The 72,089-nt window shown below is 49.1% G+C and overlaps 1 protein-coding gene across 1 annotated transcript; it reads left to right on the forward strand.

Annotated features, from left to right (window-relative positions):
• Nucleotides 1-41,609: 41,609 nt before the first annotated feature.
• Nucleotides 41,610-43,222, forward strand: LOC124708257 (receptor-like protein EIX2). Its single transcript, XM_047239940.1, has one exon. The coding sequence runs from the start codon at nucleotides 41,714-41,716 to the stop codon at nucleotides 43,082-43,084; it is 1,371 nt and encodes a 456-aa protein (XP_047095896.1). The 5' UTR covers nucleotides 41,610-41,713; the 3' UTR covers nucleotides 43,085-43,222.
• The last annotated feature ends 28,867 nt before the right edge of the window (nucleotides 43,223-72,089 follow it).

Genomic DNA, 72,089 nt, shown 5'->3' on the forward strand with positions numbered 1-72,089 from the left:
AGAAATTATCTAGACTTTAGATAGACCAAATATGCAAACCAAATTTTAGCAAGCTCTATGTATTTCTTCATTAATAGGTGCAAAGTATATGATGCAAGAGCTTAAACATGAGCACAAAAATTGCCAAGTATCAAATTATTCAAGACATTTTAGAATTACTACATGTAGCATTTCCCGATTCCAACCATATAACAATTTAACGAAGAAGATTCAACCTTCGCCATGAATACTATGAGTAAAGCCTAAGGACATATTTGTCCATATGCAACAGCGGAGCGTGTCTCTCTCCCACACAATGAATGCTAGGATCCATTTTATTCAAACAAAAACAAAAACAAACCGGCGCTCCAAGCAAAGCACATAAGATGTGATGGAATAAAAATATAGTTTCAGGGGAGGAACCTGATAATGTTGTCGATAAAGAAGGGGATGCCTTGGGCATCCCCAAGCTTAGACGCTTGAGTCTTCTGAAAATATGCAGGGGTGAACCACCGGGGCATCCCCAAGCTTAGAGCTTTCACTCTCCTTGATCATATTGTATCATCCTCCTCTCTTGATCCTTGAAAACTTTCTCCACACCAAACTCGAAACAACTCATTAGAGGGTTAGTGCATAATAAAAATTCACATGTTCAGAGGTGACACAATCATTCTTAACACTTCTGGACATTGCACAAAGCTACTGGACATTAATGGAACAAAGAAATTCATCCATCATAGCAAAAGAGGCAATGCGAAATAAAAGGCAGAATCTGTCAAAACAGAACAGTCCGTAAAGATGGATTTTATTGAGGTACCAGACTTGCTCAAATGAAAATGCCAAAATTGAATGAAAGTTGCGTACATATCTGAGGATCACGCACGTAAATTGACATAATTTTCTGAGCTACCTACAGAGAGGCAGGTCGAAATTCGTGACAGCAAAGAAATCTGTTTCTGCGCAGTAATCCAAATCTAGTATGAACCTTACTATCAACGACTTTACTTGGCACAAAAATGCACAAAACTAAGATAAGGAGAGGTTGCTACAGTAGTAAAAAACTTCCAAGACTCAAATATAAAATAAAATACTGTAGTAAAAACATGGGTTGTCTCCCATAAGCGCTTTTCTTTAACGCCTTTCAGCTAGGCGCAGAAAGTGTGTATCAAGTATTATCAAGACATGGAGTATCGATATCATATGCTCCCCCATCTGTAGAGGTACTAAGGGCTTTGTCAATTTTAGGCCTATAATAATATTTTTTTGGTTTAGGCACTTTAGAGACATACATAAACTTTTGCTCCTTACCCACATAAGCTTTCTTCTTATACTTAAGAGAAGAAAAAGTTGAACCCAAGGTTCCCATAGCTTCTTCAAGTTCACTAATCCTACAAGATTCTAAGATGGCGATTCTCTCATTAATTCCACCTAGAGATTTATCAAGTTTATCAGTGCTATCAAGTAATGCTCCCAAAGTAGTATCAATACTTGGAAGGTTTTGCTCTATGGTTTCCAACTTTTTCATGACATCTTCAAGAGAGGTTTCAATTTTAACTTCATTAACAGGTGGTATTCCAAATAAACTCTCAATAATGCAACTAGCTTCTAAAGCAGGGGCGCCTAGGAAGTTACCTCCCGCGAGACAATCAAGAACATACCTATTCCAGCTATAGATACCAACATAAAAATTCCTGAGTAGGATAGTGGTGGAGTGTTTCTTAGTGCACCTATTATGGGCGTCACTAATTCTATACCAAGCATCTTTTAAACATTCTCCCCTTGTTGCTTAAACGAACGAACTTCAACTTCAGGATTACTCATTTTAGCAGTAGTAAATAAAGCAAACTAGATAAAATAAATGCAAGTAACTAATTTTTTTGTGTTTTTGATATAGAGTGCAAGACAATAAATAAAGTAAAGCTAGCAACTAATTTTTTTGTGTTTTGATATAAGTGCAGCAAACAAGAAAGTAAATAAAATAAAGCAAGACAAAAACAAAGTAAAGAGATTGGATTGTGGAGACTCCCCTTGCGGCGTGTCTTGATCTCCCCGGCAGCGGCGCCTGGAAAAAATGCTTGATGGCGTGTAAAGCACACGTCCGTTGGGAACCCCAAGAGGAAGGTGTGATGCGTATAGCAGCAAGTTTTCCCTCAGAAAGAAACCAAGGTTTATCGAACCAGGAGGAGCCAAGAAGCACGTTGAAGGTTGATGGCGGCGGGATGTAGTGCGGCGCAACACCAGGGATTCCGGCGCCAACGTGGAACCTGCACAACACAACCAAAGTACTTTGCCCCAACGAAACAGATGAGGTTGTCAATCTCACCGGCTTGCTGTAACAAAGGATTAGATGTATAGTGTGGATGATGATTGTTTGCGGAAAACGAGTAGAACAAGTATTGCGATAGATTGTATTCAATGTAAAAGAATGGACCGGGGTCCACAGTTCACTAGAGGTGTCTCTCCCATAAGATAAATAACATGTTGGGTGAACAAATTACAGTCGGGCAATTGACAAATATAGAGAGCATGACAATGCACATACATGATATAATGAGTATTGTGAGATTTAATTGGGCATTACGACAAAGTACATAGACCGCTATCCAGCATGCATCTATGCCTAAAAAGTCCACCTTCAGAGTTATCATCCGAACCCCTTCCAAGTATTAAGTTGCAAACAACGGACAATTGCATTAAGTATGGTGCGTAATGTAATCAATAACTACATCCTCGGACATAGCATCAATGTTTTATCCCTAGTGGCAACAAGCACATCCACAACCTTAGAACTTTCTGTCACTGTCCCAGATTTAATGGAGGCATGAACCCACCATCGAGCATAAATACTCCCTCTTGGAGTTAAGAGTAAAAACTTGGCCAGAGCCTCTACTAATAACGGAGAGCATGCAAGATCATAAACAACACATAGGTAATAGATTGATAATCAACATAACATAGTATTCTCTATCCATCGGATCCCGACAAACACAACATATAGCATTACAGATAGATGATCTTGATCATGTTTGGCAGCTCACAAGATCCGACAATGAAGCACATGAGGAGAAGACGACCATCTAGCTACTGCTATGGACCCATAGTCCAGGGGTGAACTACTCACTCATCACTCCGGAGGCGACCATGGCGGTGAAGAGTCCTCCGGAGATGATTCCCCTCTCCGGCAGGGTGCCGGAGGCGATCTCCTGAATCCCCCGAGATGGGATTGGCGGCGGCGTCTCTGGAAGGTTTTCCGTATTGTGGCTCTCGGTACTGGGGGTTTCGCGACGGAGGCTTTAAGTAGGCGGAAGGGCAGCCTCGGAGGGGTCACGGGGGCCCCACACAACAGGGCCGCGCGGGCCCTATGCTGGCCGCGCCGCCCTAGTGTGGCGGCGCCCGTGGCCCCACTTCGTCTTCTCTTCGGTCTTCCGGAAGCTTCGTGGCAAAATAGGACCCCGGGCGTTGATTTCGTCCAATTCCGAGAATATTTCCTTACTAGGATTTCTGAAACCAAAAACAGCAGAAAACAAGAATCGGCTCTTCGGCATCTCGTTAATAGGTTAGTGCCAGAAAATGCATAAATACGACATATAATGTGTATAAAACATGTAGATATCATCAATAATGTGGCATGGAACATAAGAAATTATCGATACGTCGGAGACGTATCAGACCCTAGGATCACCACCTTAAACCGCCGAAGCAGACGAGCAGAGGGCCCCATGTCGCCATCCGTTGGCCAACGACGACGAAGGAGGACTCGATGGATGGCAGTCGCCACTACCAAACCATCCTCGCCCCGCAAGATCGTCGCCCCCTCCTCGCGCCACCAGCTGAAGCCGACGATGGATCTAGGCGGGCACTAGATCCAACAGCCATCGCCACCATCCATTGTCGGCGAGGCCGTGGAGGGAGAAGCCGCCACCGCTCATCCAGGGTCTCCGCCCTAAACGCCGTGCGCGTCGAATCCAGCAGCCGCCGCCCTAGCCGCCACCGCGGGTCGCCGCCACCACCAACTTCCCGAGCACGTTTGGCGTCGGGGCCCGCCGCCGCCGTGGCTGGAGCCGATGGCAGCGGCGGACGGGGAGAGACCATGGGAGGGGGCTGGCGGCGCTAGGGTTGGGGCCCCTGGTGTCTCCCTAGGGAGCGATGCGAGAGGCGTCGATAAAAAAAAAACATGAGCGCTAAAAACTGTTTTTTCTAGCAAATAGCGAGATTTGAGCCAAAACTAAACAAAGAAGTCAATCTAAGGGAGTAAAACAGTTTGATCTATTGGCTGAGGACACCTGCGTGGGAAGTTTTGATCCCGTAGATTCTCAGCACTGCCAAAAACTAGACTGGGGAAGGCATTTACATAGAAGGTTTTAGAAGCGGCTCTAAACATGACAGAGTATTGGCTCCGGTTCGCTAGCGACAGTACACAAATATTTTTTTGCCAGGCAGTACACAAAATCTTACTGAGGACAGTGTTCCAGAACGAGCTATAAAGGTATAAAATTTGCGTTAGTGATACGTACACTTCCATATCTTAGGTGGCCAAATGAAATTAAACGAAAGAACGTGTCTGGTGGCCATATAGCCAGCCGATCACACCAGAATCGGGCAATTCGATCGCTCTCGATGATGACATACCAGGTCAATCATGTCGCGGGCCGGCCGTCGAATCTTTCTTGTTCTTGTCTAAACCCTAATTAGCAGGACTTGTTCGGAGTGAAAGAATAAAACAGCATCGTTAATTCATTTCTTGACCTGCCCAAACGGCATCATCTTGGAGCGACAACACGAATCAGGTGCAACAAGCTGCAGCGCATAGGACGATGAAGGGGTGTGTGCTTTGGGCTTCACGTGGAAATATCTGGCGAGGCGACCACCATAGACGTACGGCTGGGCTGATATTCCAAGACCCCGTCTGGTGCGCTCATCGATCGGCTACTCGTGGTCCTTCTCTAAAACATGTGTAGCTGTAGCTTTGATGCTTCTTTATCTTTTCAAAACTTGCGCTGCTACTGTCTGCAGATTACAGCCATTTGGTGGCTTTACAGGTTTTTATTTTTATTTTGCCTTCCCCCCCCCCCCCCTCCTTGATGATACAAATTAACGCTCGCTGAGCTTCCCTCTTCAACTTAAACGGGTAATCTGGTCTTTTCCGAAAGAAGTCCACATAACCCCACAAGTTTGAGAGCTGGGACACTACGCTGCGTTTGTTTGGACTTCCACTTCTGCTTTTGAAGCTTTTAGAGCTCAAAAGCTGCAGTCCAAACAAACAGCAAGAAATTGAGAAGCGATTGTTGGAAGCGCTGTGAGAAAATACACGTGAAACGCAAAAGCACGGCCTGGCCTGCTTCCCGAGAGAGGACCAAACTGCCTCCCGTCTTTCCCCCAGCCCGACAGGCCCCCTCTCCATTTCCCTTCTCCCCGTCCCGTGAATGGTAGGCTAGGGTTTCCCCGCCCCGCCCGACCCGCCCGCCGTCGCCGTTCCGCGCCGCCCGCCGTCGTCGTGCCGACCCGCCCGCCGTCCCTGTCCCGTCCGTCGAGGCGCCGCCTCCTCCAGCTCGGGCCGTCACCGTCCATCGAGGCACCGCCGTCCTCCTCCAGCTCGGGCCGGCGTCCCATGAGATCTTCGCGGAGGGCGCGCCCGTCCTCGTCCCGGGAGCTCATCCCCGTCCCTGTCCCCGTCCATCCCGCTCGGGCCGACCCTGTTCCTGTCCCCCTCCATCCTGCTCGAGCCGACCCCGTCCTCCTCCAGACCGTGCAGCCCCCGTCCTCCTCGCCATTCCGGTCGTCCTCAAGCTCCCCACGAACAACATCTTCTCCAGGGGCAAGGTGAGACAGCCCTCTGTTTTTCTGTTTAATTGCTATGACATTTGACATTGTTGTGAGTTGATGCAATTGCTGTGACATTGATGTGTAAAATCTTATTTAGTGTTGTAAGTTGATGCAATGTTTATGTATTTAGATGGATCAAGATAAGGCACCTAAGGCAATTTGGGATGCAATGTCCACCACAATATTTTGTGAAATCTGCATGAAACAAAAAAAGGCAGGCAATAGGCCTACCTGCTTTCCTTAGTCCAGAGGGGTACAAGAATCTAGCTAGAGAATTTGGTACTAGGACAGGGAGAAACTACACAAAACCACAATTCAAAAATAAATGGGATTTAACCAAATCATTATATCAAGCATGGGTGTATTACACTACCAAAGCAACGGGACTTTGTTGGGATCCGGTGAAGAGGACAATTACAGCAAGTGATGAACAATGGGCTGAATTGATCAAGGTATTACATATACCATGTTTATGTCATAGTTACATTGCAAAATAGATGGCTCACTTTATGGCTAGTAACTTGTTCAATCTTATGTAGGCAAACAAGCTTATTGCGGGTTTCAAGAAAGGTCCACCGGACAACTTGGAGTTGATGGAGGTCATGTATGAGGATGCCCATGTTGATGGAACTTCGGCGGTAATGCCGGGAGTGCCAAGAGAAATACCCGCTTATTTGGTTGACCTTGTAGCCGATGATGAAGGCTCGGCACCAACACCTCCGAGTGTGAATAGAAAGCGTGGGGCTGCTAGGATTGCATGTAGCCCGGGGAAGAAAAAGAAGAATCCCATGCAATTAGAATTCAAGCGTTTTGTTGATCATTGCATTAATGAAGATCGTGGGACATCATCTTCCACCCAAGTAGTTCAAGACATTGAAGCCATAATGAAAGAAGTTCAAGACACTTCTATAGATGCGATATTGATGAGAACTACATGCCTCCGGGGCATGTTAGTTCCACATCCGGAGGCAATGTAGGCGACAATTTAGGAGGGGATCATGTTCACAAAACCGGGCAATTGACCCCCTAATTTTGATAAGTTGTTTTGTTTTGGTGACGTGGCACTCTATTATTAGCCCAACGTGGCATGGGTTGGTAAAAGAATAGTCAACATGCATGTGTGCCGCTCGCGTTCCGTCGCTGCCGCGGCAGGCTTGGCCTTCCCTCGCCTCCTGCACGAGCAACCTCCACCGTATTTTTTTAGAACAGGAAGAGGGGTCTCTTGAAGGACCCTGATAGCTGCAATTAAAACTGTAACATCCCAATTTTAAAATATCGAAACATCATGCATTGCATTCATAAGCATCATGTCATCATTGCATTTATAGGGAAAATCCACTTGAGGAAGTACAGTTGGAGAGTGATCTTACATATGAAGAAAAGCCAATCAAGGTACTGAAGACAGCAGAAAGAGCTACTCGTACAAAGACAATCAAGTTCTGCAAAGTCCAGTGGAATCACCACACCGAGGAATAAGCTACCTGGGAGCGAGAAGATGATCTTCGAGAAGACCATCCGCACCTATTTGCTAGCCTTTCCGAATCTCGAGGACGAGATTCATCTTAAGGGGGGTAGGTTTGTAACATCCCAATTTTAAAATTTCGAAACATCATGCATTGCATTCATAGGGAAAATCCAATTTTAAATTCATTTCAAACCCCCAAAACCAATATGGTGCTATTAGCCACTTAGGCTTCTACGCCAACTTTGGTTTTAAAAGTACTTTATTTTGTTTCAAAAATGGTTCCAAAACGAAGTACTTTTCACAAGGTTTCCATAGATACCTCATTTGCATTTTTCTGATTTTTTTTGGTGCTTCAAATGTAATTTCAAATAAGAGAAAGAGATGGGAGAAAAAAAAAACAAAAAAAGGGTGGCCGGCCCAAACTGGGCCGACCAAGTCGGCCACAGCCCAACTCGGCCAGGCCGCGCCCCACTCCCAGTCGGCCAACGCACGCACGCGCCCAGGGCCCTCCTCGCTCGTCCCCAACCTCCACCCACGACGCGCCCCACGCTCCCACGCACGCGCTCACGCACAGGGAACCTGCCCGGCCACCTCGCCCACCCCCACGATCGCCACCTCCCCGCGCCCCCTCTCCCCCCAGCCGAGCCGCTCCCTTTAAAGCCCGCGCGCTCCTCTCCCTTTTCCCCTCTTTTTCCCGCACCCACGCCGCCAGCCCCCCGCACAATTTCTCGCCGGAGTTCACCGCCGCACCGCCACCTCCAGCCGTAGATCGCCGCCGACTGGGTCCTCCCAAGGCCGCGCGGCCGACGCCAACGGGAGCTCCTCGCTGCGCCGCATCCCGTCCACATCGTGGCCGACCCGGAGAGCGTCGGGAACGCCGTCGCCGTGCACGCTGGAGCCGCGCCGGCGAGCTCACCTCGCCGCCGGCCACGTCAGCCGCCACATCGACGACCACGTCTGCGCCACGCGTGCGCCACGTGAGTACCCTTTTCTTTTGTTTTTCTTTCTTCCCTATTCTGTCAACAGATCTCAGCCGTAGATGTTAGTTAGATCCAACGGTGCAACCAGCTGATCCGCGCGAAGAGGTATCGACCAATAGGACTGCACCCCTAGTTTTCGTTTAAACAGGATTTCCATAGTGCGCTTCGTAAAAATCATAACTAGAGTTCTGTATGTCCAAAAATCACAAACTTTATACCATTGGAATCCTAAAAATATAAGGAACATTATGGAACAATAAAATATGGACTTATGGAGGTTTGAAAATCAATCAAATTTAAATGCCAAATCGGAATACCTTACCCGTGAAATGATATCTACATATCCTTTTCAAGTGATTCTTTTTGCACATGTTAGAAAATGGAACCCTCTGACCAGTAGCACCAAAACCAACATTTTTCTACTGTACCAAAACACATTTTACAAGTAATGATAGTTTCCCTTCGCTAGTGCGATATAGACGGCCCGCAATAATTCAACCAATCGTAAAACTTGATCATGGCATCATGCATATAGTGACAATCATAGAACAATAAATGGAGTGCACTTGTGTAAATCTCATATGCATCTCATGTCTATGTATGTGCATTTGTGTCTTGCATTGTGCTTATGGTGCAATGTTATCGGTTTGTAGATTGTGATTGTAGATTGTGATTGTGTCGACTGCAACGGTTGTGCTTGTGAAGATTGTGCCAACCCTCCACCTTATCCAGCCAAGTGACACACACAAATGTCCTAGTTTTTATCTATGCACAGTAGAGGTTTTGTAGTATACATGTGTAGGGTTTATGCTTTGCTATGCAATCCCAGTAGTCTAGCTACCCCTACTTGACTTACTTTGTCGCCATTAAATTTAGTTGTTGCTTAGCTATGCTATGAAATCATTTTGTTAGTGAGTTATGTAAAAACAACTAAGTTTAATGAACTACTTGGGTGGAATTGGTATTTCTCGGTTTATGTTGAGTGGTTGCACCGGAGTCATGTCTATGATGGTCGTGTGCATCGCACTTGTGGACGGCCACCCAGGAACAAAGAGATTGTAGACAACCTTGCTCATTAGCTACCGTACAACCACATGCTAATATGGGCTATGGCTTGATGGAGTATGTTGTGAGAACCTGGATCCTACGTGACAGATGATGTAGAAGATTGTAGGTTGGTACAGGTCCGTAGAGAATGGTCTGGGGGATCACTTCGGAAAAGTCTTGTCCTATTCAACATCTGTCCATTTGAGCAAAATGTGCATCATGGAAGAAGAGCAGACTAGGTCATGTGGGTAAATTTGTACAACATCCGCAGAGTGTTAAAACTAAGTACTTAGCCGTGTCCCCGGTTTTGGACAATTTGAGCGAACTGATAAGGATCCTGTTCGAAGATCTCCTCATTCCAATTTCTTAAATAAAACTTGATGGGTGAACAGGGATATGACAATTGGTGCAAGTGACTATCGGCTAGCAGGTCCCGTGCCATGTCTATGGTCCGTGTCTGCAGGGGTAGGTCGCGCAAACCAAGTTGCTCATATGTATAAGGAAGGCTCACTGATGTCTATCGGTGGTGTCAGGGCTCACTGATGTCTATCGGTGGTGTCTAGATTCATTGATGTCTATCAATGGTACCGCTTAATTAGTATGAAAGAAAATGATTTGTCAAATGATAGGATAAAATTGGCTTTATGCAAATATGCCTAAGCTCTACCAGCTAAATGATCACATAAGTGTTAGATCGCCATTTGAGTCCACCATAGTGTCATCTTGCCAATACAATTCCAAATGTATTGACCTTCGGGCTATAACATTTTATGTTGCAGGTTACTTCTCTAGCTGAAGATAATTGTTTAGGTTCACGAGTCTTTGCCCAACATGTCTGCCTGTGGCTTCATGAAGAAAGATGGCTCCATGCTTTATGATTTTTCTTGCTGCTTTAAACTCTGAATTTGCGCTAGCCTGAGAGCTATGCAACATGTGTCGAACTATTTTATTTTCGTTGGATCTTAGGTTGTAATGAAGACCTTTGCTACTTGGTATTTCATCTTAAACTGTGTGTGCTAGCAGTTCGATCCAGGGACTAACACGGTTGCACAGAGACTCTCACTTTTCAGGTGAGGTCGCCACAAAAAAATCGTCGGACCTCCACCGTTTGATGCCCACGAGTCCTTGAGGATGACTGACTCCCAAGTCCATGGCTACGTCACCTCGCCGTACCAACCATGTGTCGTGCCCAAGCCGAAACAAAGCTCATGGTGGGAGGCCTGAGCACAGCGCGCGCTGTAGCCAGCCAAGCATTCACGGGGCCGTGCTCCAGCAGACGCATGACACATCACCTCTGGCCCTCGTACACGCCAGCGAGCTGTGGAGGACGACGACAAGGCGAAGCTCCGTGGCAGGGTCTTGGTGCTCCATGCGGCATCACTGCACGCTCCGACGCGCCCAGGATTCTATCCCCATCGCCACCATCAACGTCATGGCCACATTCAACAAAAGCTTAGAGGTGAGTTCCGTTGATGCGTTCATAGGTTCAGCTAGCTAGCTTGGATCCATTAACATGTGTGCTTGCTTGCTTAGATTACGTACATATCGAGCGAGATAGAAAGTTCCCAGAATTTTGTACATGGGTGGCTGATAGTCTGAAGAGAGAGAGGAAGACCACTCGTTGGCACAAAACCACCATCCAACTAGCAAAACCGGTCCAGAAAACAACTAACAAAGTGTTGAGGGGGTCAATTACCCGGTTTTGTAAACATGTGGGGGTCAAGTGTGCTAGTTTAAAGTTAAGGGGGTGCAGTGTTCCAACTCTGAAACTTGTGGGGGCTATATGGACTTCTTTCGGTCTTTTCCCAATTAATTAGTTCGTTAATTATTCATTTTTATTAGTCCGACCCTTTAAGATTTAGATACAAACTTGTATATCTACATCACTACGTATCCTATACGACAATTATGACCCCACACAATGGACTTGCGCGATATGTGGAGCCGATGTTTGCCAAAGTATCGGTTTCCTCATTGTTGGCCCCGCCGATGTGCTTTAGCTTGCAGCCTTCGAACTTGCCTTCCATCACGCGGTAGATCTCTCTGTAGGCGATCATATTGTCGCTGACCGCATCGCACAGATTCATCGACTGCTGCATGACGAGGTTCGAATCCCCGTATATCTGTAGGCGTGTAGTGCCGCATGCTTTCGCCATGCGCATGCCGTGCAATAGTGCTTCGTATTCCGCTTCGTTGTTTGTTGGTAGCGGTAAATTCATTTGCAATACGTACTTAATCTTGTCGCCTTGAGGTGATATGAGGGCGACGCCAGCACCGCCCATGTTTCGCTTCGAGCCGTCGAAGTACATGGTCCAAGAGCCCGATGTATCAGGAGCGGCCAGTGTTTGTGACTGGACCCAGTCGACGAAGAAGTCCGGGAGAACCTGTGACTTGATGGATGTTCGGTTAAAGTAGGAGATATCGTGTGGTGCCAACTCGATGGCCCACTGAGATACTCGACCCATAGCATCTGGGTTGGTGAGTATGTTCTTCAGTGGAGCTTCAGTGACGACGATGTTCGGGTGCTCCGCGAAGTAGTGTCGCATCTTTCGTGCTGCCTTCCATACGGCGTATGCCAGCTTCTGGTGATGCGGGTACCACTGCTTAGCTGGGGTGAGTGCTTTGCTGAGGTAGTAGATAGGACGCTAAGTGTCGTGAATCTTTCATGCTTCTTCACGTTTGACGACTAGCACGGTACTGACAACCTAACTTGTCACGGCGATGTAGAGTAGCATCGGCTCCCTATCATGAGGGGTTAGGGTTGACGGAATCATGCAGCTTAACACGAGACATCAGATACCAAACGAATAGGGAGCAAGATTTACCCATGTTCGGGGCCCTCGATGACATAAAACCCTTACTTCATGCTTGTCTGATTTTGATTTATCGAGTAAAATTGGTTACAATGGGGCAGCCGATAGACTGCTATGGTGAACTTGCCGAGAGGCAAGGTTTCTAGGGTTTGTGTATGCTAAGTTGCGAGGGTTTCGTGTGTTCTAGTTCGGCAGGCCCTCTCCTAGCCTATATATAGCAGGCCAGGTCTCGAGAGTCCTGTCCAAACTCAACTAGATTACATTGAGACCTAATCTATTCTTTCCTTTACCGACATCTTCTTGCCTTGTTCGTCAAGAATTCATCTCTTCGTAAGTCTTCTCTATAGTAATCGACGTATGGGCCCTCCTTAGATTAGGGCAATCTTCATGGGCCCCTTATTGTGCTAAAGGAGGTAGACTAATGTCGGTTACCCGAAGGATAATGCCCAAATCAGGGTTGGCTTCGATTCCTCGGGCAGATATGAAGGACTCGAGTACTTGGCCTCCAGGGACCCCGAAGAAGCACTTCTTCAGGTTCATCTTGATCTTGTAGCGGTCGAGGTTGTTGAACGTCTCCCGAAGATCGTCGATGAGCGTGGTGGAGTCCTTGGTTTTGACGACGATTTCTTCGATGTTTCTGCCGATCTGCTCCCCGAGGCAGGCCTGCATGGACCGCCGGTAGGCCGCGCCTGCGTTCATTAAACCGAAGGTCATGACGTTGTAGCAGAAGACACCGTGAGGTGTGATGAACATTGTTAGCTCTTGATCCTTCTCCTTGAGCTTGATTTGGTTGTAGCAGGAGTAAGCGTCGAGGAAAGATGGGCAATCGCAGCCCGCCGTGGAGTCGATGATCTGGTCGACGCGCTGCAGCGGAAAGTGGTCCTTTGGCAAGTGCTTGTTGAGGCTGGTGAAGTCGATGCACATGCGGAGGGCCATCATATCTTTCTTTGGCACCATAATTGGGTTGGCTACCCACTTGGGTTCCTTGAGTTCTCGGATAAATCCGGCCTTGCGAAACCGATTGACTTCTTCGCCGATGGCCTTGCACTTCGGCTCCGACAAGCGGCGCAGTGTCTGCTGGACAGATTTGGCTTTCGGGTCAACCTTGAGGGCGTGCTCAGCGAGTTCCCTGAGAATACCTGGCATGTCAGACGGTTCCCATGCAAATATTTCCCAGTGCTCACGGAGGAACTCGATGAGCGCGACTTCCTATGCGATAGTAAGGTCAACCGACGTGTTGACTGTTTTCTTCGGGTAGGAGTGATGCACTTGATGTTTCTTTGCTTCCTTGTCAGTGTCAAACTCATCGGTTTTTGTGCTCCGATTATCGGTAGGTGGCTGATTGTGGTCGGTGAGTACGTCTAGTGCATTGTGCTCCTCCTTGACCCTGAACTTGGAGGCGATCTTCTGAAAGTCTTTGTCACAATTATCGGATCGTGAGAAGCTTCCGTGGATGGTGATTGTGGTCCCGTTGTTGCATGTCATATTGAGTATTAGGTACGCACAGTGGGGTACTGCCATGAATTTGGCGTATGCTGACCTCTCAAGGATAGCGTGGTACTGCGATTCCCAATTTACTACCTCGAAGTCGAGTCGTTCCTTCCTGAAATTATCAGGTTTGCCGAAGACAACACCCAAGGAGATCTTGTCGAGAGGGTATGCGGGCAGGGTCGGGACGATGCCATGGAAACCTGTGTTGGATTCTAGTAGCATGTCGGTTGTGATGCCCATTGCCTTCATCGTGCTTGCGAACTGAAGGTTTAAGTCGCTGCCACCATCCATGAATACTTTGATCATGTTAAACACGCCAATCTGTGCTTGAAGTACTAGCGTGGAATGGCCTGGCCTAGGAACGACCATCGAATTATCGGCCCTGCTGAACAAGATTCTCTGCTCGGACTAGTCAATGTATTCTGGGACGTTTGCCCTGGTGACTTCCGCAAGGTTTATCTCCCGCGTGAATTTTTCCAGCTTCATTTTGGAGACGTAGGTCTTGTGGATCATGTTCACCTGCCCCCGCGGTGGAGGAAAAACTTCTGTTGGAGCGCGAGGTTAAACCTGCTGGTCCTAGAACTCCGATGCGGGCGGCTGGTTAGGGGCGGGTGCACCCTTTATCGCCAGGTGCGTCTACGTATTAGAATCAGAGTCCAGTATTTTGTAGAACTTCTGAAACTCGAGGAACTACTGACAGTCCATGAGCAGGTGAGATGCTTTCCTGACGTTGTCTTTTGATTCGATGTAGGCGTGAAAGTAGCAGGGAGCGTTTAGCTGCTCTTCGGCCGGTAGGTCGAGCACCCGTGGTGGGCGGTCTCGTCGGCTGCTTTGGCTACCTCCGGCTCCACCGCCATTGTTATCCCGACAGTCATCGCGTTGTTCATTGCGCTGGTTGTCGTGGATATGACCACGGCAGGTGCTACGGGGGGCAGCACTTCGTTGATGCGGGGGCAAGGAGACACAGCCATCTACGGAACGAGGTGCACAAGACGCAATGTTTTACCCAGGTTCAGCCCTTCCGGAGAGTAAAAGGCCTACGTCCTTCTAGATCTATTACTCAGTGGAGAATTACAGTGGGGGGGGGGGCTCAGTCGGCGGCTACGCCAAGAGCTATGAGGGAGATCGGATCTCAGATGATGTGTCTTTCAAAGGTCTAGTTCGGGGGTTTATATAGGCACCCCCGATCTAGGGTTTACATAGAGATAAGTCCGAATCACATCAGTTGCTACTATTCTGGGATTCGTCGCTCCTCTTGCAAGTAATCTCCTCCTCCAGTCGCACGGGATTGATGTCCAGTCGGCCCGCCCGAGGATTAGGACCCAGTCGCTCCTAGGCCCAGCTACCCAGTCGTCCAGGCGATTGGCGCCTGAAATGGGCCCGTTACTCCATGGCGAGTGGGACTGGTGACACACCCCCTTAGGGTATATACCCATCAGTAGTCCCGAGCGCGGTGATGGTGAAGCTCAGGCCGGTGACAGGTCTTGAAGAGGCATGACGATGGGTTGATGCAAATCGTCTCCGGGCTCCCGAAACCCCAGTCTTCAGACGCCAGGGAATAGTCGATGTTGGCCAATCGGCGCAAGACAGTCGGCATTGGCCAGTCATCGTTGCCACTCGGCGCTTGCCCCTCACGGAGACACGTGGAACCTCCAACGGCTAGATTCACGTTGACCGAGGCGAGTGCCGTTACGATGCAGCCAACCGTTGGGCTTGACCTGACCGGTAACGGCTAGTTAACGGCCATGCAGCCCAGTCCGGCTCAAATCTTGGCCGTAGATATTTGGGCGGTGATTCCGGAGTGGTTTTGAAGGGCGGATCTCGTTCCATAAACCGGGCGAGTGCGGCCATATAAAGGGTGGCCTCTACAGTTAGGGCTCATCACTCCGCCGCATTTCTCCCCTGTTCTTTTCTCCACTCCTTCCTTCTCTTCTCTGCATTCAAGCTCAAGCGCACCAATGGCGGCCAAGGGATGGGGTAAATCCAAGGTCACCAAGGAATCCCTCCTCCCGTACATCTCCACGGGGATCATACCCGAGTTCCGGCACGAGAGGTGGAGGGTGCCGGCGGTGAACGAGGTGGAGCCACGCCCGAGGCCAGGGGAGTTCGTGATCTTCATGAGCTTCCTTGACCGCAGCTTCGCGCTCCCCGCCTCCGACTTCCTGCGCCAACTCCTATCCTTTTACAACATCAAGATCTCCGACTTGGGGCCGCACATCGTCCAACAAATCGCCCTCTTCGTGGCGCTGTGCGAGTGCTACCTGGGCTGCCCGCCCTACTTCCCGCTGTGGGTGTCAATCTTCCATGGGCGGGCGACCCGGGTGAGAAAGAGCGATCAGTCGCTCATTCCGAACGGCGGGATCATGTTCCAGGTGAAGTCCGGGGAGAGCTTCATCGACATGGCGCTCCCGAAGAAAGCGCAGGCGCAATCGCGCCGATTCTGGTTTTATGCCCTGGAGCACACTAGGCCTAGGGAAGTCCACATCCCTCAGTACTCGCCAGAGCCGAGCATCCCTCGTCGCCTCAACGTGCGGTCGCTGCCATGCGAGCAGGAGGAGGTGGTGAAGGCGATGCGGCCGGCGATCCAGGCGCTGAAGGACAACGGGCTGACGGCCGCCAACATGTACAACTGTTGGCTCGCCCGCCGCCTGATTCCTCTACGCAGTCGCGGCCATCACATGTTGGAGTAACGGGGGCAGAACGACTGCACCCGCTCGACCGCGGTCGACTGGAGCGAGGACGAGTACCGGAAGGTACTCGTCAAGATTACCACAGCCACCTTCACCTCCCTCGACGACGGGCTGCAACCCTTCTCCGAGGACCGGCCGGCACCTCAGGTACCGATCTTCCTTCTCTTGTTCTCGAATTGGTTGAACGGGGTCGGTGGAATTCCTGACGTGTTTCCTTGGTTGTGGCGTAGAAGTGGCAGAAGGTCGCCGACCATCTTCCTCCGCTGGCGGGGAAGGAGCCGCCAGAGATGACCGAGGGCGAGGAGGCTGAGGAAGTCAATGTGGAGGACGAAGGGGACCGCACGGAGTCGGACTCCGAGGTGTGGGATTACGTCCGACTCCCTCGTGGTTCGAAGAGGGGGGGGCGACCTCCTCATCGCAGAATCCTCCTGACGAGGGCGCACCAAAGGAGAAGGAGGACGAGACGACCTCACCTCCAGAACGAAAGGGGCCCGCCCGGGAAACCGAGGCGCCTTGCGCTCGACCGTCCTGGAAGGGGCAACAGAGCTTCGGCGGCCTCTTCAGGCCGCGCTGGATGCAGGGGCGCGGGTCGGCACCAGCGTGAAGACGCTTTCGACGGTGAAGTAAGTGCCCCTGCTCTGTCCTTCTTGCTGTTTGTCAAGTCACCGGAGCGCTCATAGTGGGACTTTGTAGGGCCAAGAAGAAGGTCTTAAAGAAGCCCGCTCCCGCGAGTGGGGCGGCGGCCACGAGGGCGGCCGAGGCGAGGAAGGCCGCCGAGATGAGGAAGGCGCCGCCCGACCCCGCGGTCATGGCATCATCACACAGGCAAACCGCCTCCGCGAGTAAGGCCGCGGGCGTGGCCCCAGCTCGGCGGGCCCAGTCGCCGGGGACGTAGCCTAGGCGAGTGCGAGTGGCGCCGGGGCTGTGATGTGGATGCCGAGTCGGCGGCGGCCCAGTGCGCGGGGGACGAACACCAAGTTGTCCCTCCTAAAGCAGAAGAGGAGCGAGTCGCTGCCGGAGGAAATATTTCTCCGGCGAAGATGAAGGAACGGCGGACGAAGGCGGCGCGGGATCCTGCTCGACCCAACGAGCCTGACGCGCCGGTGGAGGAGGCGCCATCGACGGCGGCGGTGGTACGCGGGGAGGGTCCGCCCTGGCCCCGCCAGTTGCCGCTCACGGCTTTGTCATTCGCTGAGCTGCACACGGTGCTCGGCAACGTCCATACGGTGAGTACGGTTCCCCCAGTCCCCGAGGGTCGACTTGGTCGGAAGGGGTGAGTCGAGCCTTCCATTATTTGTAACCGGACGACTCCTGTTGACTCGTGATTCTGTGCAGGCGGAGGTGAAGCAGCTGACGGCGTAGGTGGAAGAGGCCGCGAAGAAGAACCGCTAGCTGATCGCCATCGGCAGTAAGTTTCTTCTTCCCGAACCCCTGATGCATTGTGTTGTCGACTCTCATGGTCGTCCTTCTTCTATAGCAGAGGCGCGTGAAAAGGCGCTTGCCGAGGCGCGCTTAGGATACGTCAAGGAGTCCTTCTACTGGGAAGCTGATTTCCGGGCGAAGGAGGCTGAGGCGGCAGCGAAGAAGGCGAGGGCGGAGGCCTCCGACTTGACGAAGGTTCTTGAACACAAGAGCCAAGAGTTGGAGGACGTGATCGCCGAAGGCCAGGCGAAGCTCACGGCCGCGCAACAAGACAGGGACAGCGCGCGCGGCGGCTGTGACTCTGCGTGAAGAACTCGTGGCGCTGAAGGTACAGCATGCCAAGGAGCTTGTCGCGGAGAAGGAGGCGTCGACGGCCACCATTCTGGGGGTGCAGCAGGAGAAGACCAGCTTCGAAGCCTTCGTTCGGGAGATGTCGCGGCAACTCCTTGGTAAGCTTTATTTCCCTGTTGTTGGAGATCTGCAGGCTTTAAGGGTGGTAGGTCTGCTGTGGTACCCAGTCCCCGAGCATGGCGAGCCCGCTGGAGGGCCCAGTCCCCGAGCATGGCGATTCCACCTTAGGGGCTAGTCCCTGAGCATGGCAAGTCTGCTTGAGGGGCCAGTCCCCGAGCATGGCGAGTCTGCTTGAGGGGCCAGTCCCCGAGCATGGCGAGTCCACCTTAGGGGCCAGTCCCCGAGCATGGCGAGTCCACCTTAGGGGCCAGTCCCCGAGCGTGACGCGTTGGTGAGCGTTTGACGAATGCTGACTTGATCTTTTATTTTTTGCAGGCACGTGCGACTTCGTGGAAACGGCGACCCCTCGCGAATGCTTGGAGACCGCAACAGCGCGCATCATCAAGTGCGCGGGGGACATACTGGCAGCGCTGCAATACATTAGTCCGTGTGAGCGGATCCCACGTGATGCGCCGTCGGTCTTCTGTGCCGTCTCCGACGTCCCTGCGGTGGTCGACTGGCTGCGCCGCTCGTCGTGCCGTGTGGGCATCACCATGGCCCTAAGCTTGGTGCTTGCTCACTACTTCGAGGGCTTCAATGTGGAGGAGGTGACGGCGGGCTTCCCGTCCGAAACCGGCGAGTTCGATGTCGCAGAGGTGCTCCATCTTATGGACGTGGTCCGCCCTTACGCCGACCGCATGCTGGCGACTGCACCGGAGGACGCTGAGAAGGAGGGGAGGCCGAAGGACTTTCCCACCAAGCGCCTGTTTCACGCGGCTGCCAACAACACCATGTCGACATATCCGGTCGTCAAGTACACGCCAAAGTTCGTGTACGGGGACGATGGCGCCGAGCCGGCGGTTGAGGATGAGGCTGGCGCTTCGAAGTAGAGTGGTTGTCGACATGTGGAGGGCTGCCCTCTTGATCCTGTAATAAGACTTTTGTTCCCACGAGACTGATTGTGCGACTCGTGGGTATTTTGGTTAGCCATATGTATGAAACTCTTTTACCTTATCAGTTAAATTTTAGTTTGGCGACCCTTTGTTTGAGAGGTTGTTTGTTGGTGGGCTTACTCGCCATGGCCCAAGGGCCAGTCACTTTGGCGACCCCGATGAAGGCTATAGACATGACTGTTTTCCTGGTCGAGCTGGGCGTCCCCAGTCGTAGTACGTAGTCTTTTAGGTCGAATAGCAGCATCATGGGTGGGAGATTTTAGCAGTTGCTGACGCTGTATGTTGTAGCGTGCCACTCGTCGTGGCCCGGTGGGCCAGTCGCATGGCGACTCCAAAAGGGTTCTTGTTTTCGGCGTGCTTTCCTTGGCGAACCTGCGGGTCCGTTTTGCGGGGTCCCTGGTCGAAGTACTTAGCCTTTTCAAGTCACCTACCTAAGGTAGAGGAGGGCTATGGTGAGGTATTATTCGGTTGCTAGGGCCCGGGAGGCTGGTCGGGCGAGCGGCCCTGCTGTGAGACCCAGTTGCCGTTTTCACTAGAAGGCGTAAGGAGCGGGGGTAGGCCAGCCCTGGTGTTGCGACTGGTTTTCCCGCCGTGTCCTTGTTAGCTGAGCTAGTTGGTCTTTCGTGGAGTTCTCGACCAGAAGCAGCAAGTGAAGGTCTTCTGGACAGGGCGAGTGGATGCGGGTTGCAGAAGTGCGAGTCGGTCAGCGAACGCGAATGGAGTGAATTATATATTTATTGATATGCTGATGTTGCTTACATGGAGACTAGGTGTAAAACCGGCGAAGGAGATTGACGTTCCAGGGGCGCTCGACCTCTCTGGTGAGGGGCTCGCCGTTGTCGTCTTTGCGGACGTCGGTGAGGTAATAGGCGTCGTTGCCGAGTACGCGGCTGATGGCAAATGTCCCTTCCTAGGGGGGATAGCTTGTGCATTCCTTTCTTGTCCTGTATTAGCCGGAGGACGAGGTCGCCTTCTTGAAAGGAGCGGCTGCAGGCACGGCGACTGTGGTAGCGCCTGAGACCCTGCTGGTATATGGCCGTTCTGGAGAGTGCGAGATCTCGTTCTTCGTCGAGGAGGTCGACTCCGTCTTGGCGAGCGCGTTCATTTTCTTCCTCGACGTAGTTGGCGACTCGTGGTGAATCGTGGTCGATGTCGGTGGGCATGACGGCTTCGGCGCCGTACACGAGGAAGAAGGGCGTGTAGCCAGTCGACCTGTTGGGGGTTGTGCGAATGCCCCATAGTACGGATGGGAGTTCTTTCGCCCAGCAACCGGCCGCGCGTTCCAGAGGTACCTCCAGCCGTGGCTTGATTCCGCGGAGGATGCTTTGGTTCGCTCTTTCTGCTTGGCCATTCGACTCGGGGTGTGCAACTGAGGCGAGGTCGAGTCGGATTCCTTTTTCTTCGCAGAAATCGGCCATCTCCCCTTTGGCGAAATTCGTGCCGTTGTCGGTGATGATGTTGTGCGGATATCCATAGCGATAGATAAGTTCCCGCAAGAACTTGGTGGCCGTCTTCCCATCGCACTTCTTGATGGGTTTTGCTGCCACCCACTTTGTGAATTTGTCGACGGCGAAGAGGAGGTGGGTGTACCCGCCGGGGGCTGTTTTGAACTTTCCCACCATATCCATGCCCCATACGGCGAATGGCCAGGTAGGGGGAATGGTCTTCAGTGCCGAGCCCGGCATGTGCGACTGACTCGCGTATTTTTGGCATCCGACGCACGCGCGGACGAGCTCAACTGCATCAGCGTGTGCCGTTGGTCAGTAGAAGCCGTGCCGAAAGGCTTTTGCTACTATTGAGCGTGCGCCTGCGTGGTGTCCGCAGTCCCCTGCGTGTATGTCGCGTAGGATCTTGCGGCCTTCATCAGCGGTGACGCACCGCTGGAACACCCCAGAGACGCTGCGCTTGTACATCTCGCTATTGATGACGGTGAAGGACTTGCAGCGGCGTGCGATCATACTTGCCTCGGTCTCGTCCATTGGCAATACTTGGCGCTCGAGGTAGTTCATGTATGGTTCCGTCCAGTCCCCTGCGTCGGAGCCGACTGCGACTAGCACGGAGTCGGGTGCGGGTGACACGGCGATGTCGATCTCCCGGGGGCTTGCACCGACGAGTGGGTGAGGATGTCGAGGAAGACGCCTGGCGGAGGTGGCAGTCGCCTGGAGCCGAGCCTGGCTAGTCCGTCTGCTTCTTCATTCTTGCGCCTGTCGACCCACTCGACGACATAGCCGGAGAAGCTGGTGCCGGCCTGGTCCACCGCCTGCTTGTAGGCTATCATGTTGGCGTCGGTGGCGTCGCAAGTGCCGGAAGTTTGGCTGGCGACGAGGTCGGAATCGCCGAAGCAGCGCAGTCTTTCCGCGCCAATCTCTTTTGCGATGCGCATGTCGTGGAAGAGTGCCTCGTATTTGGCCATGTTATTGGTGCAGGGTTCAAAGTGTAGCTGCAGGACGTACCTCACGAAGTCGCCCTTTGGAGAGATGAGGACAATCCCTGCTCCAGCCCCTTCGAGGTTCATGGAGCCGTCGAAGTACAGGGTCCAGTACTTGAGGTCCACCGGGGAAGTTGGTTGCTGAGCTTCCTCCCAGTCGACGAAGAAGTCTGCCAACGCTTGAGACTTGACAGCGCGGCGTGGTTCGTAGGTGATGTTATGGACGTCGAGTTCGACTGCCCACTTGGCGACTCGGCCGGTGGCATCGCGATTGCGGATAATGTCGGCGAGTGGCGTTGAGGCGACGACCTTGATTGGGTGCTCGTGGAAGTAGGAAGCGAGTCGCCGCTGGGCCCTGAGTACGGCATACACTAGTTTTTGGTAGTGCGGGTACCGCTGCTTTGACTCGGTTAGGGCTTCGCTGATGTAATATACAGGGCGTTAAATGAGCTGCTTTTCCCCTTCTTCTTTGCGCTCGACGACCATGACTGCGCCTATGGCGCGATTGGATACGACGACGCAGAGCAGCATGGTTTCTCCTGGTAGCGGGGTGGTGAGGATGGGGGCATTCCGCAGGGCATGCTGGAGATCTTCTAGGGCCTTTTGTGCATCTGCTGTCCACTCGAATGAATCTGACTTTTTCAGGAGGCGGTAGAGTGGCATGGCTTTGTCGCCGAGTCAGGGGATGAAGCGACTGAGCGCGGCAACCCGCCCAGCGAGTTTCTGAGCGTCGAGCAAGCAGGTTGGTCGCTTGGTTCTCATAACCGCGGATGTTTTGTCCGGGTTGGGCTCGATACCACGCTTAGAGACGACGTAGCCGAGTAGCTGTCCGGAGGGGACCCCGAAGGTACACTTCAGGGGGTTTAGCTTGATCTGGTAGCGTCGGAGGTTGGCGAAGGTTTTGGTGAGGTCGGCGAAAAGGTCATCCTGCCGAGTCGACTTGACCACCACGTCGTCGATGTAGACGTGGACATTTCGACCGATCTGGCTCTCAAGGCAGCTGTTCATGTACCGCTGGTAGGTGGCTCCAGCGTTCCTGAAGCCGAAGGTCATGGTGGTGTAGCAGTAGGCGCCGAGCGACGTGATGAACGTCGTTTTCACCTGGTCCTCGACTGCCATCTTGATTTGATTGTACCCGGAGTACGCGTCGAGGAAGCATAGCGACTCCGAGCAAGCGACTGCATCGATTATCTGATCGATTCGCGGGAGGACGAATGGGTCCTTGGGGCAGGCGCAATTGAGGCTTGTGTAGTCTATACACATTCGCCATGTCTTGTTTTTCTTCAGCACCAGGACTGGGTTCGCCAGCCACTTGGGGTGTTTGATTTCCATGATGAAGCCGGCGGCGAGTAGCCGGTTCACTTCTTCGGCGATTGTGCGCCGGCGTTCTTCGCCTACGGGTCGCATTGTTTGCCAGACGGAGCGCGCGGTTGGATCAACGTGGAGTTTCTGCTCAGCAAGTTCTCTCGAGACTCCTGGCATATCAGAAGGTTTCCATGCAAAGACATCTCAATTCTCACGGAGGAACTTGATGAGCGCGCTTTCCTATTGGGTGGACAGGCCCGTCCCAATGGTAACCTATCTACTCGAGTCATTTTCTACAAGATCTACTTGGCGAGTGTCCGTCGTCGGCTTGAAGGTCGCCTCGGACGAGTCGAGCTCGGTTGACTTCTCGAGGATGGCGGCGTTGTTGTGGTTGACTGGGTATTTCGCGAGCTCATCAGCGTTGTCACGCTCCGCAGCGATGACGGCGTCGGCGAGTTTGGCGCCGTTGTCCTCGCACTCCAGGGCCATGTCTGGGTCGCCGTGGATGGTTATGATGCTGCGTGGCCCGGACATCTTCATCATATTGTAGGCGTAGTGAGGCGTAGCCATGAACTTGGCGAACGCCTGGCGACCGAGGACGCAGTGGTAGGGGCTGCGGAAGTTGACCACCTCGAAGGATATCCGCTCGGTGCGGTAGTTAGCTGGCGTGCCGAAGGTTACCGGAAGCGTGACCTTGCCAATTGGGAAGGCCTTCCGTCCGGGGACGATGCCGTGGAAGGTGACGCTTGTGTGCTCGAGACGCGAGTCGGGGAGTCCGAGGCGCCGGAAGGTGTCGTAGTACATGATGTTGATGGAACTTCCGCCATCCATCAGGGTCTTCGGGAGCCAGTACTCGGAGACCTTCGGTTTGACGGTTAGCGCCACCCGTCCCGGGTACTCGATGCGTGGGGCATGATCCTCACGGCTCCACATGATGCTTTGCTCAGACCAGTTGAGCCAGCGGGGGATGTCGGTGACGACCGCGTTGACGGCGCCTGCGCGTGCGAGCACCTTCTTGTCGCGGCGATCACCGACTCGGTGAAGGTGTGAAGCGAGCCGACGCTGCGGCCAAACCCATCCTCTTTGGGCTGGTCCTGGTCCTTGTTGCGGTCCTTGGTGGGGTCGCCGCTGCCGTTCTCCTTGGTGCAGCGGGCCTTCTCGATCTGCTTGAGGGAGAAGCAGTTGGCGGTCGTGTACGTGGAGGGCTTGTCCTCCTTGCTGTCGTAGATGCACGGGGCATCCAACAGGCTGCGGGCGTCGAAGCATTTGCCTGGGGGGCGATCCTCTCTTGGGCCGCGGTTGTCGCAGCGGGAGTACTTCTGGTCGCGCTGCTCGTAGTCGGCGTTGGCAACGAACTCGGAGCTATAACCATCGGCGCGGCACTTGCCGGCGCTGGGGCGAGTGAAGCAGTAGTCGTCGCGGAGAGTGTCGGCTCGGATGGGGTAGCGATTGCGCCGTTGACCGTACTCGTCGTCCGAGTCGATTGTGGGGTCTTCATCAGCGTAACGCTGAGCCATGTTGAACAGCTCAGCCATGGAGATGCGATCACCGCTGTGGCGCCTGAGCTTGGCACTGAGCGGCTCGTAGAGGCAGCACCGTCGAAAGCAGTAGATTGCCGTATCAGTGCTGATGCCGCTTGATGTCGTCCACATGTCCTGCCATCGCTGGACCCACCGGTGAGTCGATTCGCAGGGCCCTTTGATGCAGCGATCGAGGTCTTCGATTGTGGTGGCACGGGTGTATGCGCTGGCGAAGTGGTGGATGAAAGCGGCGCGGGCCTCCTCCCATGAGTCGATGTTGTTTGGGGCGAGGGTGTTGAACCATTGGCGATTGAGCCTGTCCATCATGAGGGGCAGGAATCGGGCGGCGAGCAGCTCGGAGTAGCCTTGAATGCCCGTCGCCATGGTGTACGAGTCGATCCAGACCGTAGGGTCGATGTGAGTATCGTACTTCTTGATGTCGCGGGGGCCCTTGAACCCCAAAGGATAGGGCTCGCCCCTGATCATGGGGCCGAAGGAGGCTGGGCCGACCTGGTTGAATGCGCTTTGGCGGGGGACCTCGTCCACGTAATGCTCGTTCAGGCGATTGCGCGCTCGCCAGGCTTGGTCGTTGACGATATGGGTGCACGCGTCGATTGGCTGCCCATTGGCGGCGACCATCGCCCGCGGGGGGCGCAGCTCGACTCGCTTGTTTGACGAGTGAGCGGCGCGTGGTGCGGGAGGTGGGCAGTTGTTGACGTTGGCGACTGCGCGATTTGCCGCTGCAGAGGACGCAACGCGGCTGGCCGAGGAGCACGAGTAGAGCCGTCCTTGGGAGTCCGCCGCGGCGTGCTGCTGCTCCAGGGCCTTGGCGACCAAGGCTTTGGCGTGCTGGACGAAGATGGCGCCCTCTCCGGTGTCGGGGAGGTTGGCGAGGGCGGCTTGCGCGGCGGCCACGTTGTCCGCTGGTGACGAGTGTAGAGGTAGACCGTTGGCGTCAACTTCCGGGGGGGATTACCCGGCCCCCGGGTGGTGGTGGTGGTGGTGGAGGTGGTGGTGGTGCTCCATGCACCACTCGGCCGGCGGCAGCTCGGCTCGACTCCGGGACATCATGGTTCTGGATGTGGACGGCCCGGACCTCACCCGGGTCATCGAAGTTGAGGCGCGCGGAGGGGAACCCTTGATCACGGGCTCGCTCCATGCGTGCATGGTTGCGCTGCTGGCGATACTAGGAAACGGCCCTCACCGAATCCTGCTCGCGTCGGAACTTCTGCCTTTCGGCCAGCTCCTTCTTCCTTTGTTCCTCGAGGGTTGCACGGTGCTCCTCAATCTCAGCCGCATCCGCGGTTGCAGGGAGGCGTGGAGAAGGGGTCGGGCGGAGGGGGCGCTTCGTCGCCAGTCGCCATAAGGACGGCAGTGGTGTATTGGAAGTGCGGGGCGTCGACGGAGTCAGACTCGGAGTCGCTGTCGAAGAGGTGGAGGATGGTGTTGTCCTCGAAGTCGCTCGGGTGGGAGACAGCGGCGATGGAGTCCCCGAGCGACGCCGCAACGATGGATCCGGCGACCGACGCCGCGGCCACCGAGTCGGCGTCGTCCTCTGTGGCCGACTCGTCTCCGACGTGTGCTTCGCCGGTGAGAGGGGGAGTGGCGGTGAGGAGCTGCCCCGGTGCGTAGGGGTCATATTGCTGACTCGGACGAGCTTCGGTGGGGTCGCTAACACCGGCGAGCCCGACGAAGAGGTTGATCGTGCCGACCGGCACCATCCAAGCGTGGGAGAGGGGTGATGAGGCCGGGCGGTAGGTGCTCGGCTGGATGTGGAAGAAGCTGCCCGTGGCGATCATCCTGCCGGAGGCGACCGGCCGGCGTACAGGCGAGTAGGGCCTTGCCGCAGCTCAGAGGCCTGATGTCTCATGCCCCACGGTGGGCGCCACTGTCGTGGATATGACCACGACAGGTGCTACGGGGGGCAGCACTTCGTTGATGCGGGGGCAAGGAGACACAACCATCTGCGGAACGAGGTGCACAAGACGCAAGGTTTTACCCAGGTTCAGCCCCTCCGGAGAGTAAAAGGCCTACGTCCTGCTAGATCTATTACTCAGTGGAGAATTACAATGGGGGGGCTCAGTCGGCTGCTACGCCAAGAGCTATGAGGGAGATCGGATCTCAGATGATGTGTCTTTCTAAGGCCTAGTTCGGGGGTTTATATAGGCACCCCCGATCTAGGGTTTACATAGAGATAAGTCCGAATCAAATCAGTTGCTACTAATCCGGGATTCGTCGCTCCTCTTGCAAGTAATCTCCTCCTCCACTCGCACGTAGGGCTGGAATTCGAGCCGAGCCGAGCTAGCTTGGCTCGACTCGCTAAAGCTCGATCAACAATCGAGTTAGCTCGACTCGACTCATTTAACAATTGAGTCCAGATTTGAAACTCGGCTCGACTCGCAAAGCTCGCGAGTAACTCACGAGTAGCTCGTTTAAAACTATCAAATAGAACATGTAAAATGTACAATGCATTTTCCCAAATATTTGGGAAGCATTAGGATTATAGTACCAGAACAATATAAACCATAACGATCCATATATCACTAGAATAAGATTGGCAAGTTGAGAAACCACAAATATAGTTGCCCATTTTGGGTGGGCTTGGGCCAACTTCATTTTTACCAAGCTACTCGCAAGTTCAATGAACTCGTCTCGTTTAGCTTGAACTTGTTTAACAACAAAATATGTAACTTGGCTTGGCTCGTTATACACTGAGTTCGAGTCGAGCCGAGTTGAGTCACGACTTACTCATTTAGCTCGCGAGTTTCGAGTTTTAATTCCAGGCCTACTCGCACGGGCTTGATGTCCAGTCGACCCGCCCGAGGATTAGGACCCAGTCGCTCCTAGGCCCAGCTACCCAGTCGTCCAGGCGACTGGCACCTCAAATGGGCCCGTTACTCCATGGCGAGTGGGACTGGTGACACACCCCCTTAGGGTATATCCCCATCACTGGTCATCGCGCCAGTCAGTGTAACCAGCTGTAACCGTGTTGGTGCCGCCGGCCGCTTCGTAGCCGCAACCTCTCCTCCAATTGCGGTGATCGTTGTCGCGGTCTTGTCGACTCCCCGAGCAATTCAGGCACCTTTGATCGTTTTCGTTGTCGTTTCTGCGTGGGCGGGATTTTCGCACACTGTCTTCGCCGTCAGCCCAACTGTTGGCGGTCTCCATCAATTTGGTGATGGACTTCGATATATCAGCCGCGAGCCGACGTTGATTGAGTTCCGATTGCTCCTTGACTAGTTAAACACAGCTTTGCACTGCATCCCATTCCTTCTTAGAGACTAAGATGGTGGTTTTGGCGTTGCTGCCACTAGCTTCACCATCCTGCCGCCGATCGTTCCTGACATGTGTAGTATTGCCGCCCGCAGGGGTTTCGGTTCCAGACTCTCGATCGAAGGTGTCGCAGACCTGATATTGCGCCAGCCGTGCCATGGACAAAGGGATGATGTCACCATCGTTGCCGATGCTTTCCTCGTCAGAGGAGTACTCGATGCCACACACGAAGGGAGGGGCGTCCGAGCTGAGCTCGTGCCTGGTGTCACAGTCGATGCAGTAGTATGACGTCAGATCCGACGACTCGGAGTCATCAGACCCGACAGACATTGTAGACGTGGTCCGGCACGATGGTGACGCTGATGGTGATGATGGAGCCGACATGATCGGTATTGCCGATGCAATGGTCGATGAAGTCGCGGCCGACAGATCAGCCGTGGTTGGTGATGAAGCAACAGACGTGGCAGTCAATGAAGTCGCGACTGCCGCGGGGCCCGAAGTGATCGGGTCAGGGAGTCAGAGAACGCCACCGGCGGTAATGTTGAGGTGGACGCTCCCAAACACCATATCCATCCTGCCGCGCAGACCCGAAAAGGTCGAACATGACGCGAAGGCGTGGGGGGTAAACTCGAAGGACCCGAAGCAGATCGAGTCCTCCAAGATCGGCGATGATTGAGTCGATGACGATGATGCCAACGCAGATGTAGCCGGCGCGATATGAACAACCGATGATGTGCCTTGGACGAGCAGGGTTACCACATACAGCGCTAATTGACGAGGGGGATCCTCGATAATGCCCACCATGAGGGGCTTAGGGTTGACGGAATCCTGCAAGTTAGCGCAAGACATCGGATACCAAACGAATAGAAGGCGAGATTTACCCAGGTTCGGGGCACTCGATGAGGTAAAACCCTTACTCATGCTTGTCTAATCTTGGTTATCGGTGAAAAATGTTACAATGGGCAGCCTATAGACTGCCTGATGATGATCTCGCCGAGAGGCAAGGTTTATAGGGTTTGGTGTATGCGGGGTTGTGTAGGTAGTATCCGGCATGCCCTCTCCTGGATTTTATATAGGAGGCCAGGTCCCGAGAGTTTTGCATGGATTCGACTAGGTTACAGGTAATATCTAATATATCCTTCCTTTAATCGACGTCTCCTTGCCTTGTCAGTCAAGTAATCATCTGCTTCCATTTTTCCACCTTTGCAACCGACGTGTTGATCCACCTTGGGCTGCGGTGATTGTCATGGGCCCTCTGTTGGGCCAAGGGACGTAGGCCAATGTCGGGTACCCGAAGGGTAATACCCACATCATCTCTCTCTAGTTTTCTTCTTCATGTGGTTCCCCGAAGAAGTGCACAGGGAGGGAGACAACTACAGCTAGTAAGCGGGAGCACCGCTGGGATCCGAATCCAGAAGATCTACTTCCGCAACTTCGTTGGATAGGAGCTGGGAGCGTCGTTGAGCACTGTACATGAGAGAAACTACGAGGTGATGCACCTGCGGCACTCGTCGTCATGGGAGAGGACTTCTACACGATCCTGAGGTTGGCGACGAGAGTACATCTAAATCAACCACGTTCTAGCGGAACGTTAACCGCTATGGGTCTACGAGGGTACGTCACCGATATCATCTCCATGTTATCACCAGAATTTGACCGGATCAGAGGTGGGCCGCGATTAAGATGGGCTTGAAGGATATACATGGAAGAAATATATGAATCGGCCTTGTATACAAAGTTTGGGCTAGTTTGCCCGTGTATCTGTAAATATAGTAGGATACGTGTCGGTTAGTTAGAATTTGGCTCGTGCACGGTTGGGATTATTCCCACGTTAGAAAGTCTACGGACTATAAATATGTATCTAGGGTTATTGAGAAAAACAACAATCACGTTCATCACAAACCAATCTAGGCGCATCACCAACCCCTTGTTTCGAGGGTTTCTTCCGGGTAAGCATCATGCTGCCTAGATCGCATCTTGCGATCTAGGCAGTACACGTTTATTCGATGTTCATGCGTTGCTCGTGCTCGAAGCCTTGTTGATGGCGAGCAACGTAGTTATCATAGATGTGTTAGGGTTAGCATTGTTTCATCGTATCACATGCTTTCGTCCATGCAACCCTTAGACGTCTAGCCGCCCTTACACCTATCTTAGGTGTAAGGGCGGCACCTCGCTTGATCATTATTTGGTAGATCCGATCCGTTATGATTGCTCCTTGTTCTTCAAGGATTAGTTTAATATCTGCATAGTTAGGCCTTGCAAACGGGTTGAAGGATCCAGTAGCACGTAGGGTGTAGTTTGCTAGCCCTAGATGAGATGTTCCGGGGATCAACTTCATGTTGGTTTTTAGGCCTTGTCTAGGGTCGGTTTATTATCACCGTGCGTGGCTGCCAGGCTCAATCACGCGTAGGATGTTCCGATTATGTGGTGAAAACCCTAAATCGTTCTAGGTCGTTTTAGCTTTATATTGATCAAGCAGGACCACCATGTGATCGTATACCTCATACGAATCATGGGTGGATCGGCTCCTTGAGCCGATTCACGGGACAACTCGAGAGCCGATCGAGGCTCGTATTTAATGTTTACGTGTATGCCATGCAGGAAACTAAGCGAAGCAAATCCATCACCTTCCTGACCAGGTATAGGTCAGGTGGCACGCCCTTGCACCAGCATCGGACGTGCGTGCCGAGGCTTTGCGGGCCATCGCTCGAGGGACCAGGGCCAGCCGCAGTCCTGGGAGCCTCCCGGCTCTACTATGTTGCCCGTCGTTGCTCGCAGGTGGGTTTCTGACCGCAACACATTCTGGCACGCCCGGTGGGACAGTCTTCGACATCAACCGCATCGCCATCTACATCTGAGATGGCGGAAGGTACTCCAGTCACGTACGAAGATCTGACTGAGGAGCTCAAGAAGAAGTATGACGAGGTCAAAGCAATCCTCGAAGCCGACCTCATCGGCTCTTTCCAGAGAACCCGCTCACATGGCATCAGGTGGAAAGGGTTCTCACCTGAAGGCGCGCTCGATGGAGTGGACCTCTCCGCCCCTTCAGAAGAACGCACCAGGTCTCTGCGTCAGGAGATTAATTTCATGGTGGCTCATTCGCTGCACCGCCATTCCGAGAGCCTCGGTGAACACTTTGGAGCATGTCGCCCTTCGGGTGATCCAGAAATCATGAGGCATCGGCACTCTCCGTCGGGACCTGCTCTAGGGACTCACCAAAGTGAGATACCACTCCGGTCCCGACCACCGCTGCCGTTCGCGTTGGCAGCACCAGAAGTGCCGAGTTCACCGGCATTCGTCGTCTACAAGATCGGTGGTGACCCTAGTGATTACCAGTTCTTGTATGAGGCGCCTAAGGAGATCCCTCACGGGTACACGTGCACATACATACCAGACTGCAGCAACTGGGCACTCACGAACCAGACTGCAACAGCAGGAGGAACTGGAACAGCAGGAGGAACTTCGGGAACAGATCTTGAGAAGCAGACGTGGCTAGCTAAGTATGCCACTCCAGCGAATCTTCAGAGTTCGACTCCTGCAGCCAGCACCGCGGATCAGATCAGTACAATCTTGAGAGACCGGTTCGGCATGGTGCCGAAAAGGAGGGCAATCGGCTATTCCAAGCCGTACCCCAACGAGTACGATTTGATCCCACTACCACCCAAATATCGGCTCCCCGAATTCTCCAAGTTTAGTGGATCAGATGGCTCCAGCTCAATCGAGCATGTGAGCCGATATTTGGCACAGCTGGGCACGATCTCGAGCATCGGATGAACTACGTATGAGGTTCTTCGCACGAGTCCCTCACAAGATCGGCTTTCGGGTGGTACACATCGCTGCCACCGGACTCAATCCGGACTTGGAAGCGAGTTGGAAGAACAGTTCCACATGCAATATCACTCGAGGCTTCCGAGGCCGGCATTGCCGATCCGGCGCAAGTACGACGAAGCGCGGAGAAACAGTGTCGAATACATCCGGCGCTTCGGGACCGTTAGGAACCGATGCTATTCGGCTCATGTGACTGAAAAGAAGCGATCGAGTTGGCAGTGGTGGGTCTCGCATCGCCGATCAAGGATGTGCCCTCCCAAGCAGACTACCCTTCACTGGCGCATATGGTGCAGAAGCTGTCATTATATGAACAGCGCCACCCAGAGGTGTACTAGGATAAATTCAAGCGTGCGGTGGTCCTGGTTGAGGCAGATGAAGATGAAGGCTCTGCGGGAGATCAAGAGGTAGCAGTGGCTGAATGGACTCGGGGGGAAAGCCCCGTGTCCTGCAAATGGGTTAAGCCACAAGGTCCTCCAAGAGGGTTTGACTTTGACGAGGGCCAGCCAGGTTTCTCGTTCAACATCAACATGGTAGGACCTGGGCACCACCCTGGTAAGGACAGAGACGAGGGCAGCTGCTCTCATAACAAGGACAAAGAGGAAGCCGTTCCACGCGATCGGCTCCGGCACGATGGCAAGCGCTACATCACAGAGGGAGAAGTGAAGAATGTGAGATATCAGCGGACCTCTCTCCGATCACCTCCTCAATAAATATGTGAGTCAATACGACCAACGCCGACGATACGACAACGATGACGAAAGAGATCGTCCGGCTAGCGGGGACGCCGAGAGACATCGTCGGCATGATCGCGACGAGGAGAGATATGAGCGCCACGCCAAGGAAAAGTCAAGAGAGCAAGACGACGTGGATAGGCACTGGGACCGTCCCTTCTTCGGTACACTCGCTGGGATTCGGGAATGAGCCGATTGCCTACAATCGGCAACCGCCCGTAATGTAGACAGAAGAAGAAGGAGGCAGGTGACGTGTCCGTGTTCAAACGTCTAGGGCCTCTCCCGCCTCGGAACAGGCACGCTGAGTCTTCTCGGGTGGAAGATCTCGAGGAGTTAGAAGACGATGAAGAAGAAGATAAGTACCACCGGCCAAGGTGGTGCCCTGATGGACTCAGCCGTTCCCAAAAGCGTAGGGTTCAGCGACTACGTGGTTTGGAGGAAGCCGAAAGGTTATACCTGCACACGTTAAGGAAGGCGCGGCCTGATCCGGCCGCGAAAATTCAGCGAACTCGGACGAAGAAGGTCGGCCACAAAAGAAAGAGTGGCGCCCGGACAAAGGAAAGCCGATGATGAGACATCGGCTGGCACAAACATGGTGTTCATCCTTCCGAGCGGAGTTTAGTGCTCCGAGATTAGACGAAGCACCCGTGGCACAACTTGACTGCGGCCCACGGCCGATTATCTTTGAGAAGCCACGAGAAAGAAGCTACGTGACACTCGAAGGCCCCTGTACTTGCGAGGTTATATCAATGGGCAGCCTGTCAACAAGATGCTTGGTGGACACCGGAGCGGCAGTCAACATTATGCCATACTCCATGCTACGTCGGTTGGGACGCTCTGGCTCAGATCTGATCAAGACCAACGTTACACTGAGCGATTTCAACGGCCAAGCATCTGAAGCACAAGGTGTTCTGAACGTGGATCTGACCGTAGGAAGGAAAACCATCCCTACGACGTTCTTTATTGTTGATAGCAAGAGCACCTATGCCGTCCTGCTAGGGAGAGATTGGATCCACGCCAACTGTTGCATTCCATCCACGATGCACCAATGTTTAATACAGTGGGATGGAGATGAAGTAGAGGTCGTCCAAGCGAGATGACTCAGCCGAGATTTCAACGGGCGGCATGAACGTTTGGGAGACGACAGGCCAAGAGCCACTCTCAGGCATCACTTTGGACGACTGCGAGCGCATCGACGTGACGAAGGATGGGGTTAGGTTGGTCTTATCCACCGGCCTGGCCGTGTAACAAGAGCAAAATCTATGGACGTACGTGGCAAGGCCGATCCTTGTGATCGGCCCCAAAAAATAAAAAAAAGGGATAATCTTGTCTCAAGCATGTCACGTGGTTATAGTAAAGCAAGACTAAGATGTAAACCTTCACTGAGCGATTCAATCAACATGGAGGCCGATTCCAGCAATCAGCCAAAATTATCCTCACCATACGTTCTGCCTGAGTTCAACGTCGATCTAACGGGCAACGGGTTTACATCGGCTGATGAGCTGGAAGAAGTCAACATTGGTCCTAACGGAGCCGATGTTCAAGTACAGTGCCTTGGCTAACTACAGAGCCGATATCTGCAGTTACCTGACAGATTCGGCTCGGGGGGCACCTAATCAGATGAACATGTGCGATACATGTGCAGTGAAATATTGGGGGCCGATAAAAAATCGGCCAGTAAAAAATCACGTTCCGTGCAGTGAAATATTGGGGGCCGATAGAAAAATCGGCCAGTAAAAAATCACGTTCCGTGCAGTGAAATATTGGGGGCCGATAGAAAAATCGGCCAGTAAAAAAAAATTGTGTACATGCAAGTCACAGCCGATGCACAGACATCGACTTGAGAAAATTTGCGAAGACAACAGTGTACAAGTAAAGCCGATGCACAGCCATCGACTCTAGTACAAATTACACATGATCTACCAGCTGCGTGTTCAAGGCGCGGATTTCGGCCAAGTCGGTCTTCAGTTCAGCTTTGAGGCCTTCTGCTTCCTTGAGGGAGTGAACGATGAGAGCTTCCTTAACTTCAATGAACTGTTTTAGTGCCCAAACCTTCTTTCCGAGGACCTCCAACCCTTTGCGCAAGGTCGCCAGTTCAGCAGTGCTGGGAGTTTGGGAAACGGCAGGTTCAGTGACTGACCTCTTCTTGGAAGCCGACGGTGGCAAGTCTGGCTGACTCTGCGTGGTGGTTTTCTCACGATTGCCCGAGCTCGAGTCCCTTCGACTGAACTGTGTGTCCTCGCCGCTGTTCTCGCCTTGACTGAGGCTCGGGGGGCAGCTGACCTAGTAGACACTCTGCTTTTGGAAGCTGATTTGGGTGTCATCGGCTGGCTCTGCATCACAACCTCCTGCAAAGGTGATAAGTTTGGCAGAAGAAGGACCACCGGAGTTGCTAGGAGGAATCTGAAAGGGGAGCCGTCATCATCTACAGGGGCAGGACCATCCTGTTGCTGCAAGTAGACAGAGCAAGGGTATAAAGGGAGATCAGCGCAAACCACTTCAAAAATAAATTGTGAGTAGCGGTACCCGCTCTGCAGGGATGTCATAATCGGCACAAGCTGTTTCAGCAATGGTCCCAGAGCTCTCCTGAGGGCGTGAGTCTTCCACATTGATCACCAAGTTTCAAAACCAGTGACCAAACATGAAGCAATTCAAAGCAACAGACCAAAAATAGCCGATGGTTTTCAGAAGGTTCATGTTTCTCAAGGGAAGACAGTGGTGAGGCTAAAGCATCGGCTATTCCTGCGGTTTCCCAAATAGCATGGTGGGTTTTGAAGACTCTATTGTACTAAGAAAACCCAATCTTTAGGAAGATTAGGCCAGGCTCGTAAGCAGTCGGCCCAAGAAGTCAGATCTAGGTTTTGGTTCACGAAGGGAATTCTGTTTGCCTTGCATGAAATCAGATGGGCAGGACTCTCGGTAGGATGAGGGCCAAGACAGAGAGATTTGAAAGAGAAGGATGTGGCAGTAGAATGTCTGATACCTGGAAATTAATGATAGAACGAAGCATTAAATCAGATGTCTGTTGTTAATTCTAGCGTTATGTTTGGACCGCGAGGAGCGGTTAAGGATTACCTTCAAGCCGGAGACCATAGTGTTGGCATTGGATAATTCCGCCATTGGGTCCGTTGCGGGTGCGAGCCTGTGCGATTGAGATCTGAGGTTACCGATTGAGTAGGCAACAGGGCTGGCCTTGCTCGCGTTTTATGGCAAGGGCCGGTGCGCTGTCATCGGCTCTTGGTGTGTTGACTTACTTTGACAATCGGCAAGATTGGTAAAAGGATAGAATCGGCTTAGAGATATTTTCTTCATTAATAAAGGTGCTTTTACAGAGAAGAGCCGATTGCTCAAGGAAGAAAGGACAAAAGCCGATTACTACTACTAATTCTATGCTGGTAGTCCCTAATCTAAGGGCCGTTGCTGCCCTCGTCGTCGTCATCACAGCCGCCGGCGCAGCTGCTGGCGGGCTCCTCGTCGCTGCTCCCGTAGCCCTCTACGGGAGCCTCGTCCTCCTCGTCATCATCGCTATCGTCATCGTCCCACCAAGCGCGGAGGCGCTTCGCCGGTGGGTAACCTTCGAGGGAGTCGTCGTCGTCTTCTTCTTCCTCCTCTTCATGGGAGGAGGTGAAGTCGTCCCAGGAGAAGCGGTCGTCCTCGCTCTCCGCCTCTTCCTCCCCGTCAATGAGGAATTGGAGGTCGTCCTCTCCGTCGGTCAAGGATTTGTCATCCTCGGACCAGATGGAAGAATCATGGTCCTCCTTGTCCCACGTCGTTGGGGCGAGGATGTCGTGCGCCGCCAATGAGCCCCACTCTGGCGTCGGCTCACGGAAGGGAGACGATACGTAGGAGAGGTTTGAGGAGGCAGAGGAGGAGGAGGAGGAAGAGGACATGGCTACAGAGGAAGGGTTTTTTTTGCCGATGGCTAGTACGGAGCAAGAGGGTGAAGGGGCAAACTGCTCAACACGATTAAATAATGGGGTATTGGGGAGAGTTAATGTTACAGCAGTTTCCGAGGAAGTGGTGCCAGAGAATTGTCAAATCGCGTAGAGAAGTTGAGAAGGCAAGGCATCATGATGAGGGATACTGCAGCGGTTCTGCTCTGCCACGACATGACCCGGCGAAGAAAAAAACAGAGTGATTTTGGAATTAGCATTTCCAAAACCAGGGGGGCATGTGTTATCACCAGAATTTGACCGGATCAGAGGTGGGCCGCGATTAAGATGGGCTTGAAGGATATACATGGAAGAAATATATGAATCGGCCTTGTATACAAAGTTTGGGCTAGTTTGCCCGTGTATCTGTAAATATAGTAGGATACGTGTCGGTTAGTTAGAATTTGGCTCGTGCACGGTTGGGATTATTCCCACGTTAGAAAGTCTACGGACTATAAATATGTATCTAGGGTTATTGAGAAAAACAACAATCACGTTCATCACAAACCAATCTAGGCGCATCGCCAACCCCTTGTTTCGAGGGTTTCTTCCGGGTAAGCATCATGCTGCCTAGATCGCATTGCGATCTAGGCAGTACACGTTTATTCGATGTTCATGCGTTGCTCGTGCTGAAGCCTTGTTGATGGCGAGCAACGTAGTTATCATAGATGTGTTAGGGTTAGCATTGTTTCATCGTATCACATGCTTTCGTCCATGCAACCCTTAGACGTCTAGCCGCCCTTACACCTATCTTAGGTTTAAGGGCGGCACCTCGCTTGATCATTATTTGGTAGATCCGATCCGTTATGATTGCTCCTTGTTCTTCAAGGATTAGTTTAATATCTGCATAGTTAGGCCTTGCAAACGGGTTGAAGGATCCAGTAGCACGTAGGGTGTAGTTTGCTAGCCCTAGATGAGATGTTCCGGGGATCAACTTCATGTTGGTTTTTAGGCCGTGTCTAGGGTCGGTTTATTATCACCGTGCGTGGCTGCCAGGCTCAATCACGCGTAGGATGTTCCGATTATGTGGTGAAAACCCTAAATCATTGTAGGTCGTTTTAGCTTTATATTGATCAAGCAGGACCACCATGTGATCGTATACCTCATACGAATCATGGGTGGATCGGCTCCTTGAGCCGATTCACGGGACAACTCGAGAGCCGATCGAGGCTCGTATTTAATGTTTACGTGTATGCCATGCGAGAAACTAAGCGAAGCAAATCCATCACCTTCCCGACCGGGTATAGGTCAGGTGGCACGCCCTTGCACCAGCATCGGACGTGCGTGCCGAGGCTTTGCGGGCCGTTGCTCGAGGGACCATGGCCAGCCGCAGTCCTGGGAGCCTCCCGGCTCTACTGTGTTGCCCGTCGTTGCTCGCAGGTGGGTTTCTGACCGCAACACTCCATTATTGCATTACTGCTTGGATAGATCTTGGGCATATAAGGGTTTGCGTTAAGTTAGGAAATTTTTGTTTTCTGTTGCGAACCCCTATGGTGGTATCAGAGCCGATCTATGGGTAGTATGCTTGTACGGTTAGAAGGCATGTTCTACATGTGGGCATCGATTCTATAATTGTTACCTCCTCACGTGTACTTGTACATTACTGCGGCATTGTTCGATGAAGCGGATCCGACTGACCTTACACGTACACTTACGCGAAACTGGTTCCGCACTTGACTCGTGACTTGTGCCATGTACGTGGCTAGGGGTGTGTGTCGCTCTTACTTTAGCGGTGTCACTACTAGGAATAAGCTTATAGCCGCACTTATTACCGCCGGCGAATCGGGTTCAAAGTGGCCGGCGGTAATTTTTTTTAGGTCTGCCTCGTGTTACCGCCGGCAAGTACGCTTGGAGATCGCCAGCGACAGGTCATTTACCGCCGGCGAAACAGACCAGTAAACGCCGGGGATATGCTGGGCTGAAAGCACCCTAATGGGCCTCACGATTAGCGCAGGCGAATTTGGCTGAGGGCGCCAGGGGTATTTCTTGCCTGGACACGAAGCAACGCAATCCAACCCACACGTGGCTCTCCTCGCGTCCACGCAATTCTTATCCTGCACTTGGACGAAGCGACACTGCCCCATCAAAAAAACTGGCGTGCGCATCTCGAGTGCGCATCCTCAGATTTACACCCGACTGCTCCGTATCTCGCCCACCCAAGTCACACCGGCGAGAGGGCTCTCGCCGCCGGCCCCGACGCCAACGCCGCGATGTACATGGCGTACGGGTTGCCGCAGTCGATCCCGCTGGACCCGGGCGACTCGGACGGCGTGGTCCTCCTCCGCGTCCTCAGCCGCCTCCTCCTCGCCGTCTGCCCCGCCTCGCTCCACCTCTGGTCGGCCCCCCACCACAAGGTCCGACTCGCCCGCCTCGACCGCTCCCCGGAATCCCTCGCCTCCCACGGCCCCAACGCCCACGCCGTCTGGAGCCCAGACGTCCTGGTCAGCCCGCCGCCCGGCCCTCTCTTCCCCCGACTGCTCTCCCCGCGCAACGATCTCAGGCTCGATCTCAGGCGACGAGATGGAGAACCTTGATACTGGGGAAGGCGCGGCGTTGGCCGGGGGTTCCGCCTTTGCTCTTCGCGCGCGCAAGAGCCGCCCCGCCGTCCTGCTCCGTTGTTTGCCCCCGCGCGCGTATGCACAGCAGCAGCAGCATCGCCCGTCGATCTGCCATGCACCTGGCTCCCGATCGAAAGCAGCAGTACTGTATGCGCCTGGCTCCATAATTATTCTTTTTTTTTAAATCCTAAATAACATACCGCCGGCGAGTTGGGCGAGGCGCCGGTGGTAAAGAGCTTTTCCCCTGGCGGTTACAAAAACGCCGGCGGTAGGACGATACCACCGGCGAGGTCATCGCCGGCGAATAGAAACGTGCCGGCGGTAGTAAATTCTATGCGCCGGCGGTAAGGTAATTCCTAGTAGTGTGTGGCATTTGCAATGGAGGGCCCTGACATGGGTGTAGTAGAGACAATTATCTAATCGGTGTTATGGTTGTATGTTCGTAGGTAAGGACGGTTTTTATCGCAAAAGCCCTAACATCCACGTAAAATTTGCAATTAATAAGGTAGAACCGTCTATTTCCGTTGCAAGGAGGCTTGTAACATGTTATGGTCATGGTGTAAATTAGTTTTCTACTAGTTGTCACTAAGTTGTAGTGATAGCACGGGTTCAGAGAAATATGTTCATGGATAACAAAAATGTGGCATGTTTCAAAAAAAAGATTATGGTTCAGAAGGATTCATGTATTCGAATATTCAGAGGTTAAAAAATGTTCATGGTACAGAATATGGTCGTGTTCGATTTAAAACAAAACATACTAAAGCAAAAATATATACACAGTTGGTTGAAAAGTTTACGCGTTTGAAAATAAGCATGCTTAGGGATTCGAAGAAATGTTCTCAGGTTCTAATAATATTCTACTCCGTCCATAAAAGAATGTCTTCTATTAAAACATTCTTTTATGAACAGATGTAGTATTAAACTACCGATTTACAAATATCAAATGCAAATTTCTAGATTTATACAAAATTAGAATCAAAATAAGTAGGATCAGCCATACACAAATCTTGATGATATATGAATCATGCATGTAGTGGAAAAAAAAGTAACTATCAAAACATTTTTCGAACTGTACAGCCAGGGCGGGGGAGAAAGATACATATAACCAAGCAAAGCAACGCAGTCGATTTTATCGGGCCCAATTTGAGCGGGCCATGAAGCCATTGTTTCAGGTGGCGCGGGCAAGTGGTGCCGTTAGGCCCGCTACGAGCCCCTCCCCTGGCGCGCGCAGTGGGGAGCTGCTATATGCCGACCGGGTCGGCAAGTATGTGGTGCCGCACACCCCTCCGACCCGGCGGCTGTTAACTGGGCCGCGGCCCATCAGGTAAATCACGTTTTCTTTTTCGTTTTCTTATTATTTTTCCTTTTTCTGTTTATAGTTTTGTTTTAAAAAATAACATTTTTACAGAATTTTGTATGTTTTCGAAATTTGTTCAAAATTTTCTGTCTATAGATTTTAAAAATGTTTGATTTTAAATTCTTTTAAAATTTGGAAATCGTCCGTAATTCAAAAATTGTTCAACACTAAAAGTTTGTTGAAATTATGAAATTCGTTCAAATTTCAAAAATCGTTCAAAATTTAAAATTCATCCATAATTTGGAAATTTTTCAAGTTTTTTTTTTCAAATTTCGAAATTCGTTCAAATTTGAAAATTCGTTCAAATTTGAAAATTCGTTCAAATTTGGAAATTTTGTTTAAATTTCAAAATTTGTTCAAATTTGGAAAATGTATTCAAATTTTGAAATTCATTCAAAAAATTTCAAGCTTGAACACTTTTGAAATTCATTCAAATTATTTTTACACAAAAATATAAAATTAGAGAACAAAAAAAGAAACACTAAAAAAGAAAATAGAAAAAAAAGTAAACAGAAAACAGAAAAGAAAAGGAAAAGGAGAAAACAGGGAAAATCGCCTTATCGGGCCAGCCACACCGTCCGCGGGGGTGTGCGGCGCAGTGCAGGTGCCGATCTGAACGGCATATAGGAATTACGCGGGCATTGCAAGTTCCTACCGCGTGGTTGTTTGTCATTTCCTTGTCGCTAGCTGCACTCTCTATCCCGAGTCTTTGGCCGGTAGGTCAGTCCACCGGGCATTCCGTGTGGAACGTGCACTCCGGGCTCCAGAATTCCACAACGTCAATGTCGCTCACCAGTCACTGTCATCGACGTTTCGCTGCCGGTGCTGCCAAGCACAATCATTCAAAGCAAGAATCCGCTGCCACAACTCTCCACTCTTCAGCCATGGAAGAGCAATCACGCACCTCCCGAGCACCCCTCGTGTGCCTCTTCCTCTGCCTCCAACACCTATCCTCTTCCCAGCAGGCGCCGAGCAAGTATCTCAACGACGACGACCATGACCTTTAGGTTACCCACAATACCTTCGCTATCTTTGGGTCGAAAGCACGACTAGACCTCGCAGGTATCTTTTATCATTTCCGTTTTCTAGGTTTCCTAGTACTAAATTACTTTTAAAAATTGTTCAGATTTTTTTAAAAGGCAATTTTAAAATATTCATATTTTGAATAGAATATAGATTTCCAAAATCAGATTTTTTTAAAAATGTTCAGAATTTAAAAAATATTCAGATTTTAAAAATGTTAAGATTTTGAAAAGAATTTAGATTTTTTTAAAAAAAATGTCAGAATTCTAAAGGTAGCAGAAGGAAAACTTAAAAAAAATGGCCCAGAAAACCGAAGCCAGATGAATTACTGTCCGGAGGGACCGCACAAAGCGGTGAATAGGCCGCTACGAGAGCCCCTCCTATCCCCCCCTGGCGCGCGCACTGCTAGTTTCGCACAGCGTGGTTGTCGCTAGCTGCACTCACTATCCCGAGTCTTCGGCCGGTAGGTCAGTCCACCGGGATTCCGTGTGGAACATGCACGCCGTGCTCCAGAATTCCACACCGTCAATGTCGCTCAATAGTCACTATCGTCGACGTTTCGCTGCCGATGCTGCCAAGGCATCCAAGTGCGCAATCATTCAAAGCAAGAATCCGCTGCCACAGCTCTCCGCTCGAGCTCGAGCCATGGCAGAGCAAGCACGTACCTGCCGAACACCTCTCCTGTGCCTCTTCTTCTGCCTCCAACTCCTATCCTCTCCCCAGCAGGCGACGAGCAAGTACCTCGACGACGACGACCATGACACCTTCTCCGGCGGCCAGCCGCGGAGGACCCTCTCCTCCGGCGTGCCGAGCCGTAACTCCTCCAACAGCTCGGGCGCCGGCGCGGCCTTCTGCAGGCTGCTCTCCCTCCAGATCCTCGACCTCTCCAACAACCGGCTCACCGGGGAGCTCCCCGACTGCTGGTGGGACCTGCAAGCGCTGCAGTTCATGGACCTCTCCAACAACTCCTTCTCGGGCGAAATTCCGGCGGCCGAGCCAAGCCACAACTGCTCTCTCGAGTCGGTCCATCTCGCCGGCAACAGGTTCACCGGCGTCTTCCCGCCGGTCTTGAGGGGCTGCGACTCGCTGGCCACCCTGGACATCGGGAACAATAGGTTCTTCGGCGGCATCCCTCCATGGATCGGTACCCAGGTCCCGTCGCTGAGGATCCTGAGCTTACGATCCAACAGGTTCACCGGAGAGATTCCTCGGGAGCTGTCGCGGCTCTCTCACCTCCAGCTGCTCGACATGGCTAACAACAGCTTGACCGGACAGATTCCGGTAGCCTTCGGCAACCTGGCCTCGATGAGGAACCCAGAGATTGTCTCCAGCATCGGGTCGCTAGACGGGTCAAACTACCAGGATAGGATCGACATAATCTGGAAGGGCCAGGAGCTCATCTTCCAAAGAACCATCCGGCTACTAACCGGCATCGATCTGTCAGGCAATCTGCTATCCGACTGCATCCCCGAAGAGCTAACCAGCCTGCACGGCCTCCGATTTCTCAACCTTTCAAGGAACCATCTGTCGTGCGGCATTCCCAGAGACATTGGAAGCTTGAACCTTCTCGAGTCTCTTGATCTATCGTGGAACGAGCTTTCGGGGGCCATCCCACTGAGCATCTCGGCCCTGTCGACGCTCAGCACCTTTAACATCTCGAATAACCATCTGGCGGGCAGGATACCATCCGGGAGCCAGATTCAGACCCTGGACGACCCTTCCATTTACAGCAACAACTATGGGCTCTGCGGACTTCCACTAATCGACGTTCCCTGTGCAAATACTTCGCTTGCGTCCGATGAAAGAAACGGTGAAGGGTTCGACCAATGGCTTTGCTACTCCGTGATTGCTGGGGTGGTTTTTGGATTCTGGCTATGGTTTGGGATGCTATTTACCATTGAGACCTGGAGATCTGCTCTTCTCTTTTCTGTTGATAAAATGCAGTGCAAGGTTATGCAGAAGGTGTCACGTATTGATCAGTTTCTTTCGAAAAGAAACACCGATAAATTTTTGTAGCTGTGTTTCTTACTTCTTTACACTAGTAGAGCATCCCCAGTAGTTGTGTGTGTAAGGATGATAAAGCGTTGTACTTGAACTACAACATCACCGTGAAGCAATTTGTACAACAAAGGTACAATTTGTAGCATTTTATAACCTTATATGATTAGATTGATCTTGTCCACAAAATACATTTCTTAGATTAATATACAGTATGTATAAGCTCCTTAAAAACAAAAGAAAACCATATAAGAAGAGAAAAAAGTCTGAATAGGGGCTCTTGTGTTACTTGTATTGGTATTGGTTGTGTTTCAGAGCTTTACATTCACCCTTTAAAAAAATGAATCAATTGTTTTCTCCTGAATCATCACCTCCTCTGCTCCTCGCTGCATAATTTAGAAAATAAGTACTATATTAAAGAGTAATACACTTCTTTTTTCTCATAATTTTGAGCCCTCTTAGAGATTAACCTTGTGGTAACACGTGTTTTTTCAGATGATTTGATTCTCGTTGGTTCTTTCCTGTGTAGCATTTGGTGATCCGTAGCGTTTTGGGAAAGTTTGATTTCTTTGCTACCAACGCTTGGTGTTTCCTCGTGGTGTGGCCGTAGCCATAGTCTGGTTGGGACAGCGGTGGCCTCTTTCAATGACTAGTAAAGGTGCACGTGCGACACGCACGTACTATAATCTATGACAAAATAATTTTATCTTGCTGTTTTTAAGAGCCACTTCAAACTTGTCTAATTGCCTCATATTCAAGTTTCATTTTAAACATACAGTAAACGTGTACGTGCCACGCACGTGTAATATAGGACATATATCAACAATTCATGAAAATGGTGGCATGAGGAGCATTGCTTGCTATATAGTATATCTATTAATTTATTCTGGCTTTAAAAGAAAATATTCGCACCAAGTAAATCACCGTTTGATCTAGAAAAAAGATACAGTACTACCAACCTCGATGAAAATCAATACTGATTAGAAAACCTAAATAATTCCATCAACCAATTCAGACTACTTATTAATTCTTTTCTGATCCAAACCAAGTGATAGAAAACCTAGGTATGCAAGTATACCAGATTGACACACAAATTTATCTTTACCCGCTAAGAAAAGTACACCGATAAGCTAGATACAGGGCTGCATCAGCAATATGCTGGGAATCTAAAGCAAGAAAATGGTAAACTTATTACAGCAGCGATTACATAACCCAACCACATCTGTTTCTTGTAGCGTGCATCTCGTTTAGCCAGCACCATATCCACAAAAGGCCCATCTCCTTTCAACAAACCTTAGTAGGAAGGTCATGTCAATCGCTCCACCAATTATTTTTTGGCGGAGATCTGCAAGTTTACATTTGAATTTAGAATCTCTACTATATTATACTAACCAACAGGTGTGTTAATATTGCGGTAATTAGTGCTGTGTTAAAAACAACTCACCCTGGAGAGGACGTGCTGCACCTCGAGCTGGGTTGAAGTTGAATACAACTTTTGTATGGTCTGATGTATTCAGATCACCTATTGTTCAGTTGAGCAGATATAATTAACCCGGTGCTTCAAAAAAAAATAAGTTAAAATATACAGCATACGGTGATGCAGATAAATCAATTAGCAGGCTTGCAAGAAATCAGGAGAATTAGACGAAGAATCTCCAGAATAAACTCTTGAGGGGCTCCGGCCAGAACACTCTTACGGCTACCTACGCGAAGCAGGAATTGCAGGAGTCCTGCGTGCTAAGCAGGAACACGTACACACCAACGCCGCCGCCGTGGAGCCCGGGCGCGGCTTGCTCCTGACGCCCACGGCCCATGGCCCATGGACCAGGCACACCCGAAGGCCGACAGCTCGAGATTATCACGCCCCTGCTCACTCCACAAAAAAAAAAATCACGCCTCTGCTCACCGCTCAGACTCAGCTATCATTCCTCTCATCCACTGCCTCCTCGCCGCCGGCGTGTTGACCCTGCCCCTCCCCTGCTGCGCGCTGCTCCGGCGAGGAGTGAACCCTCCCCTAACTCGTCGCAGCTTCCACGACGAATTCCCCCTCCCCTCCCTCCCCACAGATGCCCTCAACACTGCCTCCTTGCCGTCGGCGCTTGGACCCTCCCGCTCCCTGCTGCACGATGCTCCGGCGAGGACTGACCACCCCCTGCCTCCTCGCTGCTGCCGTGACGGCCGCGCCGAAACAGGGCTCGATTTGGAGGGCTCTGCAGCTCCTACCTCCTTCCCATCCTCATCCTCCCGCGGGACAAGATGCTGATCGGACCCAGCGCCGAGGATGCCCTGCTTCGGTGGGTTGGGCGTGTGGCGAGCCTCCAAGTGTGCCGCGAGCGATTCACCATAGACGCTCGACTGTCACCCGTGCGCATCGAGGCGCTGACCGTGTCATTCTCCTCCAAGACCAAAATTCTTAGGTACGTCTTATCTCTTAACTGTCTAGCCTGATGGTAGAATTTGTTTCATGTCAGGCAAAGGATTTTGGTGGAGGGATACCATAAGTTTCTTCGAGTTGTTACCTTTCAATTACATCAGGTAGCCCCAAACAAGTAGATCAAAGTTTCCGCTATGATTAAAATTCAATCATCCAGTCCACATATTTTGGGTGTGGTTTGTCGTTGGTTGAGGGTGGCAATCCCACCATCCTTATCGAGGCAGGACTTAGGCATAGGTTCTGAACCGAATCTAGGTGGTGGTAGATCGGCAGATCCCACAGGGGATGGTGGCGCAAACATGAAAGACGATGAGGGTACAGCTTAAGTAAGTGTACCCCATGCCATCCCTCCCCTGCTTCTCAATTGTATGTGTATACTTCATTTATGCAACGAAGTTATGATTTTAAATAATTCCAGCTATAGCTTTTGCATTGGAGCAGGGTATCATACTTTGAATGCTACTGAACCTTCTCGCTTTTCCTGGTGGTGTATCTTAGGTTTGAGGATTACTTCTCCAATCGTGTCAAGCAGCTGGCATTCACTTATAATTTGTGCAATCAGTAAAGGATAGAATATATTTACTTCAAATATGTGTGTCAATATATGTGCTTTGTGCTGTAACTTTGCTGGCTCATGTTATGGTGATTATTTTGTGAGGCACATGCCATTATGTCAAATGGGCTGATCTATAAAAATACTGGAGTGCCCAGTTAACTTTGATCTTTTGTGCACCAGGATGTATTCGCACTAGCAATATTTTTAGTTTAGTTGACCTTGCCTTGTCATTTCATTAATGTTTTATTTTCTACAATGTATAAAACTTGTTCATAATAATTTGACACGGTTGAAACTTAACAAGCCGATGGTCTTATTTTTGGCAGATACCAAAACTCGGTTTACGGATGGGCGAGTTGTATTCACAAAGCAAGGAAAGCACTGTAATGCTCTTCGAAGGATCCAACATCCGATATGACTATCATTGCACTTAAAGGTTACGTTCCGGTTCAGGAAATTCGTGAAAAGGAGAGCCAGTGTTTCTGGGATCTTGTTGGATCTAATCTTGGAATTATATTGGGTGTTGAGAGAACGTCTGCAAGGTAAATTGTTGCCACATTTTATGTATATCTCAAAATGTGTTAAAATCTCATATTTTTTATTTGCATACCGCTCCCTATCCCTCTGCCTTTTGACCTCTTTAGAATCTGCATACACATGACAAGTTAGTATGCCAGCTAATAACGAATGTCAGATAGTAAGCGTGCATGTGCAATGCACGTCTTGTCCTATGTCATAAAAACATATATTGTGATCTTCTATCATGTATTTTACCGAGCCATTTATGCCTAAGAGGTGTGAGAGCACCTAAAACACACAATCCACACTTACATAAAATTTACAATCACATAAATGTATTTAGAATTATTTGTAAAAATACTTAAAAACATAAACTAAGCAACAATATGTATTATGTTTCTTCTTGAAGGTCCATCTACGTATTCTTGATACATGACGAAATATGAGTGACGGATAAAATAACTAAGCAACATTGTATCTCCTATTTATTCGAGGATGATGGTTTTATCTTGAAGGTCCACTTTTTTATGCGATCAATAAGGCTTCGTGCAATGGCTGGGATATTGCTTAAAGCTTCATTTGCTTCATACTTCAGGATGTGAACCAAAAATCTCTTCCTTAGTTGAAAATCGTTCTATATAAGCATTATACAACATTGTTATAAAAAATGTGCAAAGTGTATGCAAATGAACATGTGTATATACTCACCGTGGAGTGCTTGGAAAATATAGCAATCCATCGTACCATGAATGCATGAACTCAAAAACCAAATAACCCGACAGAGCACTGCATGCATATAATGTTACATTGCGGGTCGAATAAATACGTTAAGATTGTAACACATTGTTAAGATTCTTACTCGTCTAGATTTGTTGGAACTTTGGGAGCCTTGTGATGAGGACATCCCATCTCTTGATACAGCCGCTGTACCTACAGCCACACAATTACAAGGACCAATCACTCGAGCTCGTGCCAAACAACTTAACTATCAGGTACTTTCGTTTCTTGGAACTATTCCTCACATACATGAGAATATGATGCTGCCTAAATCAGATATGTTTGTTACTCTTAGGAATGATGGACCAAGCATGGATGAGGACGACAAGCATTGGAGCATGATCACGCATGGAGGAGATGGCAGCAAGCGTTTGAGGATTGAAGATGACGCCGCAAGTGGAGATTTCAGAACTTTGAAGCCACCATAAGAAGAGATGAAGACATGGACGAAATATAGAGTTCTCCACTTCATAATTTCGTCCATAGCATGTTATGGTGCTGCGTCACCTTTAGTTTTGGGCCAGGCCCATGTCATTTTCACGAGGAATTAAGTCAGCCACTTTTTAGAGTCCGTATTGAAGGGGAAAGGCCTTCTAGGGTTTGGTTCGACCACCATACGTATGGTTGGCCGAAACCCCACCTTTTCCTCCTTTAAATACCCCCATAGCCGTCACGTTTAGACTCGGATTTTGATTAGATTAAAAGTTAGCCATCGCTGCAACTCTCGTGTACTTCTTTTGAGGCCAACGCCCAGAACAAGACCGACTATTCGGAATCCCACCTTATTCAATAAAGCTTTCATCTTTCATCCGCAATATTCTGATTGCAATATTAGTTCTTACTTGTTCTCGATTTCGAGGTAGGAATTAAGACCCTCGCTGGTCGGGCTGATCGTGCATCCGCAAGATCAGTAACTCCCGGAGATTGTCCTAGCGATTGCATTGGCGCACGAGCTTTGCACGTGTAGTCGGATCGTCAAGCACGAACTCCACCAACAAATCGACGCTATCATACTCTCATCGAAAGATCGGCCACCTTTGCCCTATCAAGTGGTATCAGATTTCGGGTTGCTCGGTGAGATTTTCCTGTTTTCGTAGTATAGATTGCATCTGCCATCATACCCATAAACCACGAAAAAGCCAAAAAAATACTGTTAGGGTTTTTAGATCATAGTCCCATAAACCCCTGCCACGCCTTGCATTGTCTTTTCAGTTTTGCATAGTTGAATTTGTGTCTGCATCTTCGTGTCGAGTTGCTTGGTCTTAGCGTCTAGTTCCCTTAGAGTTTCGAGTTCTGGTCATATTAGTCACGCCGCCGCCGCCACTCGCACCATACGCAGATCACCGCCACCACCACCACCATATACTTCCGCCACTTCCATATACACCCTGCCATATACTTCCGCCACTGCCATATACACCCTGCCATATACTTCCGCCACTGCCATATACACCCTGCCATATACTTCCGCCACTACCATATACACCCTGCCACATACATCCGTATCCACCATATACCCTGTGTCCTACCGCGACACGGATTCGTGTTGTTTCTCTGCCGCGACAGAGCCCGTGTAGAATTAGGTTTTATTGTTTTTCCTACTCAGTTGTTACCTTCTAATATCATCTTGCGCTGCAGAAAAATTTCCGTGAGATAAGTTTCGGCCGCCAGTAAAGAATTGGAAGGAGAGCAAAAAAAAAAAAAAAAAAAAATACGGAAACGCTTCGAAAAAATTTTACGGCTACATTGGTTTTTCACTTTGGCGATCACTTTTCGCCACGGCCGTTATAGCGACATTTTTTTGCCGCTGCGCGCTTTCGGAGCACCTCCGAAATTTCGACAAAAAAATTTTATGAGGCTATCTTGTTTTTAGACCTTGGGGATCGGTTTGAGACACTTGCCATCATAGTGATTTTTCACACCTCGCGTCGCCACCTCATCGCCACCTCATCGCTGCTAGTTGCTTGTGTGCCGCGCCGTGACCTCGCTCGTGTTCTAGGCTCGCGTCTCTAGTACGGTCTAGCCTAGGACCGGCACAGTACCGTTGTTGAGCATACTTTCAATATTGCATTGCTTGTTTTGACAATTCTTTGTTTTGCTACCATATTAGCCTTCCTACGGCTCTACATATTGCCTCCACGTGCCTTGTGTCGACACCGGTAATCGCTTTGGCAATCTTTGGAGACAGCGATCCTTGTTGGTTGTTACATCACCTTCCTCCTGTTTGGTAAGAACTTGTAAGAGCTTTGTATTTTGCTTGACGAATTGCGCGTGAACCACCATATTCCGTAGTTTGTAGGCATATACATTTGTGCTTTTTGTGTACTAACCATGTCAGGACCGGTTGATCCGACCGCTGTTGACCCGGCCAAGATGACGCATGAGCGAGTTGCATGCTCACTTTACCCACCTTTTGGGCGGGCATGCACGCGACACCGATGCGCGCATTGATGACGTGGATGCCAAACTCACCGACGCGGCTGGACAAAGCTGGATGGCCTCGAGGCAGCTTTCAACTCCAAGCTCGACGCCAAGTTCCGGGAGCTGTTGACTCGGTTACCGCCGCCTCGCGCCAACGTGCAACGCCGCGCGCGCCGTGTTCCTCGTGCGGACGTTCCTGCGGGTACCGCTCTGCTGCGGCGGCCCGCACATGACGCGCCTTCGATGAAGGCTACGAAGATTATGAAGGGGACGCGGACGAGCAGGTAGATGAGAACGTGCTTGGAGGGCGAGGAAGTCCAACAACCTGCACACTGGTCGTCCACGGCAGCTGAACCGCCACGCTCGACCACCTCCACGCCCGGTACGTAATGATGATGATCATGTTGCTAAGCTGAAACTGAATATTCCGCCATTTGAGGGTAGATATAATCCTGATGCATATCTTACATGGGAATTGGAAGTAGAACAACGCTTTGCATGTTTAAAATACCACGATCACTTGCGTGTTAGTGCTTGCTACTTGTGAGTTCACAGATTTCGCATCTATTTGGTGGTCTGAATATTGTAGAACACACGCGGCAAATATTCCTGCTACATGGGTTGGGTTAAAACTTGCTATGCGTACTCGTTTTGTTCCTCCACATTATCAACGTGTTTTGCTTGAAAAAATTGTCTCGCTTAGAACAAGGAAAAAATTACGTAGAAGACTATTATCAAGAATTGCAAAGCTGGCATGATTCGTTGTGGTATTATAGAGGATAATGAGGCTATGCTTGCTCGTTTCTTTGGTGGTTTGAATAAAGAGATTCAGCATATTTTAGATTATAAGGAGTACAACACTATTACTCGCTTGTTTCATCTTGCTTGCAAAGCTGAACGTGAAGTGCAGGATCGTCAACCACCATGGAGAAGAGCTAACGTTTACGCAGGTCGTACATCGTCGTGGTCTCCGCGACAATCAGCGCCACAATCTCGTGGTACTGCACCAGCACCTCCTACCTCCAAGTACACCGCGCCTGCATCACGAGCACCTCCTGCCTCTACACCAACACCATCGGCTGGTCCTCCTCGGAGTTCATCTTCCATGGCCTCCACGGGGAAGACGCGCGACATTCAATGTCGCAAATGCTTGGGATTTGGTCACATAGAGAGAGAATGCGAGAACCAAGCGTGTGATGTTGGTGCGTGAAGATGGAGAATATGATTATGCAAGTGACTTTGATGAAGATACATTGGCCCTTATTGCTGCACGTGATGGTGCCAACTCTGATTACGAGAGAGAGATGGAGGTAATGGAAGCTGACACTGCTGATCAGTACAGGAGCTTAGTTGCACGGCGTGTGTTGAGCGTGCAATTGAGCAAAGCTGAGCATGATCAACGCCACAATCTGTTCCAAACAAGAGGCGTTGTAAAAGAGCGAGCTATAAGGATCATCATTGATGGAGGGAGCTGCAATAATCGGCTAGCGTTGACATGGTGGAGAAGCTTTCTCTTCCTACAAGACAGCGCACACATCCATACTACATACAATGGTTTGAGAGCTCTCGGAAGCTCAAGGTAACAAGAACTACACGTGTGCATTTTACCATTGGTACATATTCTGATTTTGTGGATTGTGATGTTGTACCTATGCAAGCTTGTTCTTTGTTACTTGGTAGACCTTGGCAATTTGATAGAGAATCTGTTCATAATGGTAAAACTAATCGGTATTCTCTTATGCATGATGGAAAGAAAATTGGTCTCAAACCTATGACTCCTGAACAAATACTAAAAGATGATCTTGCTAGAGCTAGTAGAGTAAAAAACGAGGAGAAACTTAAGAGTGAGAATCAGATTGTTGCTTGCAGATTTTGTTCCACCTAAGACTAATACTAAATCTGATTCGAACCATGCTACTGAAATTCGTTTGAAAAATCCTTGTTTGCTTGCTAGCAAATCTGATATTGCTGAACTTGATGTGAACACTACTCAATGCTATGCTATCATTTGCAAAGAAGTTCTGTTTTCATTTGAGGATATGCCTCCTTCTTTTCCACTGCGGTTGCTAACCTTTTGCGGGAATTCATTGATGTGTTCCCACAAGATGTTCCCCCTGGACTACCACCTATCCGTGGCATAGAACACCAGATTGACTTGATTCCGGGAGCGTCGCTGCCCAACCGTGCACCATACCGTACCAATCCTGAAGAGACGAAAGAGATTCGGCGACAAATTCAGGTTCTCCAAGATAAAGGTTACATTCGTGAGTCTCTTAGCCCATGTGTTGTTCCTATTATCTTGGTACCTAAGAAGGATGGTTCTTCACGCATGTGTACTGATTGTAGAACTATTAATAATATTACCATTCGATACCGTCATCCAATACCTCGTTTAGATGATATGCTTGATGAATTGAGTGGTTACTGTTATGTTCTCTAAAGTTGATTTGCGTAGTGGTTACCACCAGATTCGTATGAAATTAGGAGATGAATGGAAAACAGCGTTTAAAACTAAGTTCGGCTTATATGAGTGGTTAGTAATGCCCTTTGGTTTAACTAATGCACCTAGTACTTTCATGAGGCTGATGAACGAAGTTTTACGTGCTTTTATTGGACGTTTTGTGGTGGTATACTTTGATGATATTCTGATTTATAGCAAATCTTTGGAGGAACATTTGGATCATTTACGTGCTGTTTTCAATGCTTTACGTGATGCACGTTTGTATGGTAATCTTGAGAAGTGCACCTTTTGCACCAATCGAGTTGCGTTTCTTGGCTATGTTGTTCCTGCGCAGGGAATTGAAGTTGATCCAGCCAAGATTGAGGCAATTGAGAGTTGGCCGCAGCCCAAGACGGTCACGCAAGTGAGGAGTTTTCTTGGCCTCGCTGGTTTCTATAGGCGCTTTGTCAAAGATTTTGGATCCATTCTTTGCGCCAGCTGAATGAGCTTACAAAGAAGGATGTGCCCTTTGTGTGGGGCGATGCACAACAAGAAGCCTTCATGATTACGAAAGATAAGTTAACACATGCTCCATTACTCCAACTTCCTGATTTCAATAAGACTTTTGAGCTTGAATGTGATGCTAGTGGAATTGGTTTGGGAGGTGTGTTATTACAAGAGGGCAAACCTGTTGCATATTTTAGTGAAAAATTGAGTGGGCCTAGTCTGAACTATTCTACTTATGATAAAGAATTATATGCTGCTGGTTCGGACATTAGAAACTTGGCAACATTATTTATGGCCTAAAGAATTTGTTATACATTCGATCATGAATCTTTGAAGCATATTCGTAGTCAAGCTAAGTTGAATCGCCGCCATGCAAAGTGGGTTGAGTTTATTGAGTCTTTTCCTTATGTTATCAAACACAAAAAGGGTAAAGATAATGTTATTGCTTGATGCTTTGTCGCGCCGTTATACTATGCTATCTCAACTTGACTTCAAGATTTTTGGATTAGAAACAATAAAGGAACAATACTTGAATGATGCTGATTTTAAAGATGTGTTGCTGAATTGTAAAGATGGTAGAACATGGAACAAATTCGTCCTCAATGATGGATTTGTGTTCCGTGCTAACAAGCTATGCATCCCAGATGGTTCCGTTCGTCTTTTGTTGTTGCGGGAGGCGCATGGAGGAGGATTGATGGGACACTTTGGTGTGAAGAAGACGGAGGATGTACTTGCTGCACACTTCTTTTGGCCACGTATGCGTCGAGATGTTGAGAGATTTGTGGCACGCTGCACTACATGTCAAAAAGCTAAGTCTCGACTTAATCCACATGGTTTATATATGCCTCTTCCTGTTCCTAGTGTACCTTGGGAGGATATTTCTATGGATTTCGTTTTGGGTTTGCCTCGTACACGAAGGGGAGGGATAGTATCTTTGTTGTTGTGGATAGGTTTTCTAAGATGGCACACTTTATTCCATGTCACAAAGCTGATGATGCTACACATGTTGCTGATTTGTTCTTTCGCGAAATTGTGCGTTTACATGGTGTGCCAAATACTATTGTTTCGATCGTGATACTAAGTTTCTTAGCCACTTTTGGAGATGTTTATGGGCTAAGTTGGGGACTAAATTGCTGTTTAGTACTACATGTCATCCCCAAACTGATGGACAAACTGAAGTAGTAAATAGAACTTTGTCTACTATCTTTGCGGGCTGTTTTGAAGAAGAACTTAAAATTGTGGGAAGAATGTTTACCTCATGTTGAATTTGCTTACAATCGTTCGCTGCATTCTACCACTAAGATGTGCCCATTTGAGATTGTTTATGGTTTTGTACCACGTGCACCTATTGATTTGTTGCCTTTACCATCTTCAGTGCAAAATAATTTGGATGCTACAAACCGTGCTGAATTGATACTAAAATTGCATGAGACTACTAAAGACAACATAGCACGCATGAATACTAAGTATAAAATTGCTGGGGATAGAGGAAGAAAGCATGTTGTGTTTGATGTTGGTGATCTTGTTTGGTTGCATTTGCGCAAAGATCGTTTTCTGAATTGCGCAAGTCTAAACTAATGCCTCGTGCTGCTGGTCCTTTTAAGGTGTTAGAGAAAATAAATGATAATGCATATAAACTTGAGCTTCTGCGAGAATTGGGTCCGGTTAGTCCTACATTTAACATTGCAGATTTGAAGCCTTACTTTGGTGAAGAAGAGGAGCTTTCGTCGAGGACGACTTCAATTCAAGAAGGGGGCATGATGAGGACATCCCATCTCTTGATACAACCGCTGTACCTACAGCCACACAAATACAAGGACCAATCACTCGAGCTCGTGCCAAACAACTTAACTATCGGGTACTTTCGTTTCTTGGAACTATTCCTCACATACATGAGAATATGATGCTGCCTAAATCAGATATGTTTGTTACTCTTAGGAATGATGGACCAAGCATGGATGAGGAGGACAAGCATTGGAGCATGATCACGCATGGAGGAGATGGCAGCAAGCGTTTGAGGATTGAAGATGACGCCGCAAGTGGAGATTTCAGAACTTTGAAGCCACCATAAGAAGAGATGAAGACATGGACGAAATATAGAGTTTCTCACTTCATAATTTCGTCCATAGCATGTTATGGTGCTGCGTCACCTTTAGTTTTGGGCCAGGCCCATGTCATTTTCGCGAGGAATTAAGTCAGCCACTTTTTAGAGTCCGTATTGAAGGGGGAAGGCCTTCTAGGGTTTGGTTCGACCACCATACGTATGGTTGGCCGAAACCCCACCTTTTCCTCCTTTAAATACCCCCATAGCCGTCACGTTTAGACTCGGATTTTGATTAGATTAAAAGTTAGCCATCGATGCAACTCTCGTGTACTTCTTTTGAGGCCAACGCCCGAACAAGACCGACTATTCGGAATCCCACCTTATTCAATAAAGCTTTCATCTTTCATCCGCAATATTCTGATTGCAATATTAGTTCTTACTTGTTCTCGATTTCAGGTAGGAATTAAGACCCTCGCTGGTCGGGCTGATCGTGCATCCGCAAGATCGGTAACTCCCGGAGATTGTCCTAGCGATTGCATTGGCGCACGAGCTTTGCACGTGTAGTCGGATCGTCAAGCACGAACTCCACCAACAAATCGACGCTATCATACTCTCATCGAAAGATCGGCCACCTTTGCCCTATCACCTTGCAACCCCATTTAGTTATGTCATCCTTTGATGCAGGGTTTGCAACTTCGAGGGCAAGATTAAAATTATCGGCCACATTTTTAAGTATAGTCTTCGCCAAATATGGTATTGGAAGCGGGTCCAAAAAGAGATAACTTTTTGTGCCGATCCAAGACGAACAACTGGAATAACCCAACAATATCCCAAGGCAATAAAATCTGCACCGATACATTTAAAAATATAGCAATCATTATAACAGATAATTGACTCTTAAAAATGAAGGATTGAATTCTTACCATATTTGATGCGGGGTGGCCTTCGGACACCTCCACACCAAGACCAACAAGTCCCCCAAGTGGACCGATGACACGAGCCCGAGTCAAGGCTCTACATGATGAGGTGAACTCGCTCCTCACCACCCTTGATCTTGGTACACCTTTGGATGGATTGCTACCTCATGCCGACGTGCTATGTGTCATTAGGTACAAGGAGCATCAAGACCACGGAGAGGAGGACAAGCCAAGGTCAAGGGAAGGAGAGAAGCAGCTGGACATGGAGATGGTCATGGAGCCGAAGCCGACGTCGCTCGAAGCGCTCCAAGGAAGAGACGGACGGCGGCCGGTCCGGGACCCGGTCGGACCGGACCCACAGCCGGGCGCCCGGTCCACAGGCCCGGTCAGCCGGGCGCCAAGCCGGGCCAGCTCCCTCGTACCGGGCGACGACCGGACCCGGGACCGGAAACCTCGCGGGAATCCGGTTTGCGCCGGTCGACCATGACCGGACCGCCCGGTCGCGAGCCCGGTCGAGCCGGACCCATGACCGGACAGCCCGGTCACGGGCCCGGTCGAGCCGGACCCCAAACCGGATCCGACGGGAATGCCCCACCAAACTGCCTTAACTTATCCTTTCGCGTACTGTTCGCCCTTGCTGGCCATGTGTGACTATATAAGTAGCCTGGAACCCCTCCTTAGCTCTTTAGACTTGTTTTGAACTCAAACCTACCTTTGAGCTTAGTCTCCCTTGGGTATCATCCCTCGTAATCAAGGCACCTTGGTTGTTGACTTAGATCTTGTTGAAGGAGATTCTAGTACTTGTTACTCTCTCTCCTTCCCCAAGCTCTTCCTCTCCAATCCCAATCTCTCTCAGGGAATTCTACCGCGTGTCTCTTCCTCGGAGATTCTATTGGCGTGGTCCATCGAGCCACGGAGGTAAGCATCGGGTGTATCGGGTTGGTGTGCGTGCGTGAGTCTCGGAGTTCCTCGTGCCCGTCGTGTTCTTCGTGTTCCTCGCGTTTTCCCATCTCCCCCTTTGGTTTCGAAGTCAATCCGCGAGATCGGGCCACACACGGGGTCTTAGACCTCATCATATGGTATCAGCAGCCTTTGGTTTCCGCGGATTTGACCCTCCACCCACCCGATTTCGTTCCTAGAAAATTTTTCCAAAAAATCCCCAAAAATAGCCCCAAATTGCCTCTTGACCGATCTGTGATTTGGTTGCGTTTTGAGTGGTTTTGGTCCGTGGATTTGGTGTTGTTGTGCTTGATCTACTATTTCCCCAACTTTGAGCCTCCAATTCCATCGTTTCCCTTCGATTTGGTCGATTTGGTTTTGGTTTGGGGAAGAACGGGAGAGAGAAAGCTCAAAATCGTGAAACCCGGTTTCGAGCCCGGTCAACCGGGCCACAGACCGGATGAGCCGGCGCAGAACCCGGTCCGACCGGCCGGCCAACCGGACACGCCGGTCCAGGAGCCGGTCCAACCGGGCCCCAGACCGGGCGCATCTTCGCGCCCCCTTCGACCTCGACATCCGGCGATCTCCACCACCACCACCACCACCACCACCACCACCATCGCAGGTATAACTTGCAGCTTTCACCTTGTAACCCCTCTTCCTTTTGCGATCTATCCCATTGAGCATTGCTTGTCTAGTGTTGCGAGACATTGCACGTGGCCCCGCATTGTGAGGTGTGTGTGTAGCGTTGAGTAAGGCACCCAAGCAAACACTCGTGTGGCAAGATAGCAAAAGCGAGGCTAACGCTAACATAGTGCGTGAAAAAGCCCCAAAAACACAAAAAGAGTGCGAGTAGCACCATACATCCATACATCCATACGCCCATACATACAAAAGTGTCCAAGTGCCACCAAAGATACAAACGAGTGCAAGTGCCACCATATACAAAAGAGAAAAAGCTTTTAAGCAAAGAGAGATACGAGAAGAGAGGTCACGTGTGAATCTAGTTGTCTCTTCCTTTGCAACCAAAGCTTTGCCTCTCCTTGTGTTAGTGTGACACCGAGCATCCGTACATACAATTTTCCGCTCACTTTTGGTTGCACTAACCCCGCTTATCTCGTGTGTGTGTTCCACATCCTTTTTCCGTGTTTATAGTGATCTTCGCATCGACACTTGGATTTTTGGATTTCCACCACTCTTAACAACATACTCGATCTTGGATTTGTCTTTTGGCTTTCCACAACACTCGCCTAACACCATATTTTCTAGCTTTTGCGTGTGGTTTTGCGTGTGTTCCCGATACACTTGATCTTGCTTTCGGCTTGGTGGATTGCCTCAATACTATCTTACCTTGGTAAGAGTGCGAGGTAGTCTCCTTCCACTAACATACACAACCTAGTGCTTGTCTTTGCATCATGGATAGGAGCGGAGATGATGCAAGGGAGGGAGAAGTCCTCCGCAACACCGAGAGGTTGGCTACTCAACACAACCTATGGACGCAACGCCAAGAGTTCAAGGAGCAACTCACACTCTTCGAGACGCGCATCGATGAGCAATACGATGAAGTGGCACACAACTTCTCCGTTGTGAACCAAGACTTAGCTCTCCTTCGCGAAGCTACGGACAACTTGAATGGTCAAATGGCGGCCAATGATGCGAACATGGAGCGGCGCATGGATAGCCTCGAGCGCGCCATCACCAACTTGGGTCGTCATCGCCGACACCGCTCTACTTCATCATCCTCAAGCTCATCACAAGATTACTACTCTCATGGTCACCGTTCGTCCTCAAGCTCCTCCTCAAGGCATGAAGACCATCATCGACCGCATCGCTCACATGCTCGTCATGAAGACTCTCGCTCCAACTCTAGGCGAGGAGAAATACATCGCCATGCTCGTCCACAAGAACGTCCTCCACAAGATCGTCCTCAACCGGATGGCCATGCCCACCATGGGCGTGACGGCCACCCACATGACAACGTCTTCCACAACATGGAGCCACATGGTGATGCTCAAGGCCATGGACATCAAGACCAACCGAGGCGTGATCTTCGCAATCATCCTCGCCATGACCAACGTGGAAGAGGAGAACCACCACATGAGCAAGATGAGAGGGCCATCTTTGGGCGTCGTCAACCACCTCGTCAAGATCTTCAACCACCTCGTCAGATCTTCAACCACATCCTCACCGTGAACCAAGTGAAGCAAGTGTGCACCTCCAACACCAACCCAATGCTATGGTTGGCCGTAGAAGACCTCCTATTCCTCCTCAAGCCGCAAGAGATGAAGGTGCCCCTCCTCGTCGAAGAAACTTGGAGGATGAAGAGAACATGTTTGGAAGACTCAAGTTCACCATGCCAAAGTTCAAGGGAGAAGAAGATGCCGAGGCCTACCTCTCATGGGCACTCAAGGTTGACAAGATATTCCGCATCCACAACTACTCCGGTGCCAAGAAGGTGGCTATGGCGTCCCTTGAGTTCGAGGACTACGCAAACACTTGGTGGGAGCAAGTCCTCACTCTTCGAGAAGAGAAGGGTGAACCTCCAATTGCCACTTGGGAAGAAATGAAGAAAGAGATGCATGCTCGCTTTGTCCCCACGCACTACATGACCGACCTCTTCAACAAGCTCCAAAAGTTGAAGCAAGGCACCAAGACCGTCGAGGAGTTCTACAAGGAGATGGAGCTCACTATGATGCGAGCCAACATCCAAGAGTCCAATGACCAAACCATTGCTCGTTTCTTCAATGGCCTCAACTATCCCATCAAGCGAATTGTGGAGTTCCAACCTTACTCCAACATGGTTGAGTTGGTCCATCAAGCGTCCAAGGCCGAGCGCCAAGTGATTGAGGACATCAAGTACTCCAAGGCCAAGACCTACTTCTCCTCCAAGCTCGCTACATCGACTACTCCTACTACATCAACTCCTCATGCTACAAGTGCCAAGGCCGACGTGTCCTCTACAACATCCAAGAAACCGACTATCCAAAGTCGCATGAAGCAAACGGTCTCCTCCACCGCCTCCTCTAAGGCATCCACGGGACCCTCTAGTGTCACTTGCTTCAAGTGTGGCACCCAAGGTCACAAATCGTTTGAGTGCAAGAACACCAAGGTCATGATCACTATGGAGAATGGTGATATCGAGACGCTTGATGAGGATGAATATGAAGCCCTTGTGCAAGCCGCCGTGGAAAGTGAAGAAGCTTATGAGCAAGAAAGTGGAGAAGATCCTCTCTTATGTGAGCATGACCCAAGTCCCTCACTTGTGGTCACAAGAGTGCTAACAACACAACCTCATGATATGGAAGAACAACGTTGCAACATCTTCCAAACCCGTGCCGGAATTGGTGGCAAGTCGATCAAGGTCATCATAGACGGTGGTAGTTGCCATAACCTTGCAAGCACCGAGTTGTGTGAGAAGCTCAACCTCACTCTCCGCAAGCATCCTCACCCTTACCATATCCAATGGTTGAGTGACAAGGGCAACGTCAAGATACAACATACCGTCACCGTCACTTTCAAGATTGGACCTTATGAGGATACTATTGAGTGTGACGTGGTACCCATGACGGTGTGCCACATGTTGCTTGGCCGCCCTTGGCAATATGACAAGAAGGCTATACATGATGGACTCTCCAACACATACACCTTCAAGGTCAACGACAAGAAGTTCGAGCTACGCCCCATGACTCCTAGCCAAATCATCGCCGACAATGCGAAGGCTCTAGCGAGGGCACAACATCACTCCCACCATAGTGAGTTGAGAGGTGAGGGAGCGACCCACCAAATGGAGAGTGAGCGCCACAAGCCATACATGAGTGAGCGAAAGAGCGTCCTCCTAGCCACCAAAAGCGAGTGGAGAGAAGTGCAAGCAAACCCATCCACCATATTGCACTACGTCCTCATTTGCAAGGGACCGTCATCGGAGACTAACGACTTAACCACAATTCCTTCGTCTTTGTTGTCTCTCTTGAAGGAGTTCCAAGATGTCTTCCCCGACGAGCTTCCTCATGGACTTCCACCGCTTCGGGGCATCGAGCACCGCATCGACCTCATACCCGGCGCTCCGCTTCCAAACCGTGCCGCCTACCGCACCAACCCCGAAGATACAAAGGAGATCCAACGCCAAATACAAGATCTCCTCGCTAAAGGGTACGTTCGCGAAAGCTTTAGCCCTTGTGCGGTTCCCGTGATTCTTGTGCCTAAACCGGATGAGACGCAACGGATGTGTATGGATTGTCGCCCCATCAATGCCATTACCGTCCGTTACCGCCATCCCATTCCGCGTTTAGACGATATGCTTGATGAGCTTAGTGGTGCCACGATTTTCTCTAAAATCGATTTGCGTAGTGGCTACCACCAAATCCGCATGGCCATTGGTGATGAATGGAAAACGGCATTCAAGACCAAACTTGGTCTATATGAATGGCTTGTTATGCCATTTGGTCTATCCAATGCTCCATCAACTTTCATGCGCCTCATGAATCACATCTTGCGTCCTCTCATTGGCAAGAGTGTGGTTGTCTATTTCGATGATATTCTCATTTATAGCAAAAATCTCGAGGACCATGTGCAACATGTGAGAGAAGTCTTGTGCATCTTGCGTCATGAAAAGCTTTATGCTAACCTCCCCAAATGCACCTTTGCTCAAAACAAATTGGTTTTCCTTGGCTTTGTGGTTTCCGCTAATGGGATTGAAGTTGATTCTTCCAAGGTAGAGGCCATCCATAATTGGCCTACTCCTACAAATGTTGGCCAAGTCCGAAGTTTTCATGGACTTGCCGGGTTTTACCGCCGCTTTGTGAAAGACTTTAGCACCATTGCTTGTCCTTTGAATGAGCTTACCAAGAAGAATGTTCCGTTTGTTTGGGGCAAGGCCCAACAAAATGCTTTTGATGAGTTGAAGAAACGCCTTACCGAAGCTCCCCTTCTTGTTCTTCCAAATTTTGCCAAAACTTTTGAGATTGAGTGTGATGCAAGTGGGCTTGGTATTGGTGGCGTTCTTATGCAAGATGGCAAACCCGTGGCATACTATAGTGAGAAGTTAGATGGCGCACGCCTCAACTATCCTATATATGACAAGGAGCTCTACGCTTTGGTTCGTGTTCTTGAAGTTTGGCAACACTATCTTTGGCCAAAAGAGTTTATCATTCATTCCGACCATGAGTCTTTGAAGTATTTGAAAAGCCAACACAATTTGAACAAACGTCATGCAAAATGGGTTGAGTTCATTGAGTCCTTCCCATATGTAATCAAATACAAGGAGGGCAAGGACAATGTAGTGGCGGATGCTCTTTCCCGCAAAAACACCCTTTTGTTGACTCGCTTGGATTTTCATGTCTTGGGACTCGAAGAGATCAAAGAACTCTATACTTCCGATTCTTTCTTTGCTCCGATATTTGAAAAGTGTTCCATTGAACGAGGACTCGATGATTTCTATTTGCACCAAGGATTCTTGTTCAAAGGGAACAAACTTTGTATCCCTATGTCCTCGCTTCGCCTTTTGCTCTTACAAGAATCGCATGGAGGTGGTCTCATGGGTCACTTCGGAAGAGAGAAGACACTTACGCCATGCTCTCGACCCACTACTATTGGCCAAGAATGTACCGCGACGTGGAACGCCTTTGCCGCCGGTGCACCACTTGCTTACAAGCTAAGTCTACCTCTAACCCCTATGGTCTTTATACGCCATTGCCTATACCTCATGCACCATGGACGGATATTAGCATGGATTTTGTACTAGGTTTGCCTCGCACTAAGCATGGTCATGATTCTATATTCGTGGTAGTGGATAGATTCTCTAAGATGGCTCATTTCATACCTTGCCATAAGAGCGATGCTGCTTCACACATTGCTTCGTTGTTTTTCAGGGAAATTGTTCGCCTACACGGAGTACCGCAAAGCATTGTGTCGGATCGAGATGTCAAGTTCATGAGTTATCTTTGGAAGTCGCTCATGGCCAAGTTTGGAGTGAAGCTCTTATTCTCATCATCCTCGCACCCGCAAACGGACGGCCAAACGGAAGTGGTCAATCGAAGCCTCTCCACCCTTCTACGCATCCTCGTGAAGAAAAACTTGAAGTCATGGGAGGAATGTCTTCCACACGCGGAGTTCGCCTACAACCGCGCCAAGCACTCGACTACATCAAGGAGTCCCTTCATGGTCGTCTACGGGTTTGAGCCGCTCACGGCACTCGACATGCTCCCGCTCCCCCTTCATGAGCGGATCAACATGGACTTCGACAAGCGCACCGCCGCCGTCAAGAAACTACATGAAGAGACAAGAGCAACAATCCAAGAACATGTGCTTCGTCAAGCTACAAGACTCAACGCCAAGAAGAAGGAACGCATCTTTGAGGAAGGCGACCTCGTTTGGATCCACCTCCGGAAGGAAAGATTCCCTCGTGAACGCAACTCAAAGCTCGAAGCCAAGAGGAGATGGCCCCTTCAAGGTCCTCAAACGAATCAACAACAACGCTTACGTCATCGACATCCCCACCTCCAAGTACTTGGTGAGCAACACGTTCAACGTGTCGGACTTATCGCCATATCATGAAGATGAAGAGGAACAAGAGTCGAGGACGACTCTTTCCCAAGGGGGAGATGATGCGGGGTGGCCTTCGGACACCTCCACACCAAGACCAACAAGTCCCCCAAGTGGACCGATGACACGAGCCCGAGTCAAGGCTCTACACGATGAGGTGAACTCGCTCCTCACCACCCTTGATCTTGGTACACCTTTGGATGGATTGCTACCTCATGCCGACGTGCTATGTGTCATTAGGTACAAGGAGCATCAAGACCACGGAGAGGAGGACAAGCCAAGGTCAAGGGAAGGAGAGAAGCAGCTGGACATGGAGATGGTCATGAAGCCGAAGCCGACGTCGCTCGAAGCGCTCCAAGGAAGAGACGGACGCTGGCCGGTCCAGGACCCGGTCGGACCGGACCCACAACCGGACGCCCCGGTCACGAGCCCGGTCAACCGGCGCCAAACCGGGCCAGCTCCCTCGTACCGGGCGACGACCGGACCCAGGACCGGAAACCTCGCAGGAATCCGGTTTGCGCCCGGTCGACCATGACCGGACCGCCCGGTTGCAGGCCCGGTCGACCGGACCCATGACCGGACAGCCCGGTCACAGGCCCGGTCGACCGGACCCCAAACCGGATCTGACGGGAATGCCCCACCAAACTGCCTTAACTTATCCCTTCGCGTACCTGTTCGCCCTTGCTGGCCATGTGTGACTATATAAGTAGCTGGAACCCCTCCTTAGCTCTTTAGACTTGTTTTGAACTCAAACCTACCTTTGAGCTTAGTCTCCCTTGGGTATCATCCCTCTGTAATCAAGGCACCTTGGTTGTTGACTTAGATCTTGTTGAAGGAGATTCTAGTACTTGTTACTCTCTCTCCTTCCCCAAGCTCTTCCTCTCCAATCCCAATCTCTCTCCGGGAATTCTACCGCGTGTCTCTTCCTCGGAGATTCTATTGGCGTGGTCCATCGAGCCACGGAGGTAAGCATCGGGTGTATCGGGTTGGTGTGCGTGCGTGAGTCTCGGAGTTCCCCGTGCCCGTCGTGTTCTTCGTGTTCCTCGCGTTTTTCCATCCCCCCCTTTGGTTTCGAAGTCAATCCGCGAGATCGGGCCACACACGGGGTCTTAGACCTCATCAATATTGCATTCAGATATATGATACTCATTGCTGTCAGGCCAGCTAAGAAACAACTGAGCCAACCGAGCAACGTCAGGATAGTCACTACGACTTGGATCTCGTGCATATTGAGACATCAACTAAAATAATAATAAAAAACATTAGTATATGCCACAAATGAGTCACATATAAATAGATTTAATATGTAGTTATAGTAACTTACACAGAAGTTCAAATCCATGTAGTGGACCGGGACATCCCTAGCAAGCTGGATGTCGTGCCACGCCAATATCCGTACAGCCATATTAAAGCAACTAACGTCCATATTTTCATTCATTTTTAGTATGCTACTTATTTGTCTTAAATTAAGACTAATAGGATAAGGACTCGAACTTTTAACCCATTCGGTCCTGTAAAATTAGAATTATGTCAATTACAATTACAAGTATGCTATCGCAATTTATTAGAACAATACAATAAAATGAAAAAAAATGTTGCTTACTCTAGTGAAGGGATATCATCAACTGTGCTGATATATAGGCAAAGTTCATCTATTAATTCCTGGTCTGTTGGATTGGCAGATGGGACGTGAAGCAATGATTGCGAGATGAACCCAATTTCTGATGCTAGTTTCGATGTTTTGATGTTTTTAGGAGGTCCATCCACAATGACACAATCAGTAGGATCAAATGTTTGTTCTTCATCATCTTTCAAGTCTCGATTCCTTATATTATCATCATTCAAATGTGAATCCACCAAAATTACGGCTAGTTTGTTTCTAAAATCTGTCATATTGACCTATTAATCAAGCAGTAAATAAAGTTAGTTTTCAAGTAATAATGATACAACCTGGAATAAGTATCGCGATATGGAGCAAATATACCTGTTCGAGAATGTCGGATAAAATATCCCCCGTGAAATATTCCATGAAATTTAACATCCATAGACCACACGATGACTCGCATGATTATAATTTTTAATGATACAGAAATTAGTATTTATTCAATAAGGATAATCATTCCCCACCAAAAAAGACCTTCAAAATCATTAAAAATGAAAATTTGAGGGCAATTTGTTTTTCTGAATTGTAGCAGAGACAAGAGCAGTCCACGGCCCACGGCCCACGGCCCACGGCCCACCCACACCCGACGGCCTCCCCGGCTTTGGGTCCTCTTCACTCGGCGGAATCCGAGCGGGGGATGAGGGTGCTGGAGGTCGACGTGGGGGCGCTGAATCGGGGGCTGGAGAAGGCCATCGCCGGCGCCAGGTATCTCCTTCACCCAGTTGCTACTGTGAGTTCCTTTAGAAGGTTATCAGAGAAAGCTCTATGCTTGCTGTGTATGCTAGCTGATTTTATCTGAATAACATGAAAAAAGAATAGTTTGAACATCCTTATTTCTTTTATGATACTGGTAACGATCCATATGCTACCATGTATGTATTTTTTAATGTATCAAAGGGCATGAATATAAACTTTGTTGTAAGTCCTGCTTCGTGTACCTTGGTTTCATGTATAAAGTTTTATGTTTATTAAGTTAACATATCTACTATTATGCAACATTAGCATATCTACTATTGTATCATATTAAAGGAAAACGGTGCTTTGATGTTACAGGATTTTAAATTTGAGGAGTATGGTGCATCAAGACAATGTTGTTCTCATGGATTTCATGTAGTTGAAAGATTTGGAATCCAATTATACACTAAACGCAGCCTTGCTGTGAGTTCCTCCGCTGCGGGTGCATGCACTAATTTTGATGAAAAGGTTGGAGTACTGCTGTTCAATCTTGGTGGCCCAGAGACCCTCGATGATGTTCAGCCGTTTTTGTTCAATCTCTGTCATCTACTGTCAGTTGGTAAGTTCATATGCACACTTTATTCTTTCTTACATGCGGACACATGATTCTTTGTAATGAGAATTAATGGGGCATATAAAAAAACAAACTTTTGATTGCGTTGAGGTCGAGGTATACCCATCTCGTTTGCGTACTTCTCGTAATACACTCCTCCCTTGGCCATGTTGTCACATTTAGGTCCGGCCATTTATCAGCTTTTAATTCCATGCTAAGCGATGCATATTTCAATAAATTTTGCAGGTCCTTCCAGCTGTTGCACGAATAAAAGACAATATTAACATCACAACCAAAAATACCGAAGGATAACGTAAAAGCATCTTATCAAAAGATAGGGTAGTGGGACTAATTGCTAACCATAGCAACGAGGTCTTTGCGGCCCATTCCTCTCGCCGAGCGAGTTGAGCACTTGGATTCTTCGTTTTCCGGTATTTATAACTCGCTACGTACCAATGCATGTTGTTACTGTTCCATCGGAATGTGTATCCGAAACTTTTTAGTTAGTTTAGTTCCGATATAGACAAACATTCGTCCTCCATACAATTTACTTGAGATGTAAGAAACCGAGACTAACCATATCATATTTCAAATAAGTGCCGACTCGGTCTAATAACCATGTTGGTGCTTCATCAAGCCCTGCATAGCTAAAACTCTTTATCGTCTTAGAGACGCATGCATTCTCTAAGAACACACTTCCACCCGACCTCACTTGTAGATGCTCCGTACCACGTATGCAATTTATGTACGCGTTTATTATCTACAATTTCAAAAGCATACAATGGTTATAGGAGATATTAGAACTCATAATAAAATAGCAAATCCTTGTGACAAAACTATATATGCTTACTTCATCGCCAATGAATTCTCCGGGAGTTAAAAGTGACAAGTAATTCGGCCTTTTTAAGATATCCATCGTCGATGCTCACTAAATATCTCTTGTCGCTTGGTTCGTTTCTGATTTTGTCAATCACAGACCAATCATCGCCGGTGCAGGCATAATCTGTCACAATGGAAGTAATAACATGTATTAGTAATGAAGATAATAAATATAGCAAAAGCAGGGCAGAGAAGGTTTTGTTATGTGCCTTGTGGAGAAACCACATAGTCTTGTGTCTTCTTAGGCTTGTTATGCCGTCGCATATGTTTCTCTATCTGCATGGGCAATGCAAACTCATTCTCTATAGTTCCTGGCCCTTCCGTGCCGGATGTTGTTGCTAAGTGCTTGTCCTGAGCTGACAGCAGTTGTTGACTTGCTTTGTTGACAGATAATTCCTAGGAACAGCATAAACAAAACTGAAACCAGGAAAAGGGTGTCGGATAATTACTGTGGAGATTTGGAATTATTGGGGAGTTTTTAGGACCAAGAAACTCACATTTGTCAATTCGAAGTAAGTAGCCTCTTTGCCGGTTTTATTTTCTAGCTCATTGGTCTCAGATTTGGTCAGCCCCTCTTCAATTTGCATATTTGTTTGGCCCTCTCTAAATATTACTTCTTCTTCTAGTTCAAGATTCTCAGGTTTCGAAGTTGGTAATGCTTGCTCCTTTGCTCCATCCTTGATGGTTTCCTTTACATGCACACAAAACTCTTACATTAGTGGAGAACCAGGACTACTAAACAACCGAAGAGTGAAAAATCTTCCAGACATATAATGCTTTTTCTTGTATTGCCTTTGTCGACTCGGGGTTTGTATCATTGTATTTGTTTATCACTTCTTCAGTCTTCATATTACCTGTGTCCTCATCCATTGATCCCATGTCGATGTTTTCCTGAAAACCAAGCATATATCACTCTTAATTACGAAACCTTGCAAAGTATTTAATTACGAAGCCTTGCAAACTATGAAGTTACAGAGATATATATCATTACCGCATTGATAGCATGGACAATAGCACCGAATCTGGGTGGAGATTGATCCGCAGAGGACATCGGGGATGTCGCCCCAGACATTGAGAATGATGCAACACGGCCAGATTCGTAGGGCGAGTGGACAGTCTTGAGGTGGAGGAGGCCGGCGAGGTGGAGGAGACTGTGGATGCGGCGATTGTGGTAGGGAAGAGTATCGTGGTGACGGCTTCTGGCGGTTGCTGTAGAGTTGTAGTTGCCCACGTTGGTGGGAGTCTGGAGTCCCTTATCGATCGAGGTGGAGGTGGAGGAGAGTGGGGATGCGGCAATAGCTACAACCAGATCGTGAGGCAACTGGGTTTTTTTCTCCTAGGGAATCGTACTTGTATAACAAACTGTCCATATCTCTAGCGTACACTATTTTTATTGCTCTATCCGGCTGATTTATCTCTGGCCCCTCGTTTTTATTTTTGCCTTTTTTTATACCCCACGTAGTTGTAGACATTGCCTTTCTTATTTGCCTTTTCTTATACCCCATGTACACAAATGCCGTTATAATATATTAAATGATTAAATTGGACATTCTACTTTTTTAGTTTATTGATCTCTCGGTTCCACATATATATTTATTTTTTTCCAAGGTTTTTGACGGTAAATATCAATTTATTTATGTCTTTGATTTCTTATTAGGTTAGAGATTTGTTTTGGCATCACGAATTGCACCCATTGGAGAAGGAAATGAATATGAAGTTTCATGTAACGATTGGTTTGTCTACCTTGGATTGTCAGGTATAAAGTTTCATGTTTTTTAAGTTACCATATCTACTTTTTGAAAGCATTATCATATCTACTATTGCATCATATTAAGGGAAAGTGGTGTTTCGATGTTACATGATTTTAAATTTGAGGAGTTTTGATATCATGGACTAAACGGACCTGTCAGCATTCGGCCTGCATTGGTATGCACACTTTGTCTACCTACTTTGTTTGTTTCTTGATACTTCATACCCTTTTATCACGGATAGTCTAATTATTACATTACAAAAAAAATCACTACGTGTTGGTACAAAATAGTTGGCTCCAAACCAACCTGATAGCACAGTACCAACTTCTGAATAAAGGAAACAAATAGTCTTTAAAACAGCATCTTTTTCGTGTTGGAATAATCAAGCATTCTAAAGGCTTATTGCCCTTCTCCACATACATACACGCGCATTCATGTACAAGAGAAGCACTACAGGTACAAAGTTTTTGCATCCATTTATTTAGTGGAGATGTTGTGGATGGTTTGCAAGATGTGAAAATAGTAGATACGGAATGGAGCATCTTGTGAATATAACAACATGTTATATTTATTATTACAACAAAGGATAGAAATAACTCGCTTAAAACACCACCCCTTTCTAAAGAATTATTGATTCTGGACATACATGCCTAATCAACTTCATTGTACTTGTCAACTTTATCTGGCGATGTGCTGGGTGTACTGCGCTTCAGATAGTTGTACATGTATTTGATCGAAGAAGCTTCAGCAGGTAGATGAACTGCGTTGTACTCGTTGGCTGGATTTTGAGCATCCCTCCTAAGAAGTACAACATTTTTTACCGCTTCACCGTAAGCTGAATCATTATGAATTCGTTTGCGCACACCTACAACATGACTAATTAGGACATATAGTTATCGAGACTGGTGAAATAGTAATAGAAAAACTACAGTCACCTTCAAGCATGTCAAACTGATGACATGCTAAGCACCGATGAAATGTGATTGTTGTTGCTGTTGTACTTAAAAGGCTTCCTATTTATGAAAACATCGAGTAAGTACAAGTGAGAAATGGATTTGGTATATAGCACTTATTATAGTTCAGACTTACTCGACGCTTGGTCAACCTCCATAAAGGTTGCCATTAGGAATGAATAATGCCTTTCCCCAAAAAATAGTTCTTCTCTATGGCTGTCAGCTAGTTCATCTAAAAACCGGAGGAACACAGTACGATCATTGGAGTCCACCACTGCTAATTCCCTCATGCCTAGAGGGAAATATGTGTCGTGGTCAATTGGGCCAACATACATGATAACTCCCGCGATATCTACATGATAAGATTTGTTAGTACATAAAACATGAATCTAGCACCTAGTCGATATAATGTAGTCATGTATTTTTATTTTGTGTACACAAGAATACCGGTGATGGATCCATTTGGAAAACTGAAGACGTCATACTCATCCATATCTGCTCATTTAGAAAAGTGTGTATAATTATTAGTAAAAACAATTGTACCTATACAGATCTAGGAATTTGTGTAATGGCCAGAAAAGACAATATTCAGAATTAAATTCCTTGTTACTTATAAAAATATACTTGCTACCTCGATTTGATCTATCAACAAAATCAGAAAGTACCATTAGAAATATATGTCTTACCTAGAGCTTCTAATCAGATCCTCTTCTTTTTCCTCTTAGCAGCCTCGGCTTTTCTCCTTCTGTTTGTCTTGTCAGAAAGAATGTTCTCACGGCTCCCTTAAATAGACCCACAGAGGCATGCATGAGCAACAGCTAACCCACGCATTCACTAACCCAGTCCACTCACACACTACTCGGCTACCAGAACCATACATGCAGCTAACAACCTAAACAAGCTGTAACTAACTCTGACTTGGCCAAGTCACACGGTTAGAATTATATGTTGAGTCTGTCTGACCGCTTCTAACGTGTGGCTAAATGTGACATTTATTTTTAGGTATGTTAATTAACTTTGCCATTTATTTGAGATTTTGTAACCTGCCACACCATGCAGGGAAGGCTTTCTCCAGAGAAGAGGGGACGGCTGGTCTTAGTTTTGAATATTGCTTGCACGATTGCTTACAGGTTGGAGCTCACATTCTTTGGTTACTCCGCTTCTGAAATTGAATATTCTGACATTTCGTTTGGACGGCAATCCTGTGGCATACATGTTTAGATTTTCCTTATCATTGGATTATGCTAACCTAAGCATAATTTTCCGTAAATATAAGTATTAACACATCAATGTTTAAAAGTTATCCTAATACAATATATTTTTGTTGGATCAACATGGTATGCATGTAAAACTGATCTTTTAAAAATAACAATCCGCGAAAGATAAATGATCTCATCCTTATATAATCTATTTTTCCTGAAATAATAAAACTGATCTTATTTTTCGTGATGCGCTAAGGTTTACAGAAAAGCGTCATCATGGTTCTTTCATGCTAGAAAAAAATGCTTAAACACATGGCTTATTCTTTCATTATCTAACCTCGAAATAGAAAAAACCGATTAATCCGGTCCGAGGAAAATGATGGTATCCTTATGTTTAATAATATATACCTCTGGTACAAAAACAAGATAATACAAAAATAAATTGGAAACTCTATCCGTAAGACTAATACTCAGTTTCTCACTACTTTATAACATTTTAATTAGTGTCAAGCGGTAATAACAACCCAACACACCGAGAATAGTGAAAAGCAATAAAGCAGTAGCATATAAAAAAATTTGTGGGATGGACATGTGACATAGGAGTTCAGCCCCAAGAACAAATGTACGAAAAACCCGGCAAAAAAGAACGGTCCTTTTTCACCCCTCCAACACATCCCTGTAGACAATGTTCTTTGTGCTTTTTTCCTTTGGGATCTAAGTCTGTATTTGGCTTCGCCAAGATCCGAGTAGTCTGCCTCGACACACCCCTTGAAAGTGCGACATAAAGCTGGCCATGCGAGAATACAGGCTCTGGGAGGTAAATACCAACATTTGGAATGGTTTGCCCCTGGGCTTTGTTGATGGTCATTGCAAAACTCAACCGGATGGGGAACTGTTTCCTCTTGAACTTGAAAGGAAGTGAAAGGTCCTCCGATGGCGACATAGGGATCCTTGGTATGAAGACTCTGTATCCAGCATGTTGTCCACCTACAATCTCGGCATCGATTGCATTATCATGGAATGCTCTAATCATCAATCTTGTTCCGTTGCACAACCCATTGTGCGGATCGAGATTCCGGAGAAGAATGACGGGACAGTTGACTTTGAGTTTCAATTCATGCGGGGGCAGGCCATTGGGAGTGAGGTGGTTAGGATAGTCTAGTGGGTAACTATTTCATGGATCATCTTCGACA

Source organism: Lolium rigidum, chromosome 4 (genome assembly GCF_022539505.1).
Source record: "Lolium rigidum isolate FL_2022 chromosome 4, APGP_CSIRO_Lrig_0.1, whole genome shotgun sequence".
NCBI classification, from domain to species: Eukaryota; Viridiplantae; Streptophyta; class Magnoliopsida; order Poales; family Poaceae; genus Lolium; species Lolium rigidum.

What these genes read in the sequence shown, in the direction of transcription:
- LOC124708257 (XM_047239940.1), top strand. Translation starts at nt 41,714, where the DNA reads ATGGCAGAGCAAGCACGTACCTGCCGAACACCTCTCCTGTGCCTCTTC.